Raw genomic sequence first — 72,089 nt, forward strand, 5'->3', positions numbered from 1 at the left:
TACATTCATCCAAGAATATTTGAATCATCAAATGCACACATGCTCACTCTCTCATCCTAGAGTAGTAGAGTAACTAATAGTGAGTGAGATATTTTAGTTTAGTGAAATAAAATCTAAGCAACAAATCTACATTCTAGGGTCCTTACCTATTGTTTTTTTAATCATTGTTCACTTCTTGGGATTTGATCTAGGACAATTTATCTCATTTTAATTAATTGATAACCTTTAATGTATTTTTAGTACTACCAAGTCCCCAAATCTTATAAAGAGAAGAGAAAACACTTATTCACCAATAAATCACAACATAAAAACATCACTATTGTAGAGGAGGAAAATTGAACCACTGTGAAGGGTGATCAAACCCCTCCAGGACTCAATAACCTTCTCCACTCCGAACAAACCTTGAGGTTCTCTAACCTTGAATTTTTCTCACTAAAATGGAAGAGTATGAAAACCTATATTGTGTTGACGGATAAAAATATTTTAACTGTCAAAAGATGAAATTACAAGTTATCAGGATTCTCTGGACAATTCCATATGCTCTCTATTTGGGATGTATGCATGAGTCAAGAATGACAATGTGACATGAAATCATCCTAGATGTATGAGGTACTGAAATTTGTACTAGAGGCTACAAAATAACTAATATTTCCTACTCTTCTATGAAAATATCAGACTAGTGACCAACAGAATGCAAAGGATTGACAAAATGACCAAGAGAAGATAGAAATACTAATAAGCAGTCTAGCATATGAAGCCTCTAACAAATGTCATGTTCTTCCCTATCAAGCCTACACACATACAACTAATGACAAAAATGTTGGGTGGCTCTGATTTAGAGGCTTGCCACAGTCAAACCCCCACTTTGGTGTTTCCACTTCTATGAGCAACCAAGATAGATAGATTGTATGAAAAGATGAAAAGAGAAATAAACAATATTGCAAAACAATTGATATGCTAAACAATGAGAATAAAATAACTCACAAAATAACACTTCCCTTCAACACTAGAAGTCAAGGGCTTGATGGAGTGAAGAAGAATAAAAGCTTTCCAAGTTGGAAGAGCTTCGATGTGAGCAACAATGGAAATGTAGAGAACTAGTGAAGTGACAAAGCTTGCAAAAGATCAAGAATGTAGAATAAGGTAGTTTTAGAGCTTGTTGAATGTAGGAGAATGCAAGAGAGAGAGAGAGAGATACATAGAGTAAAATGAAGAAAAAAAGGCAAGTTAAAGGGGACTAGGAAATATCCCAATATTGGTGGGCATCAAAGGAGACGTTGCATTGCCAAAATTAGCAGGTGTGATGTCCCAACAACCACTTTCAATCTGAATATTCATAGTATGAATGTGCAATGGACAAACATCTATGTGGCACATAGGTGTCCCTAAATAAATCAATCCAAATGGTTGGGAGGTCAAGCAAGATAAATAGTAAAGCAAATTAAACAAGTAGGTTAGGTGGAAATTCAATCATCATCTTCAATTTGGCTAAAGCGACAGTGTTATATGATGTGGAATTCCATAAGGTACAATTCGTGATGTTACATTTTGCCCCACGTGTAGCAAGCACATAAAAAGGAGATGCAAGCTAAAGTAGAGAGAGAAAAAGAGAAGAGAATTGTACTAAGATACAAAGCGGAAGTTGAGTCTTCTATCCATGCGGAGTTGTACCCAAGGAAGAAACTTGAGTCAAACCTTTGTGAGATAACATTGAGTTGTATCATCGTAAACACATTAGCTGCAGACAAACATGTTAGATGAAAAGAAAAAAAAATGATACAAAAATGATTAATAATCAGACACGGCTAACATATAATGATCATTAATGATTGATCAGACATAGATTACAAGAAAATGATCATTAAAATAAAATATTACAAGATAAGGGAGTAACTTGGGTCCTTCAAGGGAGAACAAACATATAAAGACAAGCATAGTAGAGCACAAAACAATCACAATCTAATCTAAAGATAGGACAAGCATTGCTCTAGAAATCACCTACCATCAAATCATCATCCTCCCAAACTTGGTCATAAGGGGAGGGAGGACAAGCCCAAGGAAGGACAATCGCCAAAGTAGTACTAGGCGTCTCATAGCAGCAAGAGCCAAGGATGACGCTACCTCAACATTCTTATACAACTCTTGTGAGGCAAGAGTTAATGATCGTGTGAAGATAATCGACAATATCGAGATCTCCTATAAAGAGTAAAACATACACCTCTCTGAAGAAGACATAAGTGACTCAGGTAGAGGCTACAAAATAGGAGCTACATTGCCAACCTCTAGGAGAGGGGCAATGACAAACTCTAGAGAAGGTGGAGCCTCCTCAACAACAAGCACAAATGGAGACAAAGAAGTCACAGAAATTGGTTTCGAACAATGAAACTCAAGAATAGGGCACTACTCGAACTTATGCTTAGTAAAATGAGGTGAGGGATTCACATCAACTATGGAGGGTTTGGGGACCCCAGGAAAACTACAATGAAGATGCAGAGATGAAATGGGAAGGACCAGATAATGTTGCATTGGACAAGTCGCCTATGTATGCAACATGTCTATAGGATATGAAAATGGAGGGGTATCAAGTAGGGAGGTGATAAGTGGTAGCTCAAAGGAGGGAGAAATGAATACCTACACCCACTTAGGGTGACACTTATCAATAGTCCTTGAAGTAGCTAGTGATGCTCTGCAAAAAGGATTAGAAAATCTGTTTGATGGCAACACACACAAGAGCAAAAGAAACAAACATTAGTGTTAGCAACAAAAGATTATCCTAAACAGACATATCAAGAGAGATATTAAGCATGAAATAGAAAGCATATAAACATAGAATGAAATAACTAATCAAGATGCTCATAGTTGCTCCTCCCTTGTTCCTCTCCTCTCCAAGTCCCAAATGAGTGTAGCTCTCAGCAGCTTTTTGCACTATGGATACTTATGGAGGATTGAGATTTAATATTAAGCTTCAAATATGAAATGAAAAGCTAAATACTATTCTATTGATGCTAAAATGATTGATTTTACCAAAAAGACAAGATTTTAGTTATGCTATGCTAAATGCTCTCTAAAAATGTCTATAGCCTAAATGCATACAAGTTTTCAGGATCTGGATTATGAAGGAATTGGCTCTATTTATAGGAAAAATGGAGCAATGGATGGCCAGGATTGAAAGGTTTAATCAAGGGTCAAGCTTGAAAGTTGGGGATCCATGTGCACAATTTGCACCAATGAAATGGTGACAAGTGTCAACATAAGATTGGGTTGAGAGAAGAGGTTGGAGGCATTAAATGCCTGATGAGACCTCATGGTTATCTAGAAGGTAAGGGTCAAGCCTAAATTAGGATTACCCACTGGATTAGGAGTTAATGCAAGGATAAACCTTTGTGCAAATGATTAAGAGATAATCATGGTCAAAGCATTAAAGGCTTGATGAGACCCTTGGGTTGGGTAGAGGTTGAGTGAAAACAAATGTTTTAACCATGTGGGAGGGTTTGAGGTAACCATTAATGGTTATTGGAGACTTTGGGGATTAAGTGGTTGAAGGTTGAAAGCCTTCAATGGTTATCAAAGACTTTGAGCCATTTAGTGGTTGAAGGTTGGAAGCTTTCAAAGGTTATCCAAGACTTTGAGACATTTAGTGGTTGAAGGTTGAAAGCCTTTAATGGTTATCAAAGACTTTTAGGCTTTGAGAAGTGACTCCATTTTGCTTAGGAATGTGACAATAATTAAGGGATGGATTAAGTTAATTAGGAAGGGGTTAGAAGAATCTAGAAGGGGATTAGATTTTGCAAGTGGATTTGGTGGGTGAGGGAAAATAGGATTTTATTAAAATAAAAATTCATTTATTTCAATAAATGTGTGCAAGTTGTATTTGGATAAATATTCAAATAAATATTAATTTATTTAAATGAGAAAAAGGAAGATAAAGCATTAAAATGCTTGAAGACTTTGAGGGGAACCATTAAAGGCTTGAAGACTTTAAGGAAAACCATTAGAGTCTTAAGAAGACTATAGAAGAAAGCCATCAAGTTTGAAGACTTTAAAGCCATCAAGTTTGAATACTTTAAGGGAAACCATTAAAGGTTTCAAGTGGGTGAGGATAAATAGGATTTTAAATAAATAATTTATTTAAAATAGTTGTGCAACTTGCTTTTGTAGGAAAATACAAGTGGGTGGAGGATAAAGGTGATTTAAATAAATTATTTATTTAAAATAATTGTGCAACTTGCTTTTGTAAGAAAATACAAGTGGGTGGAGGATAAAGGTGATTTAAATAAATGATTTATTTATTTAAATGTGAGAGATGGGATTTTGGGGGATTTAAATAAATATTAATTTATTTAAATGTGAGAGGTGGGATTTTGGGGGATTTAAATAAATATTAATTTATTTAAATGTGAGAGAAGATTTAATTAAACAAATATGATTTATTTATTTAATTAATGGTATGAATTTGGTTAAGTGAATTAAATCAAATAAATTGAATAATTTATTTAATTAATAGGAGAAGAGGGTTAAGATGAATTAATTAAATATTAATTTAATTAATTATTAATTGATGGTTAAATAATCAAATAAATACTAAGTATTCATTTAATTAAGTGGACAGATTTATGTGACTACATTTGCCCCTCTTTGAGACGGTGCAGTTTATCGTGTCGTTTCAAAGAAAGAAAAATAGGTGTGAAGAAATGCCCCATAAAATGTAAATTTAATGGGTGGTATGCCCCCTCGAGGGATGGGCCGAATTTTTTTGAAAAATCGGGCGATCTCTCGAAAAAGAATAAAAAGCGGAGGGGAGGTAGAATAGAAGAAATTAGAACTAATGATGAAAGAATGGGAGAAAATGGAGTGAATATGAAGAAACAACAAGCCAACAAGTACCCTGAGGTCATGCAAGAGATACATAACAGATGTAGTGTGGGGTTTGGATTGATGCTATACAATTGATCAAAATTGTTTGGACAATCTGGTGCAATCGGTTTAATTGCCCCGGTCAAGTCAAAGCGTGACAGTTGATGTCAGTTGGTCGCTTGGACATGATAAAGTCTGAGTAAGTGAATCAAAGTGACCTGATGTGACTTAGACAATTGATGTAATTGCCCGATGAAGTCAAGGTATATGAAGCAAAATACTCGTTGAGACGTAGACAATTGATGTAATTGTCCGTTGGATTGTGTTTGATTGGTTGATCAATTGATAGTATGTGCGTGTGATGGATGGTTGTGGGGAATCATGGCAGCCCCATTGAGACTAGGTCATTATGATAAATGCCTGATGTAGTCTAGGATTACCATAATCGATTACTTGTTGAGATCCGAAGATACGTGATCAGAGTATCTGTTGATAGTCTAGGTGTGTGGGAGTCGATGTATCTGTGTAGACAGAGTAACTGGCTTAATTTTGTGGATGAGTGAGGATGGGAAGCGATAAAGGGATTAGGATGATGTTGATGATCAAGATAGGGAGGGTGAGGGGGGATTTGATGTTAGATAGAAGATATGGAGGACTTATGACTCATTCCTATGGAAGAAGAGGAAAATAGAGTATGCATTATTATGACTATGTATGCATGATATGCAGCTATTATGAATGTATGGATGGTTGGAATGCAACGAAATGCAGTATATATAGATGAGATGGAATGACGATCCATAGTGCTCTATTTTCATCATTGAGCTTTAAAATGTTGGAAGAGAATACAAGCATCTTGACATAATGATTCAAGATGACCAGAGTATTTCTTACATGGATTTGATATAGCAAGTTAATACAAGCAACTTGATATAATGGATCAAGTTGACCTGAGTATTTCTTGCGGAACAGACAAGGATTATCTCCGTTCATGCATGACTTGGATCGTCCTCCTTGATCTTAGGCTGATCATATCCTGAGACAAGTGCATACCGTACTAAGAAATAAAAACCTTTATCCAAATTGGATGAGGAGGAACCAAAGAATGAACATTGTACTTGTAAACAAATAGTATATACATAAAGAATAAAAGAATATAGATCCTTGGTAATGGTTCATGCTCATATGGTCGAGGTATACGCTGTAGTCAGCAAGTCGTAATGATCTATGACTGTATTTGGCATAAGATTACGTAGCTTAGTGAACTTCCCATGTAGACACCATTAGTACATGCCACAGAACTTCATCGGAAATAATGCGCAAACAATACAAAACAATGATGCAAGATCCTGATACAGATAAACGAACGATTGTACTCACAAATCAACCAAGTATTTGATAGCTTAACATAATTTTCTTGTCAAGGAAAATGTCACTTTGTCTTTGTTTTTGGTAAGGAAGGATGCATCCTTGTTGAAGACAGTTTTTGAGTGTTGATGTGGATTGTGTGGTTGATTGATAAGTGGTCATTGTGTGAGTAGTTTGTGTCAATGTTTGTTTTGTATCTGCTTGGATGAATATGTACAAGGTGTTGTCATGTTTTTGGGTGATTTTTGATGGTTTTTCGATGTTTTTGGATTTTGTGTAATAGTTTTTGAATGTTTGTGGATTTTGTGAGTCATTTTTGAATGTTTTTGGATTTTGTATTGTTTGTGAATGTTTTTGATATTTTCTGGGACATTTTTGAATGTTTTTGATATTTTTGATGATTGCCTGAATGAAGAGCGTAATGATATATAAGACAATGTAGAATCCACTTCCATCACTAGGGTAAGGGTATTGCCCCCAGTTTGTAGACCTGACTATGAAAAGGTGGGATGCTAGACGCATGGAGTACTTTCTTAATTGTAGATCAAATAACAAGCCATGGTTGGGATGGATGGATGTATGTGTGCATGAATGTGATCGCAACGAGCCTGAAAGATACTGGAGCCATTGCCTTTACGAGTGGCGCCTGTTTGCCAGGTTTTCACCATCGTACTTACCCAAGGTGCCACCGGAGTGTTTGTTCACCGTTTGGATGCATGATTTTTCTTCACTGTTTTGAATGTTTTTGTATTTTCTTTAGGACATTTTCTGAATGTTTTTGGTATTTTTCTGATATGTAGGGGAGCCTGATGCTCTGTACATCTTAGGTATAAAACCGTTTGAGGTGCATGCTATTGATTGGATCTGCGAGCGGTTCTCCGTCTGATGTAGCCAACTAATATGCCCCGGACCCGAATACAGTAGTGACAACATATGGGCCGAGCCAATTTGATTCAAACTTGCCTTGATGTTCTCTGTTTGGTTGGTTGCGAGGATTCTCTCAAAGAACAAGATCACCTACCTCAAATGTACGAGATCTAACTCGGTGATTGTAGCTTCTACTCATGCGCTGCTGATAGGCTTTGAGGTGATTGTATGCAGCTTGTCGCTTCTCATCTAGTAACTCCAAGTCCTGAAGACGGGATACTCTATATGCTTCATCATCTATCAGATTATGCAAGGAAACCCATAATGATGGTATCTCAACCTCAATAGGTAAGATAGCTTATGCACCATAGACCAATGAATAAGGAGTTGCACCTGTAGGGGTTCGAATGCTAGTTCGATATGCCCATAATGCTGGATTCAATTGAACATGCCAATCACGACCGACATCATTGACTGTCTTCTTTAGGATTCTCAATATGTTTTTATTGGATGCTTCGGCCTGACCATTGCCTTGTGGGTAATAGGGAGTGGAAAAGCGGTGTTGGATATGAAATTTCTCACAAAGCTCATGAACATCCTGATTTTTGAAAGGAAGACCGTTATCTGTGATGATGGACATGGGTACACCATACCGGCAGATGATGTAGTTGAGGATGAATGAGGCGATCTGCTTGCCGGTGACTTGGGTAAGTGGAACAGCTTCGATCCACTTTGTGAAATATTCGGTAGCAGTAATAATGAATTTATGGCCATTGGATGAAGAAGGATGAATCTTACCCACAAGGTCAAGGCCCCATTGACAAAAAGGCCATGGTGTTGTGATTGGTTGCAGTTCCTGTGCTAGTGCATGTATCAGGTCGCCGTGAACTTGACATTTCTTGCATTTTCTGACAAAGTAGTAGGAATCCTTTTCCATAAATGGCCAATAGTATCCAGCTCGCATGATCTTCTTGGCTAGTGATGGACCACTTGAATGAGTCCCACAAATTCCTTCATGGACCTCTTCCAAAGCCTTTGTTATCTCATCTTGTTCCAGACATCGAAGGAGAGTACCATCAAGACCGCGTCAGTATAGGGTTTCGACAATAATGGTATATCGAGCAGTTTGGCGAATGAAGGTTTTTCGTTGGTTATTTGATTGGTTGGGGGGAAGGGTATGATCGCGGAGATAGGTGTAGAACTCACCATACCATGGGGATTCGGAACCAACAAGGCGACATATCATTTCAGATTCGGGGATATCATAAGCGGGGATCCAAAGCTGTTCTACCAAGAACTCGTAGCGTGTTGAATTTTGTGGAAGATCTAGGAGAGATGCGATGGTAGCCATAGCATCAGCAGCTCGATTCTGATCTCTTGGTATCTGCTCAAAGGTGATAGTAGTAAATGATGTCTTTAGAGTGTCTTGCTTATATGGCATGAGTTTATCATCTTTTGTCTGATATTCATCTATTACTTGTCGAATGACCAGTTGTGAGTCACCATATACTTGCAGTTCTTGTAATTTCCATTGTACGGCTAACCTGAGTCCTGTGATTAAGGCCTCATACTCTGCTATGTTGTTTGTGCATGGAAATGTGAGCCTGTAAGACTTCAGGATGCTATTACCCTGAGGTGTGATAAACAGAATGCCTGCCCCCGCGTCGTGCCTAGTGTATGACCCATCAAAATATAGTTTCCATGGTTGTGTTGTTGTGATCATGAATATCTCTTCATTTGGAAAATTGGAAATAAGAGGATGATCGCCTATGAGTGGTGCATCGGCCAACTGATCTGCAATAACTTGACCTTTGATAGCCTTACGGTCCACGTACTCAATGTCAAATTCACTTAGAATCATTACCCATTTGGCCAAGCGACCTGTCAATGCTGCTTTGCTGAGTAAATACTTGAGTGGATCAATCTTTGCGATGAGTTGTACCTTGTGTGTCAACAGATAGTGTCGCAATTTAGTGGCCGCTAAGATTACTGCTAGGCAAGCTCGCTCAATAGGTGTGTAATTGAGTTCATAGCCAACCAGTGTGCGAGAGATGTAGTAAACAGCACACTCTTTGCCTTCTGCATTATGTTGTGCCAATAATACACCTAACGTTGTACTTGTCGCTGAGATATAAAGTAACAACGGTCTACTTGGATCTGGTGGCATCAACAATGGTGGATTCATGAGATAGTCTTTAAGCGTCTGAAATGCTTGTTGGCATCTGGCATCCCACTGAAAGCGGATGTTCTTGTGTAGCAAGTGTGTGAATGAATGGGTGACACTTATCAGCCAATTGTGCAATGAATCTTCGGATGGATTGAAGCCGCCCTTGTAATTTCCTTAGCTGACTGATATTCTTTGGAGGTGGCATGTCCATTATTGCCTTAACCTTTGTTGGATCAACCTCAATGCCTTTGCTTGAGACAATGTATCCTAGAAGCTTACCGGAGGTCACTCCAAAGACACATTTCTTTGGGTTGAGTCGAACATGATATTGTTCCAGTCTATCAAAGATTTGATCTAAGATGTGGAGATGTCCTTCTCTAGTAAGTGATTTTGCTAGTAAGTCATCCACATAATCTTCCATCATAGTATGCATCATGTCATGGAAGATGGTGGTCATTGCTCTTTGATAGGTCGCTCCTGCATTCTTTAGACCAAAAGGCATTACATTCCAGCAGTATGTGCCCCATGGACATGTGAAGGTTGTTTTATGTTGGTCCTCTGGTGCGATCTTTATTTGATTGTATCCTGAAAAGCCATCCATGAGTGAAAGCATCGCATGTCCTGCTGTTAGATCCACTATGATGTCGATATTTGGTAGGGGAAAGTCATCCTTAGGACATGCCTTATTCAGATCTCTAAAGTCAGTACAAATGCGGATGCCCCCTTTTGGTTTGCCGACAGGCACAATGTTGGAGATCCATTCTGCATAATCAATTGGCTAATGAAACCAACATCTAGGAGTTTCTTGAGTTCTATTTTGACTAGCACTGCAATCTGGGGATGCATCTTACGAAGCTTCTGCTTGACAGGTTTGGCTCCTTCTGCTACGGTGAGGTGATGCATGACTAAATCAGGATCAAGCCCAGGCATGTCTGCATATGACCATGCAAAATTGATCTGACGCTTCTGGAAGAACTCTATAAATTTAGGTTGTTCCTCTGGAGTGAGAAGAGATGCCAGATGTATGATATGAGGATTTTCAGGAGTCCCCACATTGTATTCTTTGGTTTCCTCGATGAGAATCGTTGATCGTTCCTGTTGTGCATTAGCAGGGAGAATGTCAAACCCTTCATCCTCAGGCACCTCAGAGAGGTTTTCACCATTGGATACGCTCTTTCTTTTTACTTTTGTTGGATCAAATAGTGCCACAGTGTGGTTTTCACTGGAAGATCCATGTTTTATTGTTATATTTTTACAGTTGAAAGGTTTGGCATCTGCCCCAAAGTATGCTGCGCTATTAAGTTCAATGGTGAATCCAGCTTTGTGATCCCCGCTTGGTAGATTATCCCGTAATTCCAAAAAGTCAATGATAGCCTCATCATTTTGGAAGAGGTCAAGACATGGAGGATTTGATTGGTTCCATTCGATGAGTTCAGGGTGGATAATGGGCATTACTTCATCGATTAGATTAAGTTCATTAGAGGTATCAGTGAGGGTTAAGACAGTGTGGTGAAGTTCGTTGATGGTACTTTCCCTGTCAGAATCAGGCGTAGGATGAGACGTAGGGTCTGTGGAAGATGTTTCCAGCTCAGGTACCCAAGTGGTCTTTATCTGTGCTTCTCCGTAAACAGGAATCTCTTTGCGTGGCGGAGGTGGTGATGTGTCTTCCTCATCTGAAGTGTTAAGCTGTACAGAATCAAATTCCCACTCATGTGAGTCGATCTCTGAATCACTTTCCAGCATCCGATTGCTATACCATACTGGGATGTCGCTGGAGTTGAATACTGCAGGCGTGATTGGTTTATGTACCTTTGTGGTGATCAGTGCTGCAGGAACCGTGATGGGGATTAAAGGATTTGTCACTGGAAGTATCGGCAGTGTTGATTTAGTGGTTTCTATTGGAATGGCTGGTGCCATAGATGCTGCTGCGGGTTCTGATATAGTTGTGGCTGGGAATGATTTTATTGATGTGATGGCTGTCGCGGATGGGATTACTGGTTCGATTGGTGGGATGTTTGGCATTGGTGATGGTTGCGGTGGAGTTGTGAGCCTTGATGGGGCAGTGGGGATATGGCTTGATGGTGCTTTGATTATGAAAGGTGTCCTCTTTGTCGTAGGTGGGCAAAATGGTTTGCTGGGTTTTCCTTTGAATATGAGTTTAGGAAGGATCTCTTTTTCAAAGCCTAGGCCTGTATTACCTTTGGGCTTGAACTCTGGCAGCAGCGGTTCATGTCGTCCTTGTTTGCAGTATCCCAAAGCACTCTGACCATCATATCCCATTCTTTGCATAATGAGGAGGCCTTTGCCATACTGTTCTGTAGGAAGTGTAACTCGCGGTATTTCAGTGGTGATGGGATCTTTATAGATCCAGTCCGCTAGGTCCTCATCTTGTGTTTCTTCCTCTTGACTCTTTCCAAGGATAAAAGGCGTCAAAGCACATGCGAGTGTGACTATGGGTTTTTGGAGTAACTGCTGTGGTTTACCATGTGTTCTAGGAGAAGTGGGCATTTGTCCTACACAAAAGAGCTGACTCAAGTTGTATTCTCCAGGACCTTCCTCTGCTACTTTCATCTTAAGCTTTTCTTTCTTGGGTATAGGGGTGTTCGAACTAGCAAGAGAGGCGAGACTTACATATGATGTGGAGGAAATGGCTTCCCTATTATTAGGAACAGTAATTTCTGGTTGATGGCTGATATTATGGAAAAATGCAAAGGGATTTGCATCGCCGAGGATTGTGATCTTTGTACCATTATGTGGGAACTTGATACATTGATGGTAGGTAGATGGAACAGCTTGCATGGCATGTATCCAAGGTCTCCCTAATAATAGATTATATGGCAGAGGAAGGTCCAGAACCTGACAGATGATGTGCTTTACCACAGGGCCCACTCGGATTGGTAGTACCACAGCTCCTTTGGATGAACGCTCTGCATCATCATAGGCCTTGATGGTGATCTTCTTGCGAGGATCCACTGATTCTAGTGCATATCCAAATGATGTGACCAATTGTAGCGTACAAATGTTTAGGCCTGCTCCATTATCTATCAAGACTCGCTTGATCCTGTGTTGGTTGATAAAGCCTTCAATGTGGAGTGAGGCGTTATGCGGTTGTTGGAAGGAGGAGTTGTCACTTTCGGAAAAAGTGAGACAAGGTGATGACTTTAGATTTCCAACCATGGCTTGAAACTGGTCCGTATTCAGGTTTGCAGGGACTGACGCCTCTTGGAGTTCTTGATCCAAGATTGTTTTATGAGATGGCGATAGACGCAAAAGCTCTAAAATGGATATAAGTGCAGGGGTTTTGTCTAATTGTTCCACAAGATTGTACTGCTTTGGGATGGAGGTGGTGCCTTGTGGAGCTGCCTTTATGGTAACTTTGCCGCGACGCGTAACAACATTGCAATTTGAGTTGGGATTTTTGAAGGTTATAGTTGCAACTTGTTCATTGGCATCATACAGATGATTTACAGTGTAATTATACACAGCCTATGTATAATCAGTGGTATCAGTGCCTCGCCTAGAAGTGGAAGGACCCCTTTGATCTTGTGATGGAAGTGGATTTTTGAACATCAAATGATCATTATTGGTTGTTTTAGGGTTATGTCCTTCAATTTCAATTTCTCCTCGATTAATAAGATCCTGAATGAGATCTTTCAATCGGTGACAATTACTTGTCTTGTGCCCTCTTCCTTGATGGAATTCACAGTGTTCAGTATCTCTCCACCATGCTGGTTTGACCTGAGGCTCATAGTTTGATAGCTTAGGTAGAGTGACCAAATTTTGAGAAATGAGTTGTCGCAATACTGTTTCAATGGGTTCCCCTAAGGGAGTGTATGTGCGTTTCTGTTTTTGCTGACGAGGTCTTGGTTCATCGTGAGATGTGATGCGACCTTGATTGGAAGGAACATTTGTGTTATTCTGACGTGGAGGATTTTGTCCTGCAAACCGAACCACAGGTTGTGCATTTTGGACAGTCCTGGCATCCACAACTCCATCGTTGACGATATTCTTGTTCTTGTTCCAGAAGTTCGGTTTATCGCTATTGAAGCGCGGGTGAGGACCATCTTTTGGTTCATTAAAGATTTTGATGAGTCCTTTCTTGATGAGTGCCCTTTCACATTTTAAACCCTTGGTGATCATATCATTAAAAGAGTCTGTGTCTTTGACATCCAGGTGAAATTCCATTTCTTCGTTTAAGTTGGAAATGAAAATTTCCACTAGTTCTCGTTTAGGTAACTGAAGAGAACGTCTGCTAGACATTTGGCGCCATCGTTGCAGGAATACTGAGAATAGTTCACCTGGATTTTGTTTGGTATTGCACAAATCAGCCATGGTGATGTCGCGTTCAATATTATAAGAGTAATGAGATAGGAACTTCTGGATGAGTTCCTCAAATGTTCTAATGCCACCTGGTAGTCGGGAAAACCATGATGTGGTTGTTCCTCCCAAGCTTTAGGGAAAAAGGCGCATTAAGTATGTGTCCTCATAAGCCACTTCAAGACAAGCGGAATGAAATTCTCGGACATGATCACGGGGATCCCCCTTTCCTCTATATTTTTCAAATTTGGGTGTTTCGAACCCGCGTGGAAAGGGTGGCATATAAAGATTCCTATCAAACGGATAGGGACAGATATCATTAAGTAAGAATTGATTGGTCTTAACACCACTATGAAGTTGTTGGGCGAGATTCTTGACTTGTTGCCGCAACATCTCCATTTCATTTGGAGGAGGAGGTGGTGGATTACCTCGAGGAATGTTATATCTGATGTGATTTCTACCTCTTTCTTCCTCATGGCGACTTTGTCTTTCTGATGCTTGTCTTAATAGGGCAAGATCAAAGTCCAAGGGGAGTTTGGCTCCTTCTTGAGCGAGTTTTAAGAAGTGAGCATCCGCATTGCTCCTAAGTATTTCATCAAACAATCTGTTAAAATGAAGGTTATGCTGAACCCTTTCGATTGTTGAAGGAGTGGGAGTACTTGAGTTTTCATCATTTACATTTCCTCCAAGTGCTTCTTGAAATTCATTCAGGTTGTCCTCTTCTTCCTCAATTTCTATTTCTCGTTGCCTTGATCGCGATCGGGTTTGAGCCATTTTGTTTGCAAGTTTGTGTTGAAGTTGATTGAAGATGATGATGAGTTGTTCGATGAAAGATGGATGATTTAGTGTTTTGTGTTGTATGGGGATCTCTAGCACTTTAAGGTAGATGTAACCGAAATTCCTTCTTTGAATTGCTTGTTTGTTTGAGGAGTTTGGATGTGATAAGGTGTAGAGAAATCTGAGATGTGTTACAGATTTTGACTACCTAGCAATGAGAGGATTCACTCATGAACTAGTTTTAACCTATGTAGATGTGTCTCTTAGGATGAGCTTATCCTAGATGTAGAAACAATCTAAAAGTGATGTGATGTGTTTGATTTCAAGCAATATCTAAAAGAGAACTTGGGACAAGAACCTCTTAATGTTTTGAGAGTTTTGGGATGAATTGATGATGGAATAATGATGTATGAATGAGATGATGGATGTTTTGTTTTCAACTTCAATAAAAACTTTGTGTTACAAATGGAACAAACTCTACTTCTTCCCTTTCAGGCGTTGGTGGCACTTCTCGAGCTGTGTTGTAGGTGATACAGATGTTTGGGAAGAAGTTGGGATTAATCTTTCCTCCTTGATTTTTGTGATAACTCAGAGCTCTATATTGCATAAAAGCTCTGTGGTTCAATGATTCGGAATCAAACTCGTTTGTTTTACCTTGAAGATAGAGATGCATGCGATGTAGAAAGACTCTATGTGAGACAAAGATTTGTCTATTGAGATAGAAGAATTTCCTCCTTTTGATCAAAGCCTTTGAGCTTAATGGTCTTCTTTTCAAGGTAATATTCTGATGACACTTCTTCTTTCACAAGATGTGAAGAATGGTCATAAATTTTGTCCCTTTGTTGTTTGTACTTTGTTTTTGGTATTTTTGTTTGTTTTTGAGAAATGTTGGATGAATACTTTGTTTTTGGGATTTATTTTTTTTATTTTTCCTTGACAAGAAAACAAAGCAAGCACACAAACACAAGAATGTTGCCTCAAAGGCACAAATGAGTATGGGTCTAGATCAACCCAATTCTTGGACTTGTTTTTGACCCTTCCTTTAGATTTATTTTAAGGTGTAGTTCCAAAGCCTGAAGTCGGCTCAATTTGCACTAGGTCTGTAAAACGAACACGCTTCAAACACTTTTTATCCCTAAGGTCAAATGGCCAGTTGTGATAAATTTAGCCCACATCTTGATATTTCTTCGACTTTGGTACTACATACCTTATGAATCCCGTCGTGGCAGGTAAGGATGTGATATACTAAGTCTTGCACGAGTATAACAAATAGATGATCCCTATGATGGGGGAGTCACCACTTTTATCAAGCCACAAGTGACTTTTCAAAAAGCTATGTTTCTACTCGAGGAAATATGTATGGTGAGTATCTTGGGAGCAAAACCATCTATGCTCTTGCACTAAATTATATCTCAAATATCCTCAATCAATAGAATGGGTGGGATACTATTTAAAGGTGTTTAGTCATGTTCGATGTTTTTGGACATAAGTTCATTCTACAGTGACTCACTTAAGAGCCTTGTAACTGGTGGTGGGGCCCATTTGTCCTTTCGGTCAGTTACACTGTAGGAACAGCTATACCCAAGGCTACAGCTTTCGCTCTCACCTGATTTCTATAGCGGCTCGAAGGATTTACCGCTCGAGGTCATTCCCAAGAGTATCGATCTCTTGGCAGGCCTCTCTTAAAAAAGATAAAATTTGAGCGTTACTAACACTTTTCTCTTGCACCTAGGACCACGAGAGCCAAGGGAGAGGATAGTGTGTGTTAGAGGTAGGACCACTCGACTGACCTTTGCACAAGTGTGCCAAGCACGAAAAACACTTGTTCTTTTTAATCTATCATTGCAATGTGATCTAACTATTTGGAGATGTTGCTCCAACAATCATGGTGTTCTTTTTAATTTTGAAAGGCAATTGTTTGAGTAAACTAGAATTTGAAAATCCTGGTCAACTTAATGAAAAATACGTTTGCATGAAGTAAAATTGCTTTAAAAATGAGACAAGTTGATTGTGAATTTTATTTGCACCAAAAATGGAAGTGTGGATTGTGAGTTTTATCTTGATGCAAGAAATAAATTTTGCCTTGTTTATTTTAAGCACCAAAACGAAGTTTGTTTCCTAACTTGCAAAAAAAATAAAGTTGTTTTTGTATAAGTTTGTGGTTCTTTTTACCTTGGAACAATGAAATTCTTTTTAAGAGCCCCAAACAAATATGTGATTCTTTTTTTAAAAGCCCAAAGTTGAAATGTGAGGTTAATTTTAAACCAAAATAAAAAGTGAATTCATTTTTAAAACCAACTTCAAAAAACAAGTTAGTAAAAAAATATAAATCTACTTTTTAATCTAATTTAAATTTGCACAAAAGAGAAAAATAGTTAGTAAAATCCGCCTATTTGGTGGGCTTCTGCAAGCCTAATTTTTTTTTTTTTTTGGTTACAAGGTGATTTGTACAACGTTTTGTTACAATAGCGCTAGTCTGCATTTGAACAGAGGCACTATTTAACACAAACGCACTAAAAGAAAGGGAAAGACAAAGAAGGGAAAAGCACCGAAATGGTGAATAGCGCCAAAATAATGTCAAACGCACCAAAACAGTGTCAAAAGTGCAACCTGTGTGACATTTTCAACATTCAAACATGTTATTGGTTTAAAAAAAAAAAAGTTGATCTTTTTGGTGTTGGATTCACGTCGGGTTCACCAAATGATGCTCTACAAAAAGGATTAGAAAATCTGTTTGATGGCAACACACACAAGAGCACAAGAAACAAACATTAGTGTTAGCAACAAAAGATTATCCTAAACAGGCATATCAAGAGAGATATCAAGCATGAAATAGAAAGCATATAAACATAGAATGAAATAGCTAATCAAGATGCTCATAGTTTCTCCTCCCTTGTTCCTCTCCTCTCCAAGTCCCAAATGAGTGTAGCTCTCAGCAGCTTTTTGCACTATGGATGCTTATGGAGGATTGAGATTTAATATTAAGCTTCAAATATGAAATGAAAAGCTAAATACTATTCTATTGATGCTAAAATGATTGATTTTACCAAAAAGACAAGATTTTAGTTATGCTATGCTAAATGCTCTCTAAAAATGTCTATAGCCTAAATGCATACAAGTTTTCAGGATCTGGATTATGAAGGAATGGGCTCTATTTATAGGAAAAATGGAGCAATGGATGGCTAGGATTGAAAGGTTTAATCAAGGGTCAAGCTTGAAAGTTGGGGATCCATGTGCACAATTTGCACCAATGAAATGGTGACAAGTGTCAACATAAGATTGGGTTGAGAGAAGAGGTTGGAGGCATTAAATGCCTGAGGAGACCTCATGGTTATCTAGAAGGTAAGGGTCAAGCCTAAATTAGGATTACCCACTGGATTAGGAGTTAATGCAAGGATAAACCTTTGTGCAAATGATTAAAAGATAATCATGGTCAAAGCATTAAAGGCTTGATGAGACCCTTGGGTTGGGTAGAGGTTGAGTGAAAACAAATGTTTTAACCATGTGGGAGGGTTTGAGGTAACCATTAATGGTTATTGGAGACTTTGGGGATTAAGTGGTTGAAGGTTGAAAGCTTTCAATGGTTATCAAAGACTTTGAGCCATTTAGTGGTTGAAGGTTGGAAGCTTTCAAAGGTTATCCAAGACTTTGAGACATTTAGTGGTTGAAGGTTGAAAGCCTTTAATGGTTATCAAAGACTTTTAGGCTTTGAGAAGTGACTCCATTTTGCTTAGGAATGTGACAATAATTAGGGGATGGATTAAGTTAATTAGGAAGGGGTTAGAAGAATCTAGAAGGGGATTAGATTTTGCAAGTGGATTTGGTGGGTGAGGGAAAATAGGATTTTATTAAAATAAAAATTCATTTATTTCAATAAATGTGTGCAAGTTGTATTTGGATAAATATTCAAATAAATATTAATTTATTTAAATGAGAAAAAGGAAGATAAAGCATTAAAATGCTTGAAGACTTTGAGGGGAACCATTAAAGGCTTGAAGACTTTAAGGAAAACCATTAAAGTCTTAAGAAGACTATAGAAGGAAGCCATCAAGTTTGAAGACTTTAAAGCCATCAAGTTTGAATACTTTAAGGGAAACCATTAAAGGTTTCAAGTGGGTGAGGATAAATAGGATTTTAAATAAATAATTTATTTAAAATAGTTGTGCAACTTGCTTTTGTAGGAAAATACAAGTGGGTGGAGGATAAAGGTGATTTAAATAAATTATTTATTTAAAATAATTGTGCAACTTGCTTTTGTAGGAAAATACAAGTGGGTGGAGGATAAAGGTGATTTAAATAAATGATTTATTTATTTAAATGTGAGAGGTGAGATTTTGGGGGATTTAAATAAATATTAATTTATTTAAATGTGAGAGGTGGGATTTTGGGGGATTTAAATAAATATTAATTTATTTAAATGTGAGAGAAGATTTAATTAAACAAATATGATTTATTTATTTAATTAATGGTATGAATTTGGTTAAGTGAATTAAATCAAATAAATTGAATAATTTATTTAATTAATAGGAGAAGAGGGTTAAGATGAATTAATAGGAGAAGAGGGTTAAGATGAATTAATTAAATATTAATTTAATTAATTATTAATTGATGGTTAAATAATCAAATAAATACTAAGTATTCATTTAATTAAGTGGACAGATTTATGTGACTACAGCTAGAATTAGCACAAAGGATGGAGCAAAAAATAGATGTAGAACCAACAAGAACAACATAAATTAGAGCAGAAATAGATGCAAACCGACCTAAAGGGGACATTGAAGACTCATTTTTAGCCTCCAAAGCAACCTCACATTCCTTATCCATCGCTCATTGACAACGCTTACGCTTGTGCGCAAGCTAGTTCCAATGCATATGGGGACCACGAAGAGAAGCTTGAGAAGACTCAATAACATCCTACTCCATATGAGAGGTCATCAATGTCGTTACTAGAAGAGAAAAAGGCTCAATCTATGAACTAGGAGGTGTCATAGTAGCAGGGACTGTAGGCTCAACCTGAACACCTTTCCTCATTTTTCTCTAGGAGCAGGCAAAGGAACATAAGGAGCCCTTGGAGGTTAATATAGGTGCAAGAGAGAAGGATGAGTACGTGGAAAACACTTACCCTTTCCATAAAAAGTAGGGTGAGAGATATCTGCAAGGATTGGAAGCTTAGAGGAAGGGTGGGCCTTAGACTTCGATAATGTAGGTGCCTTTCTTTTGTGTGTGCTAGGCACAATCGCAAGAACATAAGACTTTGTTGAGGCTGCATGGCCCTTAGTGGATGGGGAGGCCTATCTTGAGGAACAGGCTTTCCTTTGTTCGAAAAATGGTGTCTCAACCTTGCATTTACATGAGGTTTATTATTTATAGTAAGTTTTTGTTTGAGCACAAAATGGTGCCAAATTTTACCCAGAGCTTGGGATTGGCTAGATAAGCATGCCAATAAATTTTTCATCGCAAGATCATAGCTAGTTTTGAAGATATAAAAGTTTCTATTTTTGAAGGGTGCAATGAAAGGTTTACATTTAATTTTGAGGACTTTAGACCCTCTGAAATACCCTAAAAAGTGGACGTAACTGGTGTAGCGGGTAATTAGGTGATAGAGCACTTCACGATCTTTTTGGCACATCAAACGGTTCGTTATTTGGACACCTGATTTACAAGTTATGGCCTCCAAAGATTTGGACTCCTGTAATAGGAAATATAAAATTGCACTAGACACATAAAAGAGTTGTAAAAGGGAGAAACGGGTGGTGATTGTTGACTTGGTCAGCACCTCCTTCAGGATTTGTGACATGTGCTTCCTCCTGCCTCTCGTTGATCCTTGTCTTTGGCCACTCTCCTATTCATTGACAGCTCAATATTTTAGCGTAACGACGACGGTTAGTCTAATAAGTGGTATCAGAGCCTTGGTTTACGAGTTTGAATCCCATGAGGCCTCCTTCATTCCGTCAGTGCGAAACCCTCGGTCGGTGCTTAGGGGGAGATCGTTGACTTGATTAGCACCTCCTTCAGGATTCATGACATGTGCTTCCTCCTGCCTCCCATAGATCCTTGTCTATGGTTGTTGTCCTGTTTGTTGACAACTCAAGTTGTTGGCATAACGGCAGCGGTGATTCCAATAGTGATGTGTGTTTTGACACATCATAGGGCATCTATAATGGAGATAAGGTTGACTCTACTTTATTGGGTGGTTTTAGCCTATGGTTTTATAATATCAGTTGACATTTTCTTGTATTGTATCTCCTATATATGAGGTGTGTGAGATAGAGGTTGTGTAAGAGTCTTATGGCTATTGTGTTACCTTTTAATCTTTGATTAGTGGTACTCCTATGAAGAGTTTTCTCTGCAAGTATATTGTAAGTTGTTGTTTATTGTTGAATAATATATTAAGCTACTTTTAGAGTGTGGGGTTTTTCTCCTGAAAGGGTTTTCCCCGTGTAAATTATCATGTTGCTTTGTTGTGGTATGCATGATATTATGTTTATTTTTGTTAAGTTTTTGTAACTATTGTAATATTGAATTAAATTTTTGCATTACCCTCCTCTCAAGGTTAGTGTAGGAAGTTGTATTGTTACTTAAGTTCCTCACATCCTTTGACCCTTGATGAAAATGAACCAAAAGAGAAACACATTACAATATAGGAGTGGACAAAGATAGAGAAGAAAAGGCAAATGTAGGGGGAGCCAGAGACATAATAGGTTGGATCAATTTAGGTGTTAATTCCAAGGTCTTATACTTGCAATATGCTTTATATAATAGATGATCATGGGGAAGCATGTGTCAAATAGGAGCAGACCAAAAATGATCAAGGGAGAAGCTCCCACAAGACATCGGTGGCTAATATCCAGTGTATCTTGGATAGTATGGATGACACCTTTATGAGGAAACTTGAGAAATCAATGTACCATTGAAGGGATTGCATCCATAGCAACCAACTAGCAAATAGCTAGCTTCACATGAAATAGGTTAGACTCAAGGATGATAAGAAATGTGCTAGATACTACCTTAGGTCTTGCCAAGACCATCGAGGTAGTTCACCCCATGAGTGGAGAGAGTCCATCATGTGCATGAATAGTTTCTTGATACTCATTGTATTTCACCCTATGAAGTCCATTGATAAAGAGGGCCTCCTTTGTCATCACATTGACTCTACATGATGGATCAACAATATAGTGAAAAGTGATGAGGGGAGATCAAGTGGAAAGCTTTACTCCCCTCAAAAGAGGGATGAAAGTTTCACAAAGGATTCCCTTCAATTTTCACACATATGACATTTAAAAGAGGGCTTGAATTCACTAGATCCAATCCTTAATGGTAAGAGATTGAATACTAAGTGAATTGCAATAGATTTGGAATGTATTAGGAAAGTAAATTAACCATGTTTTATAATAGACTAGTTGAATTAAGCAAATTGAGACTAAGTGCAAAAGTGACAAAGAAACAATTATATCTTGAGATAGAAATGCGAGATGAAGCTGTGCACCTGGAATTAGCAGTAGAATGTCAGGACAAAGCTTCCCTACAAATCTGAGCAAAATTTGCAAGGACCATGTGTAAGTTACACACAGTCCTCTAAAAAATATGCGTGTCGAAAAGGGTTTTTCCGTCTCTGAAAATGAATCCTAAACCTGCAATTACAGCCACGCACCTGCAACCCACACATAGAAAAGAGAAGGAAATGTTGTTGGGATTGGGGATTTGCCTTCAAGTCAAACCCCATTTTGGAATTAACCAAGTGGTTGTAAAATGTTGCGAGTAAATGAAAAGAAATGTCTTAAGTAAAATCCACCTCAAGAAGGGGATGCAATTGAAATGTTGATACCTTTGTAGCTGAAATTGCTTCAATGGATATGTGAAATAGGATATCTTGAATGTTGATAGAAATATTCTCTTCAATGGTTGAATCCTTGACTTGAATGCAACACCTAGCCTTGAAAGGAGACTTGAAATGTTCATTGTTTGAATGAATGCTTGAATTCTTGAATGCTCGAGTGCTTGATGATGATAATGGAGACCTCTTGCTTGTTAACCTTACTGACATAGAGAAACTTTTCCCACTCAACAATTGACAAGCTCAATGCAAGATAGGACCAAAGGGGGCCCAAAATAGGGCTAGGACAAGGGCGTTGTTGGCATCATGGTGGGCATAATGAAGTTTGAGGTACTTAAGAAGTTGTCATTGATGGCGATACCAGTTCTAATGTCATCATAACCAATCGGAAAAGGATTATAGTGGATTGGTAAGGAACAGGGGACTAAAAGCTTCCACCGGTGAGCAGAGACCAATTTACAAGAAGCAACCGATAGTTGAGCTAAGTAAATAAGGTTCACTGATATAAAGAAAACAGTCGCTAGTAGATCACAATGGTGAAATGAAAAGGACAAGTATGCGTAGTCATCAACATGTTTGATTTGCTAACATGTAGATCTGGTCAATTTAGAAAGAGCCAATTGAAGCTGGAGTGCTTCCTAGAGAACTGGCAAGATTTGTGGCATGAACAGTTAGTCCCACTGATATAATCGGCGATATTTGAGGAACAAACAGATTGGAGCATAGAATGATTTTTTGAGTTTGAATTTTGGAGGGAAAGTTCGCGCCAAGAGTGAAGACAACTATATACATGATTTTTATCTTGATTTTTCTCTGTCAATGGAGTTCTAACTGAAATGAGGTTGAAAATTAGAGTAAGGTGAAGAACAAGCGAAGTGCAAAAAGGTTCCTCATGAGTTAGTGAAGCCATCACCGAGCAAAAATTGAAGCAGATATAGAACGGGTCTATACAAAAGAATAGTGTCATCATCAGATCAATGATTTGTTTCTCTCTAATAATTGCAACAGATTAAATCCCTTAACAGGATGAACCTTAACCGGTTTTGTTTATAAAATCCCTTAACAGGGTCACTCCATAGAGGAAGTGAAAAATCATTCTGCAAGGTGAATCCTAACAGATTCCAAGGTATTCTTAACAGGGTACCAGTCATCTTTAATAGGGTGATGTTCTCAAAAGGAACATCACCATCGTTTTCTCCCTCTAACTGAGGGTTTCCACATATAATTGCTGGTGTTATGTGATGTTTATTTGATGCATGCAAATCTCTTTCCTTCAATGTTATTGTCTTCATGATTAATGCAAATTTAAGTTAATTTGAAAATGGTAGTTGCAGACTGGTTAGATTCAAAGTTTGAATTCGATATAAATTATTTTGATTCATTCATCCCCCCTCTCAGTCACCAATTAATATCAATAATTGGTATCAATGTTGGCATTATGTGAACCGGTATATGGACATAATGACATTGTATGTTGTCATTGATGTTAATATGTTGAAGAGGTATGAACTAGTATATGTGAGAACCGGTATAACACTATGAACCGACATTTGTGCCAAAGTGAAGCGGTGTGCCTATTCAAGATGAACCGGCATATGGTTATGGGAACCGACACATCGAAGCGTTGTATGACTACCGGTTGGTAGTCTCAACTTCAGGGTTTCCGGTTGAAGTGCTTCAAGCCTATATGGCTCAACCGATGACATTGTGTGATGAGTTAGCATTGTAATGAAGAACAGATCATGTTGCCACGTCAGCCTTATGCGCGTGAAGGATCATGCATAAAGGAGATTGTTCCTATTTACCTCAAGAATGTGCAAAGTCTGTAAACGATGATAACATGTGATGGGTTATCACCCGCCATGAAATTAGTGGAAAACAAATGATGGAGAATGTCTTGAGATTGGATCAAGATTGTTGCATTCAATACAGTATGATCAACGGTCAGGATTGAACCATTTGAATTCCTTAACCTAACAGGTCTAGGGTTTAGGGTTTATGCTACCGACCTGTCTGTTGTCCTATAAGGTTGATGTTGTGACTCTTTCAGAGGTTGTTGGCAAAAGTTGTGTGTGAGTATCCAAGAGAAGGGATACATGATTCTTGCTAGACCAGAGGAGAGAAGTGATACCTTTAGAGTGTAAGTGCAGAAGGTGAAGAGGAGCTTAAGTGGATCTGCATTGGCATTGAGTGTTGTTACCAGATCATTGAAATACCTATTGATCTGTAACCACCTCAATAGTTAGAAAATCCCCTAACAGGGTAGCCTTAACCAGCTTGCTATAAATCCCTTAACAGGGTAACTCAAAGTTATTGAGATCTGGAAAGCTAGAGAGCTCTGGAAATCCTTTAGCTATTGAGTTCTTGAAATCCTCTAACAAGGTTTAACCCTTAATCGGGTATTGTAGCCATCTCTTAACCGGGTGATCTCTAACAGGATCGGTTCCTAGCAAAACCTTTTGTAATGTCTTTAATCGAACAAGGCTTCTAACAGAGCGAACTTCCAAAGAGTTCAACAACAAGCTTGTGGGTATTCATCCCCACCATGGTTTTTCCCAGTTGGGTTTCCACGTGAAAAATATGTGTGTCATATGTGATGCTTTGTTATTACCTGTTAAGCATATGATGGTTCTGTGTTTTATGTCTGTCAATAAAACATGTTGAACTAGCTATTGTGAAGATATGATGATAGATTACATGTTCATGCATAAGGGTGAAATGGTAGTGTAGTTTTGAGTTGAATGGAAAACTCAGCGAGTAACCAGTTTATGATTGTTTTAGTTGTTCTGGGTTTTACCGGTTGCACTCTATTTCTAACCGGTGTCACTATTTGCCAGTCATTTGGAGTAATTGTTGTTGAACCGGTTTAGGACTGTATTTTTGTCTATATTGATTCACCCCCCCCCTCTCAGTACCGGTTTGGTACTATTTTCTCATCATTGAGTTATCAATTGGTATCAGAGCATCCTCTAGATCCTCTATGTTGTAAGCTTAACCGCTTGAGGTAAAGATCCCAGTCAAATGATGAAGAGGGAAGGTCCAAAGTTTAACAGGGAAAATTTTGATATATGGAAAGATAGGATGAAGATATTCATCAGAAGCATGGGTGCTCAACACTGGAGTTATGTTGAGAATTTCTATGTTGTCCCTACCGATACTCTCACTAATGACCAAAAGAGAGAGATACAAGAAAATGGGCAAGTCATGGAAGCCCTTATTAGTAGCCTATTTGACATTGAGTTTATTGATGTTCACGACAAGGTAAATCCCAAAGAGGTATGAGATGCTCTTGAAAATATCTATGGTGGTGATGAACATGTAAAACAAGCTAAGGAAGAAAACCTGAGAGGGACGTTTGAAGATATGCGTATGGTTGAAGGTGAGACCATTCAATAGTATGGAATAAGAATCAAAATAGTTGTTGGAGAAATCAAGAGTGCAGGTGGTAAAATAGAAGATTCCACTGTGGTAAGCAAAGTCCTGAGATCCCTATTGGCGGTCTATGCAATACTGGTTGCTGCTATACAGAAGCTGAGATCAATAGACAAGACTAAGGTATTCTTGGACTCCATCATAGAAAAGTTGACAGCCTATGAGCTATATTATTTTTATGGCAGTGTTCAAAAGGCTGAATCAGCTTTCAGAGCTTCTGATGTACCATCTAGGAAAGGAAAAGAAGCAAGCACTAGTGGTGAACCAAGACAAAGCAGAGTAATGGATGATGAGGAGTTTCTGATGGAATTTGAAGCTCTACTTGCCAAGAAGCTTCCTAAAGGAACCGGTAAATACAAAGGTAAGCTACCTTTGAAATGTTTTTCTTGTAATCGGATAGGACATATTGCTATAAACTGTCCCAATGGCGATATCAAGGACAAACCAGAAAGGTTCAGGAAATTCAAAGGAGGAAACTAGAGAAACTATTTTGTGGCAGTTGATGAAGGTGTCACAGATGAAGAATCAGAGGATGAAGAAAATGAAGATATTGTGTTTGTTTCTATCAAAGAAGATGTGTTAGACAAGAAGGCTCTTGTCTCCCGGTTTGATAATTCCAATGAGTGGATCATTGATAGTGGTTGTTCTCACCATATGACTAGTGACCGGAGCAAGTTTCTATCCTTGGAGGAGTACGATGGAGGTGTGGTTCGCTTTGGCAATGATGCACCATGCATGGTCAAAGGTAGAGGGTCCATCTCTCTAAAGGGAAAGAGAAGTGCTGACAATGTGTACTGGGTTGATGGTCTCAGACACAACCTTCTGAGTGTTGCCCAGCTGAATGACAGTGGCCTCACTCTGGAATTCAAGAATGGAGTTTACAGAATCAAAGGAAAAGATAGTGAATTGGGGAAAATGTCTTCCTCAACCTTTAAAGGTAAATCTTTCACTGCTGACAACTTGCTTGATCTTGTGCATACTGATTTGTGTGTCCTGTGAAAACTAGAAGTGTGCAGGGTGATAGGTACTTCATGATTCTCACTGATGACTGCTCAAGAATGATGTGGGTCACATTCTTGAAACACAAGTCTGAAGCCTTTGTGAAGTTCAAATCTTTCAGAGCATTAGTGGAGAAGGAAAGCGGTAAAAGGTTCAAGTGTCTCAGAACTAATCAAGGAGGGGAATTCACTTCCGGTGAATTCTACAAATATTGTGAAGAATTTTGCATCAAGAGGCAACTGTCTGCCCCCTGAACTCCACAGCAGAATGGCCTAGCAGAGAGGAATAACTGGACTGTGGTTGAAGCAGCTAGAACCATGTTGATTCAAGGAAAGGTAGCTCACACCTTTTGGAGAGAAGCGATGAGCACTACAGTCTACACAATGAACCGGGAACTCATCAAGAAAGGTAAGGATAAAACTCCTTATGAGTACTGGACCGATAAGACACCTATGGTTAGCTACTTTAGAGTGTTTGGTAGCAAATGTTACATCAAGAGGAGTGAACACCAGAGCAAATTTGATGCAAAATGTGACGAGGGAATATTCCTAGGATATTCCACCAAGAGTAAAGCTCTCAAGTGTTTCAACAATAGGACTCAGAGAATTATGGAAAGTATCAATGTGAGAGTTGATGAAACCTCTGAGAAACCAAAGGAAACCGGCAATGAGCAAGTTGTAAATGAGCCGGTTGCAACCTTCTAGGAACCGGTTGTCAGTCAACCAAGTACCAGTAACAGTGTTCCTGAACCGGTGAATGTTGATACTGATGAAGACGAGGATGAAGAGGAAAAGCAAGAAGAACCAGTCAAGACTATTTCCTGGTATGTCAAGCTGAATCATGATCCTAAGCAGATCATAGGAGATAAGGATGCAGGAATCCTTACAAGAAGAAAGATCAGAGAAAACTCATATATGATCTTTGAATTTGAGCCTAAATCATTCAAAGAGGCTCATAAAGATGAAGACTGGATCAAGGCAATGGAAGAGGAACTTGACCAGATAGAGAAAAATGGTACATGGTCCTTGGTACCCAAACCAGAGCATAAAAATGTCATTGGCACCAAATGGGTGTTCAGAAACAAGCTAAATGAGGATGGCACAGTGATTAGGAACAAAGCTAGATTGGTGTACAAAGGATATGCTCAAGAAGAAGGAGAAGACTATGGAGAAACCTTTGCTCCTGTAGCCAGATTGGAAGGAGTTCGTATGCTTCTTGCATATGCAACTTTTAAAGGCTTCAAAGTATATCAAATGGATGTAAAATCATCATTCCTAAATGGTGTACTTGAAGAGGAGGTGTATATTGAGCAACCAAATGGGTTTACCCTATCTAAAGATAGTGACATGGTATGTAGGCTACATAAAGCCTTATATGGTCTAAAGCAAGCACCTAGGGCATGGTATAAGCGCCTTCATTCCCATCTTGTGAAGATTGGATTTGAGAGAACAAGTGAAGATAGTAATATCTACTTGAAGTCTGAAGGAGATCAAATCCCGATCTGTGAGGTATTTGTTGATGACATTATCTTTGGTGGAGATGACAAGATGAGTCATGAGTTTGCTAATGAGATGAAGGAAGAGTTTGAGATGTCACTCACAAGGGAGATTAAGTTCTTCATTGGACTACAGATCCAACAGATGAAAGATGGAATTTTTATCACTCAGTCCAAGTATGTCAAAGAGGTGTTGAAGACCTTTGGCATGGAAGATAGCAAACCGGTTGGTACATCGATGGTGACCGATTGTAAACTATCCAAAGAGGATGACTCAGCATTGGTTGATGAGAAGGAATACCGATCAATGATTGGTAAATTGCATTATGTAGTGCATAGAAGACCGGATATTGCACATGCAGTTGGCATTACTACAAGGTTCCAAAAAAGTCCAAGAGAATCCCACTTGGTTGCAGTCAAGCGGATTCTTAGGTATCTAAAGGGAACTATTGACTATGGATTGTGGTATCCATATAGAAAGGACTTCAACTTGAAAGTGCTCACAGATGCTGATTGGGCTAGTAATGTAGATGACTGGAAGAGCACAACCAGTGGTGCATTCTTCCTTGGTGGTAGACTGGTCTCATGGATGAGTAAAAAGTAGAGTTGTATCTCTCAGTCTACAGTGGAAGCAGAGTATGTTGCAGCTTTCATGAACTGCACTCAGACAATTTGGATGAAGCATGTACTGAAAGGCTTCAAAATCCCTGTATCTGAACCGATAAGTATATTCTGTGATAGCACAAGTGCTATCAATATTTCAAAGAATCTGGTTTTACATTCTAGAACTAAGCACTTTGAGCTTAAGTATCATTTCTTGAGGGAAAAGGTTCAGAACAAAGAGATTGCACTGGAGCATGTGTCCAGTAAGGAGCAATTAGTAGACATATTCACCAAGCCTCTCCCAAAGACTACATTTACACACTTAAGAGGTGAATTAGGGGTACTGCCCCTTCAGGAGGTGAACTAAAGGTATTGTTGGTGTAAATAATTATTCATCATGGATATTATTACACCTTACTTAAGTTTACTTAGGTACATGCATTTCATAGTAGTTTGGGTATGAGACACTTGGGTGTTTGTGCCACATTGGGATAGTGTTTGTAGGAGAATTTCCACCTTTTATGGTATGATCTTGTTGTTGCACTCCACATTCAGTGGGTGATCCACCTCATGTGGAATATTATATTATTTCTCCTACCTACCCATACCTATTTCCTACCTACCCTTGTTTCTTATTGAGCCACATGTCATGTTTGTGTGCTCACATATCCATATAGCCTTGCCTATATAAGCAGGCTCATATTCATTGTATGTAACGATTGATGATCCATTTGATCAGTATTTTCTCTTGATAGAATATAGTTTATTTCTATCATATATTTTGTCTCTCTTATTTGTGCTTTCCATTTCCTCTTGATCTTGGCAAAATCTTACATGGTATCAGAGCCATTAAAGTGTCATTGGTTTGCTAATTGAGAGAAATTTGATGCTATTTGGGGTTTGCATTTTGGATCTTTCTATTGTAGGTTTTTATTGAAGCTTGATGGGTCAAATATGAGGTCATCATTGGATTGAGGAGGTCCAAGAAAGTCAGTTTTGCCTTTTGTTTCATCCAAAGCGGTCTTCGGAGGCCAAATCTAGAGGCATTTGAAGTTTGACGTTGCGACGGAAATTTTCCAGAAATTATAATTTTGCAGGCAATTTTCAAATAGCGATATCTCACTCATACGGACTTGTTTTTCCGAGCAATGTTTTTTGTTTTGGGGTAGAATTTCATAATCTGTACAGTGGTATAGGATTTTTTGGATTTTCGGATACAGGTTTTGCGGAAATCATGAAATCCCGATTTTTACAACTTTGGAGGCTTCGTTTGGGCTCATATGGACTCCTTTTCAGGTGCCGTTTTTTTTTAAAGTGCATATTTTTTCATCTACTTTCATAATCTACCATCTGTTTGCATTGATTTTAAGTAGAAACTATACTTTCAATATTTGGCCATTTTTGGCATATTTGGTACTTGCATTTTGCTTGGATCTCAGTTTAGATCACTAGCAGTATTTGTTGAAGTCTCTTATATCTCATTTTGAGAAGTTGTAAATTGAAATAAGAAGTCCACTTTGCCTTGTTTTGCAAGTGTCCCATTGTATACGCACTAAGTATAAAGTGCCAAAATCACCATTTTGGGGGGATTTCTTGATTGAGTATTTTGGGGGGGTGTCTTGTGTGATTGTGCCTCTCTCTATCTTGTGTTTTTTCATTTTGGTGCTATGGGTTCTCCTAAATTTCCACTTTTAACTCCTCATAATTATGCATCATGGAAAATTAAGGCATAGAGTAAACTAATGGAAAAAGGACTCATTCATTATGTAAATGAAACTATTACAGCACCACCTGATCCTAAGGCTGATCCTAATGCTCAAATTGAATGGCTTACTAAGAATGCTATGGCACTTGGAACTCTTAGAAAGTATGTATCAGATGACCTCATTTTTCACATTGATAAGTGAACAACAATTAAAGAGGCTTGGGATATTTTTCAGAAATTGTATGGTCAAGTTGATGAGATTAAGGGCTACAAGCTTGATAGTGAACTCACAACTTTGGATCCCAAGGATTTTGATACAATCCAAGATTATGTCACAAAAGCAACTGAGCTAAGAGAAAAGCTAAAGGATTGTGGAATTGACAAAAAGGATGCTCAATTGGTTTATAACTTGTTGGACAAGCTTCCTTCAGAGTATGCAACATTTGTATCTAGCTTTCACACTCATAGGTTAGCTCAATGTTCCTCATACACTTCTCCCTCATTTGATTCATTCACGGAGATGTTGATACTTGAGCAATCTAAGTTGACCACGATGAGGATTCTCAAATCTTCAAAGTCACAAGCTTTGGTGTCTAACAAAGGAAATCAAAGTAATCAAGGAAAAGGCAAGAATCAAAAGCAACGTAAGTCTAAACCACAACAAGATGGAGCACAATTTTCCTCTCCACAACAAGGTGATTAACCATTCTCACCTAAGAGGAAATCATATAAGGACAATCTTTTTTGTGGATATTGCAAGAAGTCAGGACATGATGAACATCATTGTTATAAGAAGGATATTGATGAGTTGAAGAATCTTCTTGAGAAGAAAAGAATCAACCTACCTTCTAGAATGTCTACATCGGCTTCTTCTTCCAGGGGTAAAAGAAAGGATCACTCTTTTGGGATAGATAAAGGAAAGGGACAAGTTCTTTGTGATACTACAAGTCATGATTCGGGGAGATGGCTTCTAGATTCAGGGGCTTCTCATCATATGGCATCTTCACAGTCTATGTTTTCTACATTTGAGCCTTGCCACATGCCGCAGATTTTGATGGGAAATCATACATATATGGATGTGATTGGGAAAGGATCAATTGCCATTGGGGATAACTCCTTCAATGATGTGTTGTGTGTACCCCAGTTGACAAATAATCTTCTTTCCATCTGTCAAATCACACATGGGGCAACTAGGAAAATTGTGGAGTTCACACCTGATTTAGTTATCATTAGAGACTTGGAGAGTGGAGCTATCATTGCGACTGGGGTGGTTGATCATTCATCTTGGTTGTACTCTTTTTCAGATTTTGGTCCTATTGATAAGGTTGGTTCTTCCTATGTTGATAATTCATATTTTGAGGAGAACTTTGGGCATTTGAACTTGGGGATTCTTACATGTGACCCCATTCTTGAGCCTTGCATTTCATCTCCTCCCATTGATATCACACCACCTATTGCACCTGATGATGCAGCTAGTGCGACAATTTTGCCTTCTTATGATTCAGTGCAACGGGATATTTCATGTCTTCCAACTTCAGTTGATTGGGATGCCTACTTGATAGACATTGCAGGTTTGTTTGTGGAATCCTACATTGCAGATTTGGGAGACATCATTGATGACATTCATCTTCTCTTTGATGAAGATGATCCTTCTTCGATTGCCTGGAGGGCACACTCTGACCCTCTTTTTCATTCTCTACATGATCATTCTTTTGAGGTTGATATGATTGTGGATACTTTTGTACAACACTTGGAGGAGGTCTCTTTATCTTTTGAGGAGAAATATGAGTCTTTGGATATTGTTCTACATTCATCTCCACTAGATCTTGGAGTGCCTTTTTCAGCAGTGTGGCACAGTTTACCACCTTTGGAGGGGGTACCTTTCAACATCGACATGGGGACACTTGAGTAGTTTTCAAAGATTCCTTTCATCATGAGTATTTTTGCTTCATCTTCCCTTCATGGTTGGGGAGACTTCATGGATACACCTTTGGTGTTGTTTCTTCCTAAGGGGAGGAATGTTGTTCGACGTTCATGGAGCAGTTTCTTCATTCATCTTCGAGCTTCTATCATTGGTGCAGATTCCAAATTGAGGGGGGGCTTCCTAGTCTCTCTTCTTCTTCTCTCATATGGGAGGGACTTTTTCCTCACATGGGGTTTTTTTCTTCACATACTTCTATGAGAGTTCTTTGTATTTAGTTTTCATCTTTTTTTGGGGGGGGAGGGTTTTTTCCCATTGGGTTTTTCTCTCTTTCTCCGCTTTGTAAGAGATTTCATTGCATTGGTTTTCATGCATTTGCATTTGTACGTGGGTACCTAACATGGCCTAGTAGCTGGGACCCATCTTGCATTGCTTAGTTGCATTGTAGACTTAAGTGCATTCCCCTAAGTTGCACTTAAGGGGGGTTGTTGGTGTAAATAATTATTCATCATGGATATTATTACACCTTACTTAAGTTTACTTAGGTACATGCATTTTATAGTAGTTTGGGTATGAGACACTTGGGTGTTTGTGCCACATTGGGATAGTGTGTGTAGGAGAATTTCCACCTTTTATGGTGTGATCTTGTTGTTACACTCCACATTCAGTGGGTGATCCACCTTATGTGGAATATTATATTGTTTCTCCTACCTACCCATACCTATTTCCTACGTACCCTTGTTTCTTATTGAGCCACATGTCATGTTTGTGTGCTCACATATCCATATAGCCTTGCCTATATAAGCAGGCTCATATTCATTGTATGTAACGATTGATGATCTAGTTGATCAATATTTTCTCTTGATAGAATACAGTTTATTTCTATCATATATTTTGTCTCTCTTATTTGTGCTTTCCATTGCCTCTTGATCTTGGCAAAATATTCTCCACATCAGTCATGTATTGCATAGTCAAATCTTTCTTCAGGACTGGTGTGTTGAAGGATGCTACTCCTCAGGGGGAGTAGAATAATGAAACAGGGAAGCTTGTGCCTCCACTTTGGCATTGTTGTCAAAGGGGGAGAAGATGTCAAGCGAAGAAGATATCTGCAGAAATTGGGGGAGAAAATGTGAAGCAGAGAGATATCTTTGTATATTGCCATCAATGCCAAAGGGGGAGATTGTTGGCATTATGTGAACCGGTATGTGGACATAATGACATTGTATGTTGTCATTGATGTCAATATGTTGAAGAGGTATGAACTGGAATATGTGAGAACCAGTATAACACTGTGAACCGGCATTTGTGCCAAAGTGAAGCGGTGTGCCTGTTTAAGATGAACTGGCATATGGTTATGGGAACCGGCACATCGAAGCATTGTATGACTATCGATTGGTAGTCTCAACTTCAGGGTTTCTATTTGAAGTGCTTCAAGCCTGTATGGATCAACCGGTGACATTGTGTGATGAGTTAGCATTGTAATGAAGAACAAATCATGTTGCCATGTCAGCCTTGTGTGCATGAAGGATCATGCATAAAGGAGATTGTTCCTATCTACCTCGAGAATGTGCGAAGTCTATAAATGGTGATGACGTGTGATGGGTTATCACCCGCCATGAAATCAGTGGAAAACAAATGATGGAGAATGTCTTGAGATTGGATCAAGACTGTTGCATTCAATACAGTATGATCAACGGTTAGGATTGAACCGTTTGAATTCCTTAACCTAACAGGTCTAGGGTTTAGGGTTTATGCTACTGACTTGTCTGTTGTCCTATAAGGTCAATGTTGTGACACTTTCAGAGGTTGTTGGCAAAAGTTTTGTGTGAGTATCCAAGAGAAGGGATACATGATTCTTGCCAAACCAGAGGAGAGAAGTGATACTTGCAGAGTGTAAGTGCAGAAGGTGAAGAGGAACTTAAGTGGATCTGAATTGGCATTGAGTGTTGTTACCAGATCATTAAAATACCTGTTGATCTCTAACCACCTCAACAGTTGGAAAATCCCCTAACAGGGTAGCTTTAAACGGCTTGTTGTAAATCCCTTAACGGGGTAACTCAAAGTTATTGAGATCTGGAAAGCTAGAGAGCTCTGGAAATCCTTTAGCTATTGAGTTCTTGAAATCCTCTAACAAGGTACCCTTAACAGGGTTTAACCCTTAACCAAGTATTGTAGCCATCCCTTAACCGGGTGATCTCTAACAGGATCGATTCCTAGCAGAACCTTTTGTAATGTCTTTAACCGGACAAGGCTTATAACAAAGAGGACTTCCAAAGAGTTCAACAACAACCTTGTGGGTATTCATCCCCACCATGGTTTTTTCCAATTGGGTTTCCACGTGAAAAATATGTGTGTCATATGTGATGCTTTTATCTTGTGATGCTTTGTTATTGCCTGTTAAGCATATGATGGTTCTGTGTTTTATGCCTGTCAATAAAACATGTTGAACTAGCTATTGTGAAGATATGATGATAGATTACTTGTTCATGCATAAGGGTGAAATGGTAGTGTAGTTTTGAGTTGAATGGAAAACTCAGTGAGTAACTGGTTTATGATTGTTTTAGTTGTTCTGGGTTTTACCGGTTGCACTTTGTTTCTAACCGGTGTCACTTTTGCCAGTCATTTAGAGTAATTATTGTTGAACTGATTTAGGACTATATTTTTGTCTGTACTGATTCACCCCCCGTCTCAGTATCGGTTTGGTACTATTTTCTTATCATTGAGTTATCAATCAAAGCTTTGGTCCTCTAAAGAAAAAGTGTAACAGCCTGAGGAAAAGATCATGGAGGAATACCAGTATTAGAAGCAACTTGACGAACCTAATGAGATGATTTCTTAGCTGAAGGAGAGATTGAAAATATCACTTGCTAAAAGGAAGGAACTCGCTCTACAACTTAATGAGAGTCAGGATATCATAGATCAACTCTCTGATCAGAGTGGATCTGAAGAAGCAGAAGAGGGAGTCTTAGAACTGATGGAAAAGAACAAGAAGCTGACTGAAAAAATCACAAATCTAAAAAGAGAGCATGAAAGTTAGGCCATGAGAATGACTAAACTACTAGAAGCCAACAGGATAGAAAAAAAAAAAAGAGAAATGCAGATGAAGCACTCTCAAAAGATGAAAGAGCCAAAAGGCTTGTTGAAGAATCCCTAAGAGAGAATGATGCAATCATCATTGAAAAGGATGAAGAAATTTGAATTCTTACTAAAGAGAATATAGTTATGTATGAGCATCTGCATGGAAAATACAAAGGAAAAAGAGAAGATGATGAAGGAGGTTGAACAACTCAAAAAAGAGTTGAAAGATGTAGATGAGAGAAATGAAAATCTGAGAAAATTTAATGAAAGCGCTGAGAAGATAGACAAACAACTAAAATCTCAGAGGAGAACAAAGGAGACAACTAGTCTTGGTTACTCCGGTACAGGTCCAATGGAAACTTGAGAATCATCTAATCCCAAGAGGATGAAGGATGATAAAAGGAACAAATCAGGAATGAAAGGTATGAAGTTTTCTAAATCCTGTTGCAATTATTGTGGTAAACTGCATCAGAAGTCTGATATCTATAGAAAACGATCGGTCAGTCACAAGAAGCCATTCACCTTTCATGGTTATTGCTATAACTGTCACAAGTATGGATACACTGCTTATGAGTGTACACCTCAATCAAGTAGCATGTTTAGTAGAAGAATCTTTAATGGATATTGATTTACATGCAATAAATATGGACACAAAGTTGAAGAATTCATCAAGATATCCATCCAAACCAGTTAGCCCTAATAAGAAGAGTGATCAGCTCAATGCCACATGTTCTACTTCTGGCAACTTTGGTCATGTTGCAGTGAATTGCAGGATGAGAATGGGTCAGAGAAACAATGCAAGACCATGGAAGACAATTGGTATGGCATGTTTCAACTTCCATAAAATCGGTCATTTGGCCAAAGAGTGCAAGAACCGATCCTACAACCGGTCTGAAGACAGGAACCAATTTGGCAAGAAGAAAGGGCCAAATGATTTGAAAGGAAAGAAGATAGTTGAAGAGGTGAAGAATGAAATGAAAAGGATGTGGACTAAGAAGGAAGAAAGAAAAGAAGAAGAGAAGAATTCTGAAACTAAGTCGTCATCCACCGGTGATGACAATTCTTCTTCAAACTAAGCAAAACGATGCTCAGGGGGAGCACTTATTGAAAAATCATGGCTGATTCCCCATAACCAAAGTGAGGCAACTCTTATTTACATTACTTAGATGCAAAAAAGTTGGCATATTGGTTGTAACTCTTCATCGGTGAATTGTTAAGAGTATAGGTGTTAAAGGTTGTATTGTTACTGGCAAGGAAGTGACACCGGTAAACTATAAGTTATTACCGTTTGAGATCGTACAACTTAACTGTTGTATAAGTGCACCGAACAACTTAACAAATAAATAAGGAAATGAAAGCTCATTTGGTCTATCTTTCTTTCATTTGTGCATTTGTGAGATCCTAGTGAAATTAAAGGTTTTCTAAATCTGTCAAGTGCATTTCGTGCAAAGAGAGTTTGAAGATCAAGCCACGAAGTTTCGGTGATCGAAAGCTCTAGCAGAAATAGGAGAAGAAGTCAATCTATAAATTCTGTTCAAATTCATCATGGCAACTTCCGTGTCGACTCCTATGTTGGTTGAGGTAGTTAAGGAACCACAACCCGAATTCAAGCTATATCCTATGAAGGCTAGAGAGATTGATATGACCAATGCCCTATCATTTGTGCCCTTCGGTGTGTTACTGGTTGAAGATATCTGTTCCTTCATCCACTGCAAGCTTGAAGATCTTGGAGACAAATTCATTCAAGATGAATTCAAAGGGTTCTATGACAATGATCTATTTGAAGGCAGAACATATGCATCTAAAGACCAAGGGTTTGTCGTATGTTGTTGATATTCCTAACCAATTCCATGTCGATTGAATCAGGTATGTGCTAAGTAGAGTGCATGACCAGTTTCTATGGTTGGAAGTTAAAGCACCAATCAAAATCACAAAAGATGTGATCCAAAAAGTAATAGGGTTTAGCGAAATAGGTGAAGCACTAAGCCTAAGGACAATATCATTTGGTGAGGTCACTCGGTTGACTCAATCTTGATATGACAAGAGAGCAATGACAGTCACTCACATTAAGGATGCAGAAGTGAGGTTTGCATCTGCAGTGATATCTTATAGAGTGTACCAATCAAGCTGCATGAACAGTGTGCCAAGCAGTGCTATCCATCCAGCTTACCAGATCATCAAAGAGGATACAACATACGACATTTGTGAGATGATAAGAAGTCAATTCATGGTGAACATGGACATAATTAAGGACAAAAAGAAATCATTCAAGTATGGTTCAATACTAGTATGTATCTTCTTCTATGTGCAAAATTTATTTCCTGGTAAGGCCAATGTAGTGTGGTCTACAAATAAACCTATCACGGTTCAGATAGGTGAAATGATTAGAGACTTAGGTGATAAGTTTGGAGAGACAATGTGGGGTTTTTTTAAAGAATTCCAAACTAGAATGCATCAAAGAGAAAGAATTTTGACCGATATAGTTCAAAAGTACAAGGACACTGCTTGCTTTCTTGTTGATACTAATTGTTGCATTATTCAAGCGGTTGAACCTAGAACTTTCTGGGTACTCGCTATGGGTTATGAGATTGGTGCAGGCATTGCCAAAATATATGCAAACATGTTACTATCTAAACTGGTAGACAAAAAACATAAGAGATTTGGAAATTATGAGGAGGCAAGCTCCAAAATTAAGAGGGAACTCAAGGAGCCTATCATTCAAAATAAATTTAGGAAAATGATTGACACCTTAGACAAGAAATATGGAGGTGAAGCATTCGGTGCCACCACCACCGCTTCCACCGGTACAAGTGAACAAATAAGGGCTAAATCAAGCAAAGATGAAGAGAAAATAGAAGAAAAGAAGAAAATGTCCAAGACAAGATCGAAGGGTGTTGCATCCAGCAAATCGGCAGCATACATGAAAGAAAAGGACTCAGATAGTCCTACATCTTCCCAAGGTAAAGGTGGACTAGTAGGAGTCACATAAGCAAGAAAGAAAAAGAATGAAAGGACAATTTACACAAAGGCTAAGAAGAATCCCAAGAAAGACAAAAAGGAGGATGATAACTCTGACACCCAATCTGATGTGGTAGGAATGTAGCTCCAACTATTGATGATTTGGTCCATGGGATCAAAGAGTATGGAGGTTTAGCTGGTGTTGGGAGAAGTATCCCCTATGCAAATAGGAAGACAAAAGAAAAATTGAAGATGCACTCATCTGGAACTTACACAAATTGAGAAGGAACATAGAATAAAGGAAATTGTGAAAGTGCAACATGAATTATATTATAATCAAATGTATTTAGTGGTTGAAGCATGTGTACAACATTTCAAAATAAGGAATAGAACAGGGAGAGTAGCCATAGGAGATATTCAAGGTGTGCATGATCAGGGTGTTGACATGTGGAAAACAATTTTGAGCTAGCGAAAGGAAGCTGAGCAGGAAATAGAAAAAGAAGTGAAACAAGGACAAGATATAGCTACTCAAGGAAAGAGCAAAGGAAAAGACAAGGACACCACTAATGAGTTTGATGTTGAAGATATCATAGGTGATGTTGTGTCAAATATTCCTAATCTGACAAAGGATGCAGAGCCACCAGTTGAACAAAAATCCATTGTTGAAACTATTGATATTGATGATACACTGACAAAGGGAACCAATCAAACTAAGCATCCCGAAGAAGATGAAGTTACAATTGAGGACATCCCTTATGAGGAAAAACCTCAAAGGCATCCGTTGACAATAAATGTTCCCATAGCACACCCTACTAGCAACAAACCTCATTTTCCAGAAAAATGTACAGAGAGAGAAGACCCCAAGATGATAGATTCGTCAATACCATCTATTGATGAAACAGAGGAGAAGGAACAAGAAAAGAAGGAAGCAGAAAAGAAGAACGAAGAGATGAAGGAAACAAAGGAAAATAAAATAGAAAGGAAGGAAAGAGAAACAATTGACATTGGTCCAGGGGAGACAAAGGAACCAAAACAAGAGAAGAAGATAGAAAATTCTTCATCTGGTCAACCTAAAGGTGGTCAAACAATAGTGGTGGACACTCCTCCGGTAAAGAGGAAGTTAGTTTTAGAAAAGGAAACTGAGAAAAAGAAAGTTAAACTCCCCACCTCAGCCAACTCTGAGGTAGAAGTTGAAGAAGAAGAAGAAGAAGAAGAAGAAGAAGAAGAAGAAGAAGAAGACGAAATAGAGGAGGAGGAAGGGGAAGACCCAGAATTCATATCAAGAAGATGGCCCCCAAACAGTTAATAAAAGTTTCAGAAAAATTGAGAATTCAAGCTGAAAAGGTCAAACTTAAAGCAAATAAAAAGAAGGAAAGAATTCTTAATACTGCAAAGACAATCTTATTTGATCTCATTCCTGGTATTGTTGTTGATGAGAATGCACCTATCATCAATCAATTGGGCACTCATGTCAAAGCAATCGGTTCAGTGGCAACCGATCTGGAGAAGGTTGCAGCAAGGCAGTATGAAACCAAAAGAGGAGCAATTAGTGGAACAAATATTAGTTGATAAAGTTGCTCTCTCTACCAGCACTGAAGAGGTGAAATCAATCTTAAAGGAAGTTGGCCAATTATTGCTCAAATTCTCAAACTTTCTTGATTTCATCAAAGATATTGAAGATAAAAGAGTAAGGACTCAAAAGGAAATTCAAGATCTGCTAGGTTCTTTTGATCCTCTTACAAGATCAATAATGACTTCAATAGAAAAGTCAAATAGTTGAATCATGAAATCAACAAGTTGAAAGAGGAACGGGACAAACGATCTATAAACCTACTAGAGATACAGTGTTATCTTGCCCCCTTCATTGATTTATTGCAAGGTAATGTGAAACAAGCAAAAGGCCTCATCAGTTCACCTCACTGCAAGACAATGGATGACATGGAGGATTTTGTCACACAACTACACAGACAAATTCACACTATGAAGCAGGTGAAGCCTACATGGGAATCTTCTTTGGAGGCCGCTAAAGTCAATTTCAAAGACATTTTTGACTTACTCTCATGAATTATTTTTTATACCTTGATTCCTTTATTTTTTGTCTTTGTTGCAAAAAGGGGGAGAATGAATGTATAGTGGATTGTACATATGAGGAGGAAGGGCTATAGAGACAATGTATATCGGTAGAGTAGTACCGGTAGAGAGGCAGAGTAGTACTAGCAAAGATAGAGGCAGAGTAGTTTTGGCAAAGAAGGCTGAGAACAGGGGGAGAATTAGCAGGAATAGAAGATATTCATTATTCCTCTGATCTAGTTCAATCCCGCTAGATGTTTTGCCCCCAATGCCAAAGGGGGAGATTGTTGGCATCATGGTGGGCATGATGAAGTTTGAGGTACTTAAGAAGTTTTCATTGATGGAAATATCGGTTCTAATGTCATCATAACCAATTGGAAAAGGATTATAGTGGATTGGTGAGCAGAGACCGGTTTAGATGAAGTAACTAGTAGTTGGGTTGAGTAAAGAAGGTTCATCGATATAAAGAAAACAACCGGTAGTGGATCACAACGGTGAAATGAAAAGGACAAGTACGTGTAGTCATCAACATGTTTGATTTGCTAACATGTAGATTTGATCAATATAGAAAGAACCTGTTGAAGTCGGAGTGCTTGCTAGAGAACCAACGAGATTTGTGGTATGAACAGTTAGTCCCACCAAAATAATCGACGAGATTTGAGGAACAAACAGATTGGCACATAGAATGATTTTTTGAGTTCAAATTTTGGAGGGAAAATTCGTGCCAAGATTGAAGACAGCTATATACATGATTTTCATCTTGATTTTTGTCTGTCGATGGAGTTGTAAGTGGATTGAGGTTGAAAATTAGAGTAAGGTGAAGAATAAGTGAAGTACAGAAGGGTTCCTCATGAATCAATGAAGCCATCACCGAGCAAAGATTGAAGTAGATACAGAACGGATCTATACGACATAAAAGTGTCATCATCAAATCAATGATTTATTGCTCTCTAATAATTGCAGCAGATTAAATCCCTTAACAGGGTGAACCTTAACCAGTTTTGTTTGTAAAATCCCCTAACAGGGTCACTCCATAGAGGAAGTGAAAAATCCTTTTGCAAGGTGAATCCTAATAGATTCCAAGGTATTCTTAACATGGTGATGTTCTCAGAAGGAACAAGATTGTAAGCTCTTAACAGAGCACTCTTTTTCACTGCAGTAAAAGATATTGTGGGTTATCCCCACCATGGTTTTCTCCCTCTAACCGAGGGTTTCCATGTATAATTGCTAGTGTTATGTGATGTTTATTTGATGCATGCAAATCTCTTTCCTTCAATGCTCTTGTCTTCATGATTAATGCAATGATTTAAGTTAATTTGAAAATGGTAGTTGCAGACCGGTTAGCTTGAAATTTTGAATTCGATATAAATTATTTTGACTGATTCACCCCCCCTCTTGGTCACCAGTTAATATCAATTGGTGTCACACCCCTGTCCTACCCTAATTTAGGATAGGCATCAACTAAGAGATAATGCAGAATGATGGAAAATTCAAGTTGTTGATGGCATGAGAATATTTTGGGTCTCCAATCGGGCTTAGGGATTCATCTACTAATGCAAAGACCCAAATGTGGTAAAAAATTAAGGGTCGCAATTTTATGATGCTACATTTAGCCCCAACGGGAGTATAAGCGTGCACTAATACTACCTGATGCATTGCAAAAAGGATGTTAGGAACACAAGAGATTCAAATGTTAGTGTTAGTTAGTATCAATCAAAAATGAAAGATGAAAGAAACTACAATCCTAAGCATCCATATCAAGAGAGATATCAAACATATTATAGAAAACACACAAAAATGGAGGAAAGACACTAAACCCTCCCAAATGCTCTCCAAAATGCTCATAGCTCCTCCTCCCTTGTTCCTCTCCTCTCCAAGTTCCACATGAGTGTAGCTCTCAACTTTTTGCACTACTATGGATGTCTTATGGAGATTCAAGATTCATGAATAATGAAGATAAAAGACTATGCAAATGCAAACAAACTAGATATGAGAAAATACCTAATTAATCTATATTGATTTTAGCCAAAATAACAAACTAGATATGATTTTGCTCCTAAATGCTCTCCCAATTTTAATATAGGTTGCATACAAGATTTTTGGATTTGGATGAAGAAGGAATGGGCTCTATTTATAGGAAAAACAGGGCAATGGATGGTTGAGATTGAGTAATCTCAACAAGGGTCAGGATTGATGGGTTTATGATCCATGTGAGAGCTTTCAACCCAATCCCAGGATGACAAATGTCAACATGATATGACTTGAGAGGAGAGGGAAGAAGCATTAAATGCTTGAAATGACATGAAGGTTACCTTAGGAGGTAAGATTAGGCTTGAGTTAGTGAATAAATCCTTTATCCAATGAATAATGTCTTTATCTGATGGACAAAATCTTGTGCAAGAGTTAGTGGGGATAACCATGGTCAAAGCAATGAATGTCTGAAGAGACCCATGAGTTAAATGAGGCTTGAGTTAAAGGGAAAGTCTCTAACCATGTGGGTGAGTTGAGTTTAACCATTAATGGTTATGTAAAAGCCATAAATGGTCATGTAAGAACCATTAATGGTTCGGAAGACTTTAGGGGTTAACTTGTTGGAGACATAAAGCATTTAATGCTTTTCAAATACTTTGAGAAGTGACTTCAAGTTTCTTAGGAATGTGACAATAATTAGGGGATGGGTTTAGGCTAATTAGGAATGGTTTAGAAGAATCTAGAATGGGTTAGAAGAGTCTAGTGGGTTTGGTGGGTGAGAGAAAATAAGATTTTAATTAAAATAAAATTCATTATTTCAACAAAATAGGTGCAACTTGCATTTGTAGGAGAATGCAAGTGTGAGGGGTAGTTTAGGGATTTAAATAAATGTTTTATTATTTATTTAAATGAGGAAAGGGGGTTAAATTAAATAAATGAGTTTTATTCATTTAATTGATTTAGAGTGTGGCTTAATGAATTAATTTAAATAAATTGAATAATTTATTTAGTTAATAGAAGAAGAGGTTGAGGATGAAATTAATTAAATGTTAATTTAATTAATTGATTATGGATGGTTAAATAATCAAATAAATAGTAAATATTCATTTAATTAAGTGGACAGATTTATGTGACTACATTTACCCCTCTTTGAGACGGTGTGGTTTATCGCATCATTTCAAAGAAAGAAAAATAGGTGTTAAGAAATATGCCCCATAAGTGTTAATTTAATGGGTGGTATGCCCCCTCAAGAGATGGGCCGAAAAATTTCAAAAAATCAAGCAATCTCTCAAAAAAAGAGAAAGACATTGGGGGGAGGTAGAATAGAAGAAATTAGAAATAATGGTGAAAGAATGGGAGAAAATGGGGGTAGAAGGGAGAAATGGCAAGCCAGTGAGTACCCTTAGGTCATGTAGGAGATATGGTGCAAATGTAGTGTGTGCTTTTGATTGATATTGTACAATTGATCAAAATCGGTTGGACAATCTGGTGCAATCGGTTAAATTACATCGGTTGAGTCAAAGCATGACAGTTGATGTCACTTGTTCGCTTGGACAGGATAAACTCTGAGTAAGTGAATCAAAGTGACCTGTTGTGACTTAGACAATTGATGTAATTGCCCGATGAAGTCAAGGTATCTGAAGAAAAATACTAATTGAAACTTAGACAATTGATGTAATTGTCTTTTTTGATTGTGTTTGATTGGTTGATCAATTGATAGTGTTTCTGTTGTAGGTTGATTGTGATGAATAATAGCAGCCCCGTTGAGACTAGGTCATTGTGATAAATGCATGTTGTAGTCTAGGATTGCCCTAATTGATTACCTGTTGAGACTTGAAGATACTTGATCAAAAAGTATTTGTTGATAGTTGAGATGTGCATGAGTCGATGTACCTATGTAGACATAGTAACTTGCTTGATTGGGTTGACGGGAAACGATGAATGGATTATGATGATGACCTAGATGGGGAGGGTGAGGGGGGGTGATTCAATGTTAGATAGAAGAAATGGAAAATCTAAGACCCATTCCTATGGAAGAGGATAAAAAAAATAGTATCCATTGTCATCACTATGTATGAATGATATGAAACTATATGTATTTATGGATGGATGGAATGCAACAGAATGCAATATAAATAGATGAGATAAAATGACAATTCATAGATTAGTTACAGTACTTTATTTTCAGCATCAAGCATGTCGTTCTTGGCCAAGGTAGCAAGAACCAAGTTTGAGCATTTCACTTGTAATCAAGCATCACAAACAAGGAAAAGTTGCCCTCCATTCTAGTTCATGCACAAATGGTCGAGGTATTCATTGTAGTCAGTAAGCCATAGTGATCCATGATTGTATTTTTGCATATGATCACGTAGCTTGGTGAACTTCCCACGTAGACACCATTAGTACATGCCCCAAAACTTCATTGGAACAATCCGCAGACAACAAACAAAGAAAAGGATATTAGGAACCATCCCATCTACTCTAATCACTTGTGGATATCCTGAAGTAGCGTAGGAACCTAATATAAATAAACAAATAATTAACAAACTGACCAAGTACTTGGTAGCTTAAACAAAATTTTCTTGTCAAAGAAAATGTTACCATGTCTTATCTGTGAGGAAAGATGCATCCTTGGGAAGAAAGTTGTGCGTAGATGTTTTGATTGGTTGGTTTATTTCATAAGTGATCATCGTTTGAGTAGCTCAAAATATTTGTTTGGTGTCTGTTGTGATGTGTATGTACAAAGAATAAGATATGTTGCAATGTTTTTTATTAATATTTTTTATGTTTTGTCATGTTTTTGGATTTTGTGAGTTTTTTGAATGTTTTTGGTATTTTTTGAGTTTTTTATGAATGTTTTTGGTATTATTTCCAACCAATTTTGAATGAGGAAATCAATGAATCACAAGTAGTGTATAATCCACTTCTATCAGTAGGTTTAAGAGTATTTCCCCCAATTAGATGTTGCTATGAAAGTGGGATGCAGGACACATGAAGCACTAATCCTGATTGGAAATCAATAACAAGCCATGGTATGAATAACGAATGAATGGATGCAATGGATATGATCACAAAAAGTATGAAAGACAATGGAGCCATAGATTTTTATGAGTGGTGCCTATTTGCTAGGTTTTCACCATCATACTTACCTAAGGTGCCACCGTGGTGGTTTTCACTGTTTGGATGAATGATTTTTCTTTACTATTTTCTTGATTTTTTTGTATTTTCTTCAGGACATTTTTCTAAATGTTTTTGGTATTTTAGGATATAGTTGGAGGATCCTGATGCTCTATGCAACTTATGTATGAAACTGTTTGAGGTGCATGTTGTTGATCGGATCTGCTAGCGGCTCCCCTTCTGAAGTTGCCAATTGATATGCCCTAGACTGAAATACAACAGTGATAACATATGGACCCAACCAATTGGATTCAAACTTACCCTGATGTTCTCTGTTTGGTTGGTTGCAAGGATTCTCCCTGAGAACAAGACCACCTACCTCAAATGTATGAGTTTTAACCCAATGATTGTAGCTTCTGCTCATGCGCTGCTGATAGGCTTTGAGGTGGTTGTATGCAGCTTGTCGTCGTTCATCAAGAAGTTCCAAGTCCTAAAGATGGGAGACTCAGTATTCTTCATCATCTATCATATTGTGCAAAGAGACCCGTAGAGATGGTATTTCAACCTCAATAGGAAGGATGGCTTCTGCTCCATAGACCAATAAGTAGGGATTTGTTCCTATAGGGGTTCGAATGCTAGTTCGATACGCCCATAGTGTTGGATTTAATCGAATGTGCCAATCACAGCCAGTATCATTAACTATCTTTTTAAGGATCCTCAATATGTTTTTGTTTGATGCTTCGGCTTGACCATTGCCTTGTGGGTAATAGGGGGCGGAAAAGCGCTGTTGAATGTGAAATTTCTCACAGAGCTCATGGACATCCTAATTTTTGAAAGGAAGGTCGTTATCTATGATGATGGACATGGGTACACCATACAGGCAGATCATGCAATTAAGGATGAATGAGGCGATCTTCTTGTCGATGACTTTGGTAAGTGGAACGACTTCGATCCACTTTGTGAAGTATTTGGTGGCAGTAATGATAAATTTATGGCTATTAGATGAAGATGGATGGGTTTTACCCACAAGGTCAAGTCCCCAATGACAAAAGGGCCATGGTGTTGTGATTGGTTGCAATTATTGTGTTGGTGCATGTATCAGGTCTCCCTAAACTTGGTACTTTTTGCATTTTCTGACAAAATAGTAGGAGTCTTTTTCCATGGTGGGCCAGTAGTATCCAGCGTGCATGATTTTCTTTGCCAGCGAAGGACTGCTTGAGTGAACTCCACAAATTCCTTCATGTACCTCTTCCAAGGCCTTTGTTATCTCATCTTGTTCCAGACATCGAAGGAGAGTACCATCAAGACTTCTCTTGTATATGGTTTCAGCAATGATGGTGTATCGAGTAGTTTTGTGGATGAAGGTTTTTCATTGGTTATTGTATTGGTTGGGAGGAAGTGTGTGATTACAGAGGTAAGTGAAGAACTCACCATACCATGGGGATTCAGAATCGGCAAGGCGACATATCATTTCAGTTTTGGGGATATCATACGTGGGGTGATGAGTTGAGACATTAGCATCTTTTTATTCCCAGAACTCATAAGTTTTTCTCATATTTTGATTTATATGATGGGATAGTGATGATGTATTAAAAGTTGACTATATGCATTTCAGATGTTAAGCTGAACCAATTAAATCATGTTTTGTCTTTGCCAGTTGTTCCTATAGCCATGTGATTCATTCTTGTTGCCATGTAGATTGTCCTAGGCAATATCATGTGTGAAATTAATAGATGTTTTGATTAATTAAGTAAGATGTGTATGTGCTTGTATGTTCGTTCTTTTGAATTGCAGGAATAATTATGATGTTGCGGTGAAAGCTCTCTTGTCACACCAATTGCAGTAAGAGATATTCAAGGAGGTGATTGAAAGATCAAATCAATGGAGAAGATGATGAGTGTAAGGAACGAAAGAGGAGAAGTAGGCACGCAATACTCATTGATATCTGACTCAAGTGGGAATTAGTATTGTAAATATCGCCAAGCTATGTTATGTTTGTGGTTTGATTTAGATCCACATTATCAGTGACTTAACTCTGACTGTTTTCTTCATGAATATTATCCACCTCTTCTCATCGGCGTGATCTGTGTTGTAAGAAGTAGTTGTTTTCTTTTAAATAAGGATCTTTGTCTCTTTTCAGAGGTTAGAAAAACGAAGAGAAGAAAAAGAGAAGAAGATTTAGAAATAAAGTGACAGAGTGTTTTGAGTTTCTTTTGATTCTGAATAATGTATTGACTTTTGAGGAACAATGAATAAAGATACGTTATTCTGAGCACTTAGAGTTATTTTGGAAGCTTGGAAGCACTCATCCAAGGGGGCCCACTTGGTGAGTGTTCCTGTGCCTTTGTTAAAATTAGTTTTCTTCTTTAGCTACAATAGACGTTTTTGCGTTGACTGTTCCTGCAACCAAAGGAAATAGAGTAATTCTTGTTTGACAGCTTTGGACTTAGTTAGTATTTCTTGAATGAAATTTATGTTAATGCAAAGTTTTTCTTGTAGCCATTCAGTTGTTTCAATTATTTCTTACCTTTCCTGCATAGATGTTAGTTGTTGTAGTAATGCAGGGTAGCTATCACATGAACTTAGTGCATATATAGTGCAGACCCATTTCAAGTATTATGTCCCTCAGTTGACAATCAAATGAACACCAGCTATGGAGATAGTAACTTCACAGAGTGAATGTCCAAACTTTGGATTGAGACTTTAACTATAGTTATTATTCTTATTGTTGGGTTGAACATTTTTGGCGCTGTTGTCGGGGATGGTATCAAACTAAGAACCTGTTATGGTTATTATCTCTTTAATTTTCAATTTAATTGTTTTTGATAGACCTGATTGTTATATAATTTCTATGAACCTGCATGCATAGGTGAAGAAGAGATGCTCAAGGTAGACTACTACCCAATTATCCTAATCATGCAGGAATTGACCCCCAGATGTAAATCCTTTTTCTGAACTTTATCAAACCCCAGAGAATTTGAACCACCCTGAATCTGAATTTCTTGAGAACAACCTCCATTTCCTTTTTGGACCTCTAGAAGAAGAACTTCATCTACTAAACTCCCCTAAAATTCCAATACAAGGAAATCCACCTCTTGGTGGGAATAATCCACCCCCACATTTGGCACCAACATTTGAGTTTCCTATCTCTGGTCAGCATGATAATGCTAATCTCAAGAACATTTCAGCTTCTTCCCTCCCTAAACTCTATGGATTAGTGGCAGAGGATCCAAACACATTCATGTTTGAGTTTGATGTTCTCTGTAGGATTTTTTATTATATTACAGATTCCCATAGACTCAAGATATTTCTTGCCACTCTGAAAGAATCATCTTTAAGATGGTTTATGAGCCTAGGGAGTAGCACAATTACTACATGGGATGAGATGAAGCGATTGTTTCTTGCAAAGTACAAGGATTATTGTAGAGGCACTGATCGCCATGGGGATGATATTTTTAGAATGACACAGAAAGAAGATGAGAGTCTTGAAGATTATATGAAGATATTTCTATTCAGTGTCAAAAAGTCCAAGCATAGCACACTAAATGAAGATTCCCTCAAGCTGATATTTTTGAGAGGAATTAGTGATGAATGCACTAATGCTTTCGATCTTATAGGAGGGGGTGACATAACATAATCCACATGGAATAACATTGGACAAATTTGTCAGAAGTATTCCAGATCTGCTTCTAAAAAAAATAGGTGTTTCAAGCTAGGAGTTTCTTCATCAACATATGGTACTAGAGTTTCTAGAATGGAACTTAGCCATTTGTTGAAGGACTTTAAAGAAGATATCATAAACAATATGGCTAGTCAATTGGATACACTCTTAGCTAATAAGAAGCATGAGGAAGCTGATGCAGTTCTTGCTGAATTCTACCCTCATTGTAGACAAAGGAAAAGAGAGTGCAGATGTAAAATGGTTGTAAATCTTGAATTTCCTAACTTCAAGACAATACAAGGTGATGATGAGCAATTTTTCTATGTTTCTCAAAGAAGGCCAAATTTTCAAAGGCAAGGTATGCCTCCTGATCCACTTTCTTTTTCCGGTTATAGTGGAAATTCCTATGCACCAAATAATCAATGGCAATCACCATATGCTCAAAATTTTGGTAGTTATCCAAACTGGTATGGTCTTCAAGGCCAAGGGAAATATTTTGCCAATCAAACTCCATAGTGGCAGCAGCCACAAGGAAATTGATCTCCACCTCAGGGACAATGGCAGCAATTTCAAGGAAATTGGCAACCTGCTCCTCAATGGAGAGGGAGTCAACCATGGACCAATCAGTCTTCTGGATATCAACAACCTATTCAACAACCACAACCACCTACAATAATGCCTCCCCCTACAGCCACTACTGTTCCACCTAAACCCACACAGTTGCCCACTCAACCAATGTCGAATCCTAATAGCAAATCTCAGCAACAACAAGTTTTTTCAGACGATCCTAATCAATACCCAACCTATTCTCTATCTATAAGTGATATTCACCTCAGATCTGGGACAACTCTGCCTAATCCATCCCCTCCTATTATAACTGAAATACCCAAAGAACAAGAAATATCTAGTCCAATAGTCCCAATACCTCAAAAACAACAACTACCCCCATTTCCTCAGAGGTTGCAAGAAAAAGAGGTTCTTCCAGAACAGGAGCAAGGTTTAGTTATTATAGATCAACTGAAACATGTATGTGTTAAAATCCCATTGTTACAAGCAATAAAGGATGTTTCTGTATACAGTAAGACACCTAGGGAAGCATGTCTAAAGAAGCAGAAAGAAAAAATATCTGCAAACAGTGCATGTAATGGGTCAACTGGTAGATATTATGCTAGGAAATTTTTCAATTCCTAAGTATGTTGATCTTGGTAGTCATGTTGTTAATATAGTCATTAATGGCACTCATATAAAGAATGTTTTGATCAATTTAGGAGCAGCCATTAATGTTATGACAAGGGATATTATGCAGCAGCTTGAAATCACTAGTCTTAGACCTACACCTATAGTCCTACAGCTTGATGATAGTTCTACAGTTTGAACTGATGGTATGATTGAACATATAGTTGTTGCTTTGGATTCTTGGGAATACCCTGCAGACTTTATGATCATGTCTCCTAAGGCCACATTGGGAGGATATCCAGTGATTTTGGGAAGACCTTGGTTTGCTACAGCTGATACATATATTGGATGTAGGTCAGGGGATCTGACTATTTCAGATGAGAACTCTACCAAAACATTAGCTTTGTATTCTCTTTCTCAACCCCAATTTGATCAACAATAAGTCGTTTGGCCTAACTTGGGAGAAGAATTTGAAGAAGGAGTTGACTCTATCAATCACCTTATGATGATTAGTAGAGGACCATTCATCCAATTTCATGATGAAGACTCAATTCTTATAAAATTATGACAAATGAGTTAAGACAGGAACAACAATTGCAGGAGTTAGTACCAAATATTGCAGACTCGGACTTTCATGCAGCCACTGATATATTGCATACTCTGTTGCCATAGGAAGTTTGTACTCATCATTTTTTTGATATATCTCAGATTGATCTTACTATCAAAGTGAAAGTTGATTCAAATAAATGTTTGAATATCAATAGTAATCTTGCAAAAACTCAAAGAGTGGCACTTGTGGATTTGCTCAAATATCATAAACATGCTTTTGCATGGGATTACAAGGATATGCATGGAATTGATACAACAATTTGTACCCACTGTATCCACATAAGAGAAGACCGTAGACCACTTAGACAACCATAAAGAATAATCAATCATGCATTAAGAGAGATAGTTAAAGAGGAATTGCAGAAATTGTTGAATGCTGGATTTATCTATCCTGATTCTGATAGTCAATGGGTATCACCTTTGGTAATAGTTCCTAAGAAAGGAGGAAAATGGAGGGTATGTGTTGATTATAGAGCTTTGAAATTAGCAACCAGAAAATATCATTTTCCATTGCCATTTGTGGATCAGGTATTAGACTCTTTGGCAGGGAAGCGATACTTCTCATTTCTTGATGGATTTAGTGGCTACAACCAAATTCAAATTGCCCTGGAGGATCAAGAAAAGACTACATTTACTTGTCCTTGGGGAACATATGCATATTTTGTTCTTCCTTTTAGATTATATAATGCTCCAGCTACTTTTCAAAGAGTAGTAATAAGCATATTTTCAGATATTTCTCAAGACAGCATGGAAATTTATATGGATGATTTTACAACCTATGGTTTAGAATTTGAAGAAGCATTGGAGAACCCAAAGAAAATTTTGCAACAATGTGAAGACTATAATTTGTCATTAAATAGTGAAAAGTGCTTCATGATGATGCAGGAAGGTATAGTCCTTGGTCATCATATCTCTATAAAAGGAATACAAGTTGACCCAACAAAAATTAAACTTATTCAAAATATCACTGCATCGGTAAAGCAGAAAGATGTAAGAAGTTTTCTTGGTCATGCTGGATATTATAGAAGGTTTATCAAAGATTTTAGCAAAATTGCAAGTCCCTTATATTCTCTTCTGGCCAAGGATATGGAATTTAAATGGACTTCTTCATGCAATGAATCTTTCTTAAAGCTCAAACAAGCTCTGAACCAAGCACCAGTTCTTAAAGGTCCAAACTGGTCCTTACCATTTGAAATTCATATAGATGCATCTGATTATGCAATAGGAGCAGTCTTAGGAAAAAAGATTGATAAGTAGGAGAGTGCAATATATTTTATCAGCAAGAACATGCAAGGGCTTGAGTTAAATTACACAATCACTGAAAAAGAAATGTTAGCAGTTATATATGCACTCAACAAATTTAGGCACTATATAATAGGATCCTATATTTGTGCACACTAATCATACTGCAATTAGATATCTCATGAATAAGCCTTCAATTACTAGAAGATTAGCTCGCAAGTTATTGTTGATGCATGAATTTGATATCACAGTTATTGATAAACCAGGAAAGTCCAATGGGGTTGCAGATTATCTTTCAAGGCTTCAGTTGCAAGAAGATCCTGCAGCCATAGATGATGCTTTTCCGGATGAACATTTAATCCTTATACAAGCCCACACTCCCTGGTATGTTGATATTGCCAATTATTTAGCTCTTTCTAAAATGTAAATTCATTTCTCTCCTAAAGAAAGGAGGTTGTTAGTTGAGAAAAGCTTTAACTTCTCATGGATTGTTGATTGTTTGTTTTATACCAGACCTGACCAAGTCATGAGAAGATGTGTAAGAGAGGATGAAACATATGATATCCTGCATGCATGTCATGATGAACCATGTGGAGGACATTTTGTTTCTAAGAGAACAACACTTAAAATACTGAACACAGGATATTATTGGCCAACATTATAGAAGGATGCAACACAACATACAAGGAAATGTGATAGATGTCAGCGCATGGGGAGGCCTACTAAATCTGATGAGATGTCATTATACCCACAAATATTAGTTGCACTATTTGATAAATGGGGATTAGATTTTGTTGGGCTAATTGATCCCCCTTCTAATGGAAAATCTTACATTATAGTATGTACTGATTATGAGACCAAATGGGTAGAAGCTCGAGCTATGACACATGCAAGAGATATTAAAGTGGTTGAGTTCCTTTATGAAGAGATATTTACCAGGTATGGAGTTCCAAGGGAAATTGTATTAGACCAAGGACCACAATTTAATTCCACATTGATTGTAGCCTTGGTCAATGAATACAATATAAGGCACAAAAAATATACTCCATACCATCCACAAGCAAATGGACAAGTAGAGGTCACAAATAGGGAGCTAGAAGCCATTCTTACCAAATAGTAGTTGTTCATAAAAAAGATTGGTCTCACAGACTTCTAGAAGCAATTTGGGCATATAAAACAACATGGAAGACACCAATTGGTTTTACACCTTTTGAAATGGTGTATGGAAAAGAAGCAATGATGCCTATTGAGTTTGAACATAAAACTCTAAGAACAGCTCTACAATTGAATATGACACTTTCTAAAGCACAAAAAGACCGTATTCAACAATTGAATGCTTTGGATGAGTAGAGAAAAATGGTTGTCCAACAGACAAAACTAATTCAAAATTAGAGAGCTAAGTGGCATGATAAATACATCAAGGAGAAGAAGTTTCAAGTAGGTGTATGAGCGTTGCTATATGATTCAAGATATAAAGATACTATGGGAAAGTTGCAAACCAAATGGTTAGGCCCATATGAGATAGAGGAAGTTTTAAAAAATGGAGTTGTTCGTTTGGCCACTATTGATCCAGTTCAATTTAAGCTTTTAGTAAATGGTCACCGACTGTGTCTCTATCATAAGCCTGCAACCAAAGAGCAGTTCCTACAACAATTCGCCAAGAAAGATCAAATATCGCTTCCTGCAGCAGCTGGGCAAGTTCCTACTGCCACAGAAGGGAGCATTCGGAGTACGGTTCCTGCAGCTTCTGCAAGGAACGCTCCTAACACTCTATAATTCTTCAAGCATCATTTCATAAAGATATTTCCATGTCTTATGAAAATATTATTCTTCATAAATAAATATTTCATCCACGTCATCCCATCTCATTTCTTTATATATCATTTCATTCATGTAAAATAATTTCATTTCACCATTCTTTTGGCTAAACCGTTTTCATGCAGCATTTATTCGCACGACTGTAGGTATGTACATATATATATATTTTAAGTATGCATTTAATATTTCACTATGATTATTGCCAATGCCAAATCTACGTACACTTCCCTAAATCCTTTCCACATGTGTGGACACGTGCCAAAATAAGCTGGGGGTGTTTCATGGTCCGATTTCCAAAATTAGTAATTATTCATCCTTTACAGTACCTTGATTTGATTGCTTACCATCATTCTTTTAATGAGATATTCTTTGGCATGAGAAAGTAATGAATTCTGTTGCCAAAACTAGAAGTAAGGAAGGAAGTTTCAATCAAATATGTTTAGTCTACAGAGTACTTCAGTTCCTCATTCTCAGTTGCAGAAATTGTTTCATTAACTGAGATAGTCATGGGTGGAGATCTTATCCGCCATGAACTAGTAATCCATGATGCGTTGCTACAGAATGCTCTTTGTGAGCATTATTTTCGATTGCATGGTTGGATCGACTACTTTATGAAAATAATATATTATAATGAGGAAATTGCCTTTGATTTCATGCATTCATTCAACCAATGGGAAGCTACTGTCAAAGTATTAAAGATTATTGCTACAGAGCAATGAATAACTGAAGTTACTGGGTTGCTACAGGAAGGAGAGTTGTTTCCTGAATCAAAGGATGCAATAAGCGCCAGAGCAGAATTTACGCACCCCACAAATGGACCTCTAATGGTGGATAAGCAAGGAATCAAACAGGTATCTCTTCTAGCAGAATGGCCCTAGGTGGCCTTGTATATAATGAAGTACATTACCTACGATGGAAGGTATTCGAATTTACTTTCAGCCCATTTCAAATTGCTTAGTCATTTACGGCATGGCCGAAGGATAAATGTTCCAAATTTTTTATACCACCTCATTTCCACAAGTGCAAAGAAACACATAAGAATTGTTAGTCATCATGGTCTGATAAAATTGCTGGTAGAACGTTCTCTTAGGGATGTTTCACAGATGGCATGGGGGGTATTTGAAGATATACTGCAGTTTAGGGTTGAAGATGCTCCTATTGCAGATGAGTTAGCAGCTCAAAAGGAGGATACGGGAGGACCCTCTTCTCCTATAATTTTGCACGGAATGAATCTCTTGTCACCAAGAAGCTTTGACTATTACAGAGGAAGAGATGGTGGAAACAAATATTGATTAACCCTCCACTTATTTCCAAAGAGGAACAACATCTTCTAAAAGAAAAGGGAAAGAATTAGAAGTAATTAATGCAGAATATGGACCTATAGTTCAACCACAAGCAATGCAGGTTTCTTCTGTAGCCAAGAGGCATAGGCCAAAGGGAAATACCCCTGCAGCAAAGCCTCTGGTAGAAACTATTCCTGCAGCCACTCCAAAGGTTTATGCAAGAAGGAATCAGAGTAGTACCCAAAAATTCCATCGAGTAGGTGATGTAATAGAAGTTATTTTAGTTGAAGCATTAGAAGAAGAACAGGAGAGTCCAACTAAGGTTGAAACTCAGGAGGAACATGACGTTGACAGACTTTTAAGTCTGGCATATGTGGCAAAACAACTTGAGGAACCTGTTGAAGAAATTACACATCCTAAGGTAACAACTATTAGACCTCAATCATCTCTCACCAGTTTATCTATTGCATTAACATTCTATAGGCAATGGGAGATATAGAGGGTTAGATTATAGGGAATTATTGATAAGAAACATAGGGAAATAGAAAGAAGGGATGATAAAATTGAAGAATTAGAAGCCAAGATTGATACAATTACTAGTATGGTCCCTGAGTTAATGCAATGTAGGGCACCACCAAGAGTTAATGCTCTGTATTTAAAAGAATAGTATTTAAATTTTAAATTAAACTACATTATTAGGGACCTTAGCCCTTCTTTAGATACCCCTGAGGAATTTTATGATGCCTATCAAACTTCTCCAGCAGCTGTGAAAAATTTATTGTGTGAACTCTACTTGCATAACTATGTTGTGACTTCTGATAGTGAGTGGAATCCCTTGCTATACATTGGTGATATCCACATAAAAGCCTTAATGTCATGGATTTAGAATGAGATTAGCATGGGAACATAGGCCAAAATAAATAAGAGTATTGAATTTAATTGTCCATTTCCACTTAGGAAGGAAGCAAAAGACCCAAGGGTTCTTTATTATGATTGGCAGAAGCTATTGGCAAGGCCAGATGTAAGGGGCCAAGTATTGCCAATGAGGGAAGACATATTCCAAGCATATGAACACTTAATGCAGAATGAAAGTGCAACTGCAATTGACTGCCTGACACAGCATTGGAACAATTTGCCAAAAGAATTAAAATAGGGAGATCCTCATTCATTGCCAAATTTGCATGCAGCTATACAAAGAGCCCCTAAATATATCCAACTAGGTGGGATGAAAAACCATAATTAGTTACCTTTGATCTTTCAGCCCCCTATCCTCATGTGGCCATTGTTGGGATGTAGGATTACAAACAAACCCTATTAAGAAGTTACAAAAGAGGCCAGATGGTCCAGGCTAGAAAAGATGAAGGGGTTTTATTGGAATTTATCTTTGAGAGGAACAGGTCAAGGAACTGTTGGTGACTTAAGAGTTAATGCCAGAATCAAGAATTTTCCTCTTGCTGGAGGATCATAAAGACCTTAAGTTGGGGGGCATGATGAGTTGAGACATTAGCATCTTTTTATTCCCAGAACTCATAAATTTTTCTCATGTTTTGATTTATATGATGGGATAGTGATGATGTATTAAAAGTTGACTATATGCATTTCAGATGTTAAGCTGAACCTATTAAATCATGTTTTGTCTTTGCCAGTTGTTCCTACAGCCATGTGATTCATTCTTGTTGCCATGCGGATTGTATTAGGCAATATCATATGTGAAATTAATAGATGGTTTGATTAATTAAAATAGATGTGTATGTGCTTGTATGTTCATTCTTTTGAATTGCAGGAATAAGTATGATGTTGCGGTGAAAGCTCTCCTGTCACGCCAATTGCAGTAAGAGATATTCAAGGAGGTGATTGAAAGATCAAATCAGCGGAGAAGATGATGAGCGTAAGGAATAGTAGAGGACAAGTAGGTGCACAATAATCATTGATGTCTGACTCAAGTGGGCATTAGTATTGTAAATACCGCCACGCTATGTTATGGTTGTGGTTTGATTTAGATCCACATTATCAGTGGCTTAACTCTGATTGTTTCCCTTCATGAATATTATCTACCTCTTCTCATTGGTGTGATATGTGTTGTAAGAAGTAGTTGTTTTCTTTTAAATAAGGATCTTTGTCTCTTTTTAGAGGTTAGAAAAAAGAAGAGAAGAAAAAGAGCAGAAGATTTAGAAATAAAGTGACAAAGTGTTTTGAGTTTCTTTTGATTCTGAATAATGTATTGACTTTTGAGGAACAATGAATAAAGATATGTTATTCTAAGAACTTAGAGTTATTTTGGAAGCCTGGAAGAACTCATCCAAGGGGGTCAACTTGGTGAGTGTATCTGTGCCTTTGTTAAAATTAGTTTTCTTCTTTAGCTGTAGAAGACGTTCTTGCATTGATTGTTCCTGCAACCAAAGCAAATAGAGTAATTCCTGTTTGACAGCTTTGGACTTAGTTAGTATTTCTTGAATGAAATTTATGTTAATGAAGACTTTTTCCTGTAGCCACTCAATTGTTTCAATTATTTCTTACCTTTCCTGCATAGATGTTAGTTGCTGCAATAATGCAGGGTAGCTATCGCAGGAACTTAGTGCATATATAGTGCAAACCCATTTCAAGTATTACATCCCTGGGTTGACAATCAAATGAACACCAGCTATGGAGATAGTAACTTCACAGAGTGAATGTCCAAACTTTGGGTTGAGACTTTAACTATAGTTATTATTCTTATTGTTGGGTTGAACATGGGGATCCAAAGTTGTTCTACCAAGAACTCATAGCGTGTTGAATTTTGCCGAAGATCTAGGAGAGATGCAATTGTAGTCATTGCATCGACAGCCCAATTCTGATCTCTAGGTACTTGCTCAAATATGGTAGTTGTAAATGATTCTTTGTAGCTATCCACCATACTTTTATATGGCATGAGCATATCATCCTTAGTTTGATACTCATCGGCGACTTGTCGGATGACTAGCTGAGAATCTCCATATACCTGTAGCTCTTTTAGATGTCATTGTATAGACAAACTGAGTCCTGTGATCAAGGCCTCTTATTCTGCTATATTATTGGTGCATGGGAAAGTGAGCCTGTATGACTTTGGGATGTTGTCACCTTGAGGTGTGATAAAAATAATACATGCCCCCGAACCATGTCTGGTATATGAGCCATCAAAATAGAGCTTCCAAGGTTGTGTAGTTGTGATCATGAAGATCTCTTCATTTGGAAAATTGGAAACAAGAGGATGGTCACCTGCGAGGGGTGCATCAGCTAACTAATCTGAAATAGCTTGCCCCTTGATAGCCTTGCGGTCCACATACTCTATATAAAATTCACTCAATATCATAACCCATTTGGCTAAGAGTCCTGTTAATGTTGCCTTGCTGAGCAGGTATTTGAGTGGATCAATTTTGGTGATGAGTTGTACCTTATGTGTTAACATATAGTGCCTCAATTTGGTGGCTACCAAGATAACTGCTAGGAAAGCTTTCTCAATAGTTGTGTAATTAAGTTCATATCCTACCAATGTGCGAGAGATATAGTACACAACACATTCTTTTCCTCTTGCATTGTGTTGTATCACCAGTACTCCTAATGATGTATCTGTAGCTGAAATATATAGCAATAGAGGTATATTTGGATCTGGTGGGATCAGCAACAATGTATGCATTAGGTAGTCTTTAAGCATTTGGAATGCTTGCTGGCACTTTGTATCCCATTGAAAGCGAATATTCTTATGTAATAGATGCGTGAAGGGATGACACTTATCAGCCAATTGTGCAATGAATCTCTGAATTGATTGTAGCCGCCCTTGTAGTGTCCTTAACTAACTAATGTTCTTTGGAGGTGGCATGTCCATGATTGCTTTGACTTTCGCCAGATCTACTTCAATGCCTTTGCTTGAGACAATGTATCCTAGGAGCTTCCCAGAGGTGACTACAAAGACATATTTCTTTGGATTAAGAGGGACATGATAGGGACAAATATCGTTAAGTGAAAACCAAGTAGTCTTCACACAACTATTGAGTTGTTGAGCGAGGTTTTCTACTTGTTGTCTCAACATGTCTATTTCTAAAGGAGGAGGTGGTGGAAGATTCCCTTGATGATTAAGGTCATAGCGGAAGTAATCTCTACCTCTTCCACCATCATTATGACTATGTTGTTCAGATGTTTGTCATATTTGTGCAGTATCAAGTTCAAAGGGTAGTTTGGAACCCTCTTGAGAAAGTCTCAGAAAATGAGCATCTGTGTTGTTTCTATGGATTTCGTCAAAGAGTCTACTGAACTTGGGATTGTGTTGTTCTCTTTCTATATCTTCAGGAGTTGGAGTACTAGGATCTTCATCATTTGTGCCTCCTCCAACGGCCTCATGCAAATCGTTGAGGTTTTCTTCCTCGTCTTCAATCTCTGGTTGTCGGTTTCTCATTGATCTTGTTTGAGCCATGTTTGTTGAAAGTTTTGAGGTGGTGATGAAATTTTTCATGGAAGATAAGTGTTTGTAAAATGTTTAGAAGAAGGATTTGTAACACTGAAGGTTGGATGTTAACAATGTTCTTTGTGAATTGCTCTTGTGTTTTTTTACAATTTTGATGTGATAAGGTATATTAAGGTTTGAGATGTGTTACAAACCAAGCTACCTAGCAATGAGAGGATGCACTCATAAACTAGTTTTAACCTGTGTAGAAATGCCTCTTAGGATGATGGATCCTAGATGTAGAGACGCTCTAAAAGTGATTTGTTGGTTTGATTTAAGCAATATTTAAAAGAACTTAGGACAAGACCTTTTATGTTTTGAGAGTTGAAGGGTTTTGAGATGTGTGAAGGTGAAAGTAGATAGAATATGGACCTCAATAAACACTTTATGTCACAAAGGGGGTTTCTACTTCTTCCTCTCTCTCAAGGGTTGGTGGTTCCCCTCAAGCTTCATTGTATATGATATAGATTTTTGGAAAGAAAACAGGATTGACCTTGCCCCCTTTGTTTTTGTGATAATCCCCAAGGCTCTATACTGAGTAAAAGCTCTATTTTTCAAAGGCTCTTTGTCAAATTCGTTGGATTTGCCTTGAAGATATAAGTGCATATAGCACAAGAAGGCTCTATGCGAGAGAAAAATGTGTCTATTGATATAGAAAAACTTCCTTCTTTTGATAAGAGCTTTTGAACTCAATTGTCTCTTTTTCAATGTGGTCTTTTGATGAAGACTCCTTTTTCTCAAGATGTGAGTGATGGTCATACAAACTTGATACTTGTTTCACTTGTTAATGTTTGTTTTGTTTATCAATGTTTGAGGTAAATTTGTTGGATGAATACTTGGTTTAAAATTGTTTGGAATTTCTTTGACAAGAAAACACAACAAGCACACAAGCACAATAACCTTGCCCCTTTTCGACAAAAGGCAAAAATAGGTGTGGGTCTAAATCAACCCAATCATGAACTTTGTTGATGCTTTTTACAAATGTATTTATGTTTCCCAAAGCCTGAAGTTGGCTCAAATTGTTATTGGTCTGACACAAGACAAATACAACTCAAACACACTTTATCCCTAAGGTTAATGGCTAGTTGCGATATTTTCAGCCCACGTCTTGATATTTCTTCGACTATGGTACTACATACCTTATGAATCCCATCGTGGCAGATAAGGATGTGATATACTAAGTCTTGTGTAAGCATAACAGATAGATGATCCCTATGATGGGGGAGTCACCACTTTTATCAAGCTACAAGTAACCTTTCAAAAAGCCTTGTTTTTACTCAAGGAAATATGTATGGTGAGTATCTTGGGAGCAAAACCATCTATGCTCTTGCACTGAACTTTTCACAAATATCCTCAATCAATAGAACGAGCGGGCTTCTATAATAAAAGGTGTTTAGTAACATTCGATATTTTTGGACGTAAGTTCATTTTGCAATGACTCACTTAAGAGACTTGTAACTTGTGGTGGGGCCTATATGTCATTTCGGCAAGTTACACTGTAGCAGCAACTACACCCAAGGCTACAATTTTTTCTCTCACCTGATTTCTATAGAGGCTCAAAAGATTTGTCGTGCGAGGTCGTTCCCAAGAGTGATGTGTCTCTTGGTAGGCCTCTCTTAAAAAATAAAAATTTCAAGCGTTACTAACACTTTTCTCTTGCACATAGGACCACGAGAGCCAAGGGAGAGGATAGTGTGTGTTAGAAGTGGGACCACTCTACAGGTTTTTTTTTTGCACAAGTGTGCCAAACACTTGTTCTTTTTAACTGGTTTATCACAATGTGATCTATATCCTATTTGGAGATTTTGTTCCAGCAACCATGGTGTTCTTTTTAACTTCACAAGGCAATTTGTTTTTTAACTAGGAAATTGAAAATCCTGGTCCACAAAATTGAAAGCACGTTGCTCAAAGAAAAAGTGATTTTGCAAACAAAATGGACAAGTTGTTTGTTCCTTTTGACTTGCAAAATAAAAAGTTGATTGTGAATTTTATCCTTGCAAGAAATCAAAGTTTGTTTGTTTGTTTTGAACCCAAAATGAAAGTGTGTCCCTAACTTGCAAAAGAAAGCAAATTTTGTTTGTTTGATTTTGTGGTTCTTTTTAACTTTGCAAAATGAAATTCCTTTTAAGTCCAAATTGAAAATTTTGTTTATTTTAGTCCAAAAGGAAAGATGAAGTTGATTTTAGTCCAAAAAGGGAAAGTGAATTCTTTTTAATCCAACTTTAAAAGTAAAGCTTAGAAAAAAGGAAATAAACTTTCTAAGTCCCTAACTCCTCAAATCCTGCAAAATAAGAAGTTAGCAAAAAACCTACACAAAAAACAAAACAGTTAGTGAAAAAGAAGGTTTTTTGGTGGGCTTCTACAAGCCTAAAATTTTGATTTTTCGGTTACATGATATTTTTTTTCAACTCTCTGTTACAAAAGCACTACTATGTGTAAACATGGAAGTGCTACTTTAATATGAAAACGTTGAATGACTAACAAAGGCACTAAAAGAAAAACAACAGAGCTACAAGATGGACAAAAGTGCTAATTAATATTGTCAAACAAAATGAAACCTATGTCAGATAAAGAGCGCAAACGCGCTAAAAGAGTTACAGTAGCACTATTTAACCAACAACAGTGCTATAACTCAAACAAAGACGCTACTTCTCTGACAGAAGTGCCAAAACTCTGACAAAAACGCTAAATCCTCAGCTATCATAGGCGCTAAAATGTGTTGAATAGCGCTAAAGCACAACCTGTGTGGTAATTTGGCAATTTTCACAAAAAAGTTAGTTTGTTTGATCAGAAGGTTGCATGTTCGATTCACATCGGGTTCACCAAATGATGCACTTCTAAAAAGAATGTTAGGAACACAAGAAATTCAAACATTATTGTTAGTTAGTATCAATCAAAAACGAAAGATGAAAGAAACTACAATCCTAAGCATGCATATCAAGAGAGATATCAAACATACTATAGAAAACACACAAAACAAAGGAAAGACACTAAACCCTTCCAAATGCTTTCCTCCCCTCTCCAAGTTCCACATGGGTGTAGCCCTAAGCTTTTTGCACTACTATGGATGTCTTGTGGAGATTCAATATTTATGAATAATGGAGATAAAAGACTATGAAAATGCAAACAAACTAGATATGAGAAAATACCTAATTAATCTATATTGATTTTAGCCAAAATAACAAACTAGATATGATTTTGCTCCTAAATGATCTCTCAATTTTACTATAGGTTAGATGCATACAAGATTTTTGGATCTAGATGAGGAAGGAATGAGCTCTATTTATAGGAAAAATGGGGCAATTGATGGTTGAGATTGAGTAATCTCAATAAGGGTCAGGATTGATGGGTTTATGATCCATGTGAGAGCTTTCAACCCAATCCCAAGATGACAAATGTCAACATGATATGGCTTGAGAGGAGAGGGAAGAAGCATTAAATGCTTGATATGACATGAAGGTTACCTTAGGAGGTAAGGTTAGGCTTGAGTTAGTGAATAAAGCCTTTATCCAATGAATAATGCCTTTATCCAATGGACAAACTCTTGTGCAAGAGTTAGTGGGGATAACCATGGTCAAAACAATGAATGTTTGAAGAGACCCATGAGTTAAATGAGGGTTGAGTTAGAGGGAAAGTCTCTAACCATGTGGGTGAGTTGATTTTAACCATTAATGGTTATGTAAGAGCCATAAATGGTCATGTAATAACCATTAATAGTTTGGAAGACTTTAGGGGTTAACTTGTTGGAGACATAAAGCATTTAATGATTTTTCAAAGACTTTGGAGGCTTTGAGAAGTGACTTCAAGTTGATTAGGAATGTGACAATATTAGGGGATGGGTTTAGGCTAATTAGGAATGGTTTAGAAGAATCTAGAATGGGTTAGAAGAGTCTAGTGGGTTTGGTGGGTGAGAGAAAATAAGATTTTAATTAAAATAAAATTCATTATTTCAACAAAATAGGTGCAACTTCCATTTGTAGGAGAATGCAAGTGGGGGGTAGTTTAGGGATTTAAATAAATGTTTTATTATTTATTTAAATGAGGAAAGGGGGTTAAATTAAATAAATGTGTTTTATTCATTTAATTGATTTAGAGTGTGGCTTAATGAATTAATTTAAATAAATTGAATAATTTATTTAGTTAATAGAGGAAGAGGTTGAGGGTGAAATTGATTAAATATTAATTTAATTAACTGATTATGGATGGTTAAATAATTAAATAAATAGTAAATGTTCATTTAATTAAGTGGACAGATTTATGTGACTACACTACCGATAAAGTACAAGGAGACAAGATTGAAAGACCTTCACCACGTCAAGGAGGCAAGACACACCAAGCCCCTAGTGGACTAAGGATCTTACAACTTTGATTGAGAAAGTAAAAGGGAAGATCAAGAGGGGGAACCATGATTGCAAATAGTAAAGTTCCCCTCACTATGAGTCATGAAAAGAAAGGATACCAAAAATTACAAAGCAAAGCCAAGTTCACTCAGTAACTCCAAGTATCAAGAAGGAAAATATGAGCGGAGTGTATGCCCCCACATTAAAGTGATCGCCCATGCCTTATCGGGAGTGATTGCTTTAAGTTAGGATAGACCTAAGAAAGAGAAAGAGAGGAAGCACGTTATCGCAAGGATTTAGCCCCCAATCGAGGAACAAACCCAAGGATAATGAACATAAAACACAAAGCATGAGGTGGATTCACTTTCCTCGAGGTCAGTTTGTTATATGATAAGTCGTGTATATCATGTATATATATGCATAGAATAGTCCTCATTCCCAAAAGAAAAGAAACCACCTTGGAAGAAAGGGAACACATGTGTCTTTTGAGTCAACATGAAAGAGACCAAAATAGATCTCAATGCTTTGCATTGTCCTCAAGTAGACATCACTAGGGACAAGAAATAGAAGAATAGGGATATGCATAGAAGAATGGTCACAAAAGAGAAAGAAAGGAGAGAGGTAGAGGATCTACGATACTAATGCAGCTAGTCTAGTACGACATCCACCTCCTAATCTTGTTGATCATTATTTCAGGAAGGCGGGAAACACGCTAGAGGAGCGACATCGAGCACAACAGATGGAGCTATCACAAGATCTGAACAAGGACTATGCTCATGTGCTAAGTTACTTTGTTCATTTCTAAGAGCTAGGATTAAGGCTTTTGAAGATTATGTTGATAAATGATTGTCAACATCAACATATTCATATTCACTATTAGAAGCATTAGGAGCTGTATTGCCATCATGGATAATATTTTCACCTATTTCTTCATCAAGATTTATAAAAAGAGGAGCTCTAACATGAATATAAGTAAAACCATCACATGTTTTTTGTAACTTGTGATTTGGAGATTTAGGTTCAACATCTTACTTAGGAGAAAATGGAATCATGTCAATTGTTGGTGTTTTGCAGGATTGAATAGTTTGAGAAACAACTTCATGAGCTCTAGCATGATATTTTTGTTGGTGTTCTCTCGCACCACAATTTCGTCTAGTCTTAGCGGAAGGCTGAGAAGATTGAGGTATATTTGTTTGAGGAGGAGTGTTCTCGTTTTGGGTAGTTGGATGCTTAGGTTGAGGTCTTTTAGGTTGGACAAGAGGAGAGGCAAGTCTCTTCTCTCTATAAGAGGAAGGAGGTGGAACTACACCATATAAAGGAGGATTGTTTGGTGTAGGAAGGAGACCATCTCCATCATGAGGAGGGGGTATAGGTCTAACCCTAGGAGGAATATTATTGTTCTTCTTAGGAGAAGGTGTGGTCTCATCCATAGGAATAGGTTGGGAATCTTCCTTAGGAGGAAGATTAGTTTTATCTATTAGGGGAAGAACTTCATCTTCAAGAATGATGGGAATATACAGTTTTGGAGTTCTAGGTTAGCTTAAGGATAAAATCATAACTTTCTTCCATTTTTTATAACATTGAAAGAGAGAATCACTTCTTGGTAGAAGAGATACAAATTGTTGAGGCCAAAAGTAATCAATAGGAACACTTGGGCTTCTTTCAGTTGGTCAAAATAAGCTATGGTTGACAGTTATGATTTCTCCATTGTGGGGAAATTTCAAACACTTATGGATTGGAGAAGCAATAGCCTTCATGGAAGATAGCCAAGGGTAGCCTAACTTCACACGGAATTGTTCAGATGAAGGAATGATAGCAAAGTTGACATCTATAGATTTAGTATGAACCTCAAAAGGAAGTGTGATAGAACCAATAGTAGGACAAGAAAATCCATCAAATAACTTAACGATCACATTAGTATCATCATAGATTGGTTGATGCAAATGTAAAGTATACAGATATTCTTCAGTGATGGCATTAACCATGCAAGAGGGATCAATAAGCACACCACGGCAAGGTTTGCCTTGGATCTTTGCAACTATGTATAAAGGGCCATTAGGTACCTTAATGGTCTCACTAGGATCAAATGTGATACATGGGTTCTTAGGTGTTTCTTATTTCTCTACCAAATTAACCACATTTTGAGCTATAAAAGTAAAATCAGAGGGAGAGAAAGAAGTACGTTCAATCGCAATCACATTAGAGGTATGAGAGGGTAAAGGATCACTGGAAATATTACGATTTTGATTAGGAGGAGCTATTGATTTGTTTCCCTTATCATTCACACATGCCACAGATATGGTATTATTATCAATCAAGTCTTGAATCTTACATTTTAATGCAAAACATTTTTGAGTATCATGACCAGGTTGACAATGAAATTGACAAAAGGAATTATTATCAAAGTGAGGTGAAGTCACCTTAGAAGGATCAATTGGCTCTATTGGAGGAAGTTTGATAGTGTTTCTTTGTAACAAATGAGACATGATGCTATACAAATATTCATTCAAAGGAGTAAATTCTTTCTCTCTTTTGAAAAATTTAGAAATAGGAGGCACACCTGTTGTAGCATTCACTTTGATGTTGTTGATGGTGTAATTGAATTTGATGAAGCCTTTGTTTGTTTTGAACTTTGCAAATAGTTGTTGAGCACTCTCACTCCTATCACTCAGAGCCATAGGAGTAGATTGCTCTATTTCACTCACAGTGAGTTGATAATTGTGAAGTGTTCTACACAACTGCGGAAAGGAAGTAAACTCAGAAAAGAGAAGTTTTTCCCTAATGTCTTTTTGCAAATTAGAAATGAAAATTCTTTGAATATCATTATCAAGCACTGGAAAAGATATTTGAGAACACAAATGCTTGTATCTACCAATGAAATCAATCACTTTTTCTTTAACAACTTGTTTACAATGCATTAAATAAATCAAAGTGATTTTAGGGCCTATGTTGTTTTGAAATTGTTGAATAAAATCATTTGCTAATTGTTGAAAAGAGGTAATAGAATAAGAAGGCAAAGAGCAATACCATTGTAAATTCTTATCTCTTAATGTTCTAGTAAACAATTTGGCAACCAATCTTTGATCATAAGAAAAGTCAGTACACAAAGTTTGGAATGTTTTGACATGTGTTAAAGGATAACCTTTTCCATTATAGAGTTCCAATTGAGGGAATTAAACATGTTTAGGAGTGACAAATCTAACAATATCAAGAGAAAGTGGGCTCACAACATCAAATGTGGGCACACTAAACTTGGATTGACTCATTGAAGTAATTTGTTGTTGCAATGAAGACACAGTTTGAGAAAGGTTATTAATGGTTGCTTTGCTTGAAGAATTTATGTTTGAAATGTTTGATTGAGAAGGTGGTGTGGTGTTATTGAAAGAAGGTATTGATTGAGAATAAGGTGGTGGGACACTGTGGTAATTATGCATAGGTTATGATTGAGTAGGGAGTGGGACACTAAAAGGAGGAGTAAAATTATTGAATGAATTGCCCCCTTGTGTCACATTGGTTGGTTGGGAGACAATAGGAATACTCATTGAAGGCATAGATAAAGATGGAGGATTGAATGAAGAAGAGGGATTGGCCCCATGACTAATGGTTGTAGGGATGACATTTTGAGTTGAAGTAGCCATGATGTTTGAAGTGAAAGTAGGAATACTAGTTATAGAAGTTGTCAAAGGAATATAATGATTGATTTGTGTAGGAGGTTGTGAATAACCCAGGTTCTCAACACAACTCTTCATAGGCATAACATTAGAATAAACAATATGAGCAATACCACGCAATATATCAATTCCATTCTTATCACTTTGAATCATGTGTTTTAGACCTTCAATTAATGGAAGAGCTTCACTATTAGGATATTCTTGGGACATCCATTGTTGTTGGAAATTGTCAAATTGATTGTCCAATTTTGAAAGTTGATCTATAGAAACTCTAGTCAAAACTTCTTCTTCTTCATCATGGGAATCATCAATTGGGTAGATAGAGATGTTATTAGGATGGGAAGAATTAGCAATATCCTCATTGTAGAAGTCACCCAAATTAGGCTCCATCTCTTCAGGAATTAAACCTTGGGAAGCCTTAATTCTAATGCTTCGTCTAATGGGGATAGTATAGGTAGGAATAATAGTTGTAAAACTCATGCATTAGAGGGAAATTTTAAAATTTGAATTTGAATTCAAAGTTTGCAAAATTCAAGAAAATGATGATTATTCAATTTGAACTTTATGGAAAGAAGAAATGACACAATCTCCAAGAAATATTTATAATTAATTAAAAAGAAATTTAAATTTAAAATTAGGGCCAATGAGATACCACTTAATTTAAAATTTAAAATTGGCACAATTAAGATCTTAAAATTAGGACAGATTATAATTAACCACTTAATTTTAAACGTTTCCTTGAAAGTTGTAAAGTTTAAATTGGGAAGTGTTTTCGATTTTAGAGGGATCAAGATTCAAGCAATTAAATACACTCATAACAGTCTCCCAAAATTTCAAGAAAAAAGCTAGGGACCGTGTGCAAGTTACGCACGATCCTTCCAACTTTTTCATAAATTTTTAGGGATGAAAGCTATGATGATTTGAGAGCTAACCCCAAAAAATTGATTGATTTTACGATATCTAGATAGGTGAAATTAAGGTTTGAATGTCAAAATAGGACCCTATTAGGGTTTTCAAGAAGATAAGAAATTCAATTGGAATTTTGAAAAAGGTGAAACCTAATGGATAGGGCCACCTTAAATAATATTTAGAAAACTAAAATTGTTTGAAATTGATTATAATATGCACAAAATCTAATTAAATTTGAAAATTAGGGTTTTAGGACCTAACCACTAAATTTTGAAATTTTGAATTTTGGGAAAAGGAGGAAAATTGAAAATTTGAATTTTAGGCAAGAAGACAAGTCCAAAAACAGTCACAAATCTGAAAATTAAATGTAAATCTAATTTTTGCACAAGTTAAAGTTGTTTGAAAATTAGGGGTTTGACAATTATCCACTTAATTTTAATTTTGTTTTGCAAATTGAACAAGACAATGAAAGAATTGAAGTTGACAAGTAATGTAATTTTCAGATCTAAGACAATAGTTAGCAATTTTTGCAAAACACAAGTTCAATTTCAATTTTAACAACTAGGGTTTTGAATGAATTAACCACTAAGTTTTGTAAATTGCAATAAAATTAAACTTGTAAATGAAAAATATGCAATAATTTTCAATGTAAAGCATTTAAGATGTTGGGTTCACCAAAATGTAATATAGTGAAAAGTGATGAGGGGAGATCAAGTGGAAAGCTTTACTCCCCTCAAAAGAGGGATGAAAGTTTCACAAAGGATTCCCTTCAATTTTCACACATATTACATTTAAAAGAGGGCTTGAATTCACTACATCCAATCCCTAATGGTAAGCGATTGAATACTAAGTGAATTATAGTAGATTTGGAATGTATTAGGAAAGTTAATTAACCCTCTTTTATAATAGACTAGTTGAATTAAGCAAATTGAGACTAAGTGCAAAAGTGACAAAGAAACAATGATATCTTGAGATAGAGATTCGGGATGAAGTTGTGCACCTAGAATTAGCAGTAGAATGTTGGGACGAAGCTTCCCTACAAATCTGAGCAAAAGTTGTAGGGACTGTGTGTAAGTTGCACACGGTCCTCCAAAAAATCCACATGCCGAAAAGGGTTTTTTCGTCTTTGAAAATGAAGCCTAAACCTGCAATTACAGTCGTGCACCTGCAACCTACACACATAAAAGAGAGGGAAATATTGTTGGGATTGGGTGTTTTCCTTCAGGTAAACCCCATTTTGGAATTAACCAAGTGGTTGTAAAATGTTGCGAGTACAAATGAAAAGAAATGTCTAAAGTAAAATCCACCTCAAGAAGGGGATGCAATTTAAATGTTGAAACCTTTGTAGATGAATTTGCTTGTTTGGATATGTGAAATAGGATGTCTTGAATGTTGATAGAATCTCCTCTTCAATGGTTTAATCCTTGACTTGAATGCAACACCTAGCCTTGAAAGGAGACTTGAAATTCTCAATGTTTGAATGAATGCTTGAATGCTTGAATGCTCGAATGCTCGAATGATGATAATGAAGACCTATCGCTTGTTCACCTTACTGTCACTTATGCAAATAGGAGGGGAAATGCTCCTTATATACTTTCCAATTAGGGGTGTTTAGGTATTTTCCCTCTTAGGCCAACATAGAGAAATTTTTCTTGCTCAACAATTGACAAGCTCAATGCAAGATAGGACCAAAGAGGGCCCAAAATAGGGATAGGACAAGGGCGCCATGCCCCTTTCCTAAGAGGACAGGGGTGCCACGTCCCTATCCTGCCCTAATTTAGGACAGGCAGTAGCTAAGAGACAATACAGAATGATGGAAAATGCAAGTTGTTGATGGCATGAGCATGTTTCAGGTCTCCGATCAGGCTTAGGGATTTGTATGCTAATGCAAAGACCCAAATGCGGTCAAAAATTGCGAGGGTCACAATTTTATGATGATACACAACCATTGAACACCATGAAATTAGACTGATGGTAACCATGTTCACATAAGGATAGTCACTCGATGAAGGAGAAGATGATGTAGATATAAAATCTAACAAATGTAGAGGGAATGGATCAGTATAAATTTTCAACTCACTATTTATTTTATCCACAAACTTATTGGATTTCTACTTCTTCTCTTCAATCCAAATGTTACCATTATCTATATGGTCTTGGATGATGTGTCTCAAATGTATACATCATTTAATATAGTGACCAAGCACATGATGATATTGGCAGAATTTAGAACCATCATACCAATGAGGGTATGGTCTGATGTTTAGAAGAGGTCTTATCTTAGGGACGGTCACTAGGTTATCCTTTGACAATTTTTGCAACATGCGCAAATAAGAACCGGATCATTTAGTGAATAGCTAATTGTGTTGTGGCTCTATGTGTTTTACTCAATTTCTTGAGTAATTGTGATTACATTAGCTACAAATTTATTCTTTCAGGGCCCACCCGAGGAAGACATGCCTCCAAAGTCAATAGCATGATAATTTGGAGTAAGATCTCCAAATTGAGTCAATGTATGTTGATAGTCAGTGAGAGCAATCTAAATATTGGTAAAAGTTAGATATTTGTTCAAGGAAAGCTTCTCCATCAATGTTGGTTGTAGACTGCCAATAAACATCCTCTTAAAGGCACAATCTAGCAGGACATGATGGATCCTAGTAGATATAGATTGATGCCTCATTATGAAATTTAGAATCTTCTCATTTGATCATTATTTGCAATAAATGAGGTCAATGATGGTGACATTGCTACCAATGTTATTGTAAAATTATTTGAGAAATGAATCCATCAATCAATCTAAGGTTTAGAAGGAATGATCTGGTAAAGAATTATACCGTTCTAATATAGTCCTTTTGACAGATTGGGAGAATAGTAATATAATCTTGAGTATGATAATCATTGCAGAGTGTAAGGAAATAATAAATATACAAGTGAGGATCTCCATCACCATTATATTCATCAAAATTTGAAATCTCAATCCCTTAGGAAAGGTTAGCATTATGGACATGCGATGCATTCAGGTTGCAACAATATTATAGTGGAAGAGAGGGCCGATTAGCACCATTTGTAAGATTAGCAAGTTGTTATTGGAGCTTCCCCATGTTATGTAATATGGTATTAAGGATAGGGTTAATAAGTGTATTTTTCATGCTAGTAGGGACACCACCATCGACTCCAAATATAACACCAAGGTCCAGGGGCAGTGCAAGGGATAGTACAAGCACCAACACCAGGACCATTACTGATACTAAAAGCATGAGTTATGGATGCAGTTGCAACAAAGCTAGTAGTTGGACTAGTATGCCCTAAGGGAGCTTGAGAGATATTAATGCTCAAAATTGTACCACTAGATAAAGGATCAATTGTAGGACTAGTTTTAACCATATGAACC

Source organism: Cryptomeria japonica, chromosome 8, assembly GCF_030272615.1.
Source record: "Cryptomeria japonica chromosome 8, Sugi_1.0, whole genome shotgun sequence".
NCBI lineage: Eukaryota > Viridiplantae > Streptophyta > Pinopsida > Cupressales > Cupressaceae > Cryptomeria > Cryptomeria japonica.